We start from the raw sequence: 52,718 nt of genomic DNA, 5'->3' as shown, positions 1-52,718 counted from the left end.
TCCTCTGCAGTGAGAACACAATCACCTCAGAAACCGGCACAACTGACTCATAACTGTAGTACACACTGTAGTCGTAGGGGCAGTAATGCGCCTGGTTGCCAACTGTGACTTTGATGAAGATCAGAACACATTTTATGTCCATGAAAATGTTCTGGGGGTCTTCCCCCAGAACATTTTCAATGAAGTAGATGCCAGTTTTTCATGTTTTAACCAACCAAGGGGGCAGTTTATCATGTTTTAACCAACCAAGGGGGCAGTTTATCATGTTTTAACCAGCCAAGTGGGCAGTTTATCATGTTTTAACCAACCAAGTGGGCAGTTTATCATGTTTTAACCAGCCAAGGGGGCAGTTTATCATGTTTTAACCAGCCAAGGGGGCAGTTTATCATGTTTTAACCAACCAAGGGGGCAGTTTATCATGTTTTAACCAGCCAAGGCGGCAATTTTTTCATGTTTTAACCAGCCAAGGGTGCAGTTTATCACGATTTAACCAGCCAAGGGGGCAGTCTGGTGTGTTTTGCAAACCAGGAGGGCACTTTAACACACGTTTTGGCTCTCAAGAGGGCACTTAAGCATGCATTTTGGCTCTCAAGGGGCACTTTAGCATGAGTTTTGGCTCCAAAGAGGGCACTTAAGCAAGCGTTTTAGCTCTTGAGGGCACTTTAGGACGCATTTTAGCTCTTGAGATTACTAAAGCACGTGTTTTGGCTCCACACAGGGCACTTTATCGTGTGTTTTGGCTCCAAAGAGGGCACTTTAGCGTGTGTTTTGGCTCTTGAGGGCACTTTAGCACGCGTTTTGGCTCTTGAGGGCACTTTAGCACGCGTTTTGGCTCCCAAGAGGGCACTTTAACACACGTTTTGCCTCCCAAGAGGGCACTTTAGCACGTGTTTTTCAACAATTGGGCCACGAGGGGGGGCGACCGCCCCCCCGACCCTCTCCTGTGCACACCACTATTTGATGTTATCACTTAATTTAACCAATCACTTAAAAGCATTTTTTTTAACCCAGTGTCTGTCCCAGATGCTAACAGCTAAAAATACTTTATGTGAACTGCTGTTAACGCTTTGCACTGACATCAAGTGGAAAAATCGCTAATAACACAAGATAATTTAATAGTGGTTGGCAGAAATGATCTCTATCCTGTCTAACACAACTATCACAATGACAGACATAGTTTACTTTACACCTAGTAGGAGGTAGGTGTGATATTCAAGTTGTAACTGTACGTTGAAAGTATTCCAGCATCTTTGATTTTATTAGAGTGTAAACTCCATGGTAAGTGAGAACTTGCGTTCAAACTAGGCTATGTATACACAGAAGCAGCAGAAGTCGCATCTACACCCCAAATTAAAAACTCAATTTCTATAGCAGACATAAATCTGTTTACAGCCTGGTTCTTGGAATCTCTTCAGTCATCAGTGTTTCTCAGACCTACAGAGAACACAGGGACACTGAGGAATAGAAGACTGAAAACCCGGGATAGAGAGGTTCAGTGAACGTGGTGTTGAAGGTGTGGATGTGGGTCAGTGTGTCAGAGGAGACAGTGTAGAAGGACAGAATGCCAGCTGGATGATCGAGGTACACTGCAACTCTATCTGAATCAGGGGAAGAGGATTTTGTCACAGACTCTATGCTATTGTGACTGAGAAAGTAATTTTTCTCAGCTGTGTAGACGAGACTCCAGGACTGATCATTCAGTCCAAAAAAGCTTTCATCACTGTCGTCTTTCCTGCCAATTCCTCTGTAACTCACTGCGACAGTCATACCTCTAATACTCTCAACCTCCCAGTAACAGCGACCTGTCAGACTATTCCTACACAGCAGCTGAGGCTGGACATCAAATCTGTCTGGATGATCAGGATACGGCTGCTCCTCCTCCACATATATCATCTGTTTGTTGTTTTTAGACAGTTTGATCTTTCTGTTGACCGTGTTTGTGTCCAGTTCCAGCTCACAGGCATCTGATGGAGAGCATGAGACAGATCACAGCGGCAGGTTAGCATATGTTCATTCACAGACAACTTCACTGGCAGTTACTAGGAGTCAACCAAACGTGCATAGCTCTGAAACGGATCTTTAAATAATTATCAATGATTTAATTTCAATTGTGAACTCATGATTCAGTGCTATTCAGTGCTATTCTAAAGAATCGATAGAGCACCCGATTACAAAATAATCTACTGCTGCAGCTCTAGTCTGATCCACTTTTGGGGCTTGATGTACAACTAGTTGGAATACTCGCTAAGGGTGGGAATCACTAGTGGCCCCACGATACGATATTATCCATTATTTGGGTCCCTATTCTATATTATTGCTATTTTAAACATTTTGCTAAACAGTATGTTTGTGATACCATATATTGTGATCTAGACCATTTTTTCAACTGTTTTAGCATAGGTCTTGCCCTCATGTTTGTTGTATTTCTACAGTATTTTATTTTCATGTAGCACTCTTGCAAACCTCAAGAGTCCGTGACTTGGACTCGAGTCGCACTTAAGTTGCACACATCAGTGACTTGAGACTTGACTTGGACTCATCATAAAAGACTCGCGACGCGACTCGGACTCGTGAGTTGGGACTCATGCACAGTCTTCAGTTTTTAATTTTTCCATCATGATCTCCTGTCCCCCTGTCACTACTTTTCCCTTTCCTCCCCTTCTCTTTGACGGTCCGTGCGCCTTTTATGCAGCACCAACGTCTCTTCCTCTTCCTCATCCTCGTTCATGCTGCATATGACACACAAACGCGACGCTCACGCACACACCTGTTCTGAAACGCACGCTAACATGTCTGTTGTGCAGACTGCAGACTTCAGTTGAGTTCAAAAGTTTCACAATACCTAAACTCTTTTCTCCTGCATCATAGTTCCTCTCCACAGAGGATCAGCGTCAGCGCTGTGTGTGCGCGCGCGGCAGCTGTGTGTGTCTCTGTGTCACCCGCGTGAGCCATGGGTGTGCGCAATGTTAAAATATTATTTGGTTTATAATTCCCTTAATACCATATGTTTATGGGGAACACATTAATGTTAGAATCTCTGCATTGTCGCTTATTGAGTTTCTTAAGGAGAATGGAGGGAGAAATACACAGTATACTCTGTTGAAGATCTGCTTGAGTGAGATTAGAAATGCTGATTGATATTGCCCCCCCTGAATAAACAGTTCATTAACAGTTAGTGTTTCTGTGTTCGTAAAAAAACAACCATTAAAGAAATATATCTGACAAATAACAAGAACATTTAATCTCCAGTGTCTCAGTGTCTGTCTCCATCAGTGAAGTCTGACTCATGTGTCTGTAGTGTTTCATATGAACACAGAGAGGAGCTTTATTAAGAAGAGAGGTTAAACTGATCATGTTGATGAGGGAAAAAGAGAGAGCATGTGTTTCATCTTATAGCAGAGGTACATATGATACATGGAAAATACATTCCCAACAACAGAACTGTGGCTAATGGAAACACTGAGTGACTAGTAACCATTAGTCACAGTGGCTGCCTGGTGTGAAAAAAGTTCATGCTAAGCCCTGTTAATATGTAGGTGTACGCATGCGCACACTATGGCAATCCGGCCACAGACAATACCCCACCCTACTGATGGTGATAATACATTACAGGGTTTAAACTCCTCAGATAGAACCACGCAGTGGTCTAAGCCGACTGGACGTCAGAGGCAGATCATAGAACGCTCATTACAACCATAAGAGACTTGAGACTTGACTTGGACTTGTGACCAAAGACTTGAGACTTGACTTGGACTTGCAAAAAATGACTTGTGTGCATCTCTGCAATGCATCAAACCAAGACGTAGACTTTGAAGTAGGGCTGGGTGTTAAACCAGCATGTTAGAGAGAATTAGAATTAAAGAATCTTCACAATCTACTCTGGAAGATATAAGCCTTAAGTGGTGCTCTGACACCCCTGAGTAAACCTAATGAAAATACCAGTAAACTAGTGTCCTGTCCCTTTTACCTGCACAACAGAGATACTAAATAATACGGCAGCAATAATGGTACAAATCCTACAGTATCACTAATAAAACTGCAGTAAAAATACACTGTTAACTATCTGCAGTCTCCAGTTGTTCTGACCACAAAAATCAAACTTACATTTCTTCAAACCAGGTCTCAGCCTTTGTGGTCCACAATGATCCAACCTGGGGGAGGAAACAAAAGACATGTTCATTGATCCTCCTCCTGATAACTGTTTTAATGATGATATCAACACCACATCTTAGACAAACCATTAAAAAGGAAGGGAGGTGTTACACAGACAAGCAGTAAAGAGGTAAAAAAGTGAGAGACTCCATCTGCTGTATCTCTCTGCCTATCAGTACCTCAGTGTCTCCAGTCTGCACTGTGGATCCCTCTGTCGCTCCAACAGAAGCTTCTTTCCTCGCTCTCCTGGATGATTGTAGCTTAGGTCCAGCACTCTCAGACGAGAGGAGCCCAGAGCTGAGGCCAGAGAAGCACAGCCTTCCTCTGTGATCAGGCAGCCTGAAACGCTACACACATGCAAATACACATACATATACAATAAAAAAAAAAAAAAAAAGAAAACACTTTATTCTAAAAACCTGTTTTTCAATTAAAATCACATTTAATTAATCTTAAAATACATGATTACATGTTAATGCATATTAGAAAGTCCCAGAACTAAAAGAACACTGCCTGACATCATTTTGTCTGATGTACAGATCTGTCAACCTGACATGCCAGACGGACTGTTTCATATATCCATGACATGCTGGTGGTGGTGAGGCAGTCTTTCCGAGGCCTTGAATGTGATTTCTCTTCAGGAGAACCCTTGCATACCTGTAGGGGGGCTGGCTCGGTTTAGGATTGCTGTCACTGCCTTGGCTGAGGTGAGGCACCCTGGCACTGGCAGGACTAGTGTTGGTTGATACTGATCCAGCTGCGCTGATGGACGACACACTGACTTCACTGCTACCACTGGCACAAACAGGGAGGGGCTACCAGGCATGTGTTGGTCCACATGGCTCTGGACAGTTAGATGAATGCCACTCAACATTCCTAGACTTTGCTAGTAGTTGAAGCCTGAGGACTGCTGGAATGTGGTTCCAGAGACCTGATTTGTGGTGCTGGAATTGGTATTCAAATAAAAAGGAGACTGACCTTTTCCTTTTAGGCGGACGATGTGAGAGATGTGAGGACTAGGGTTTGCGGCCTATGTGAGATGGTAGAGGGCCATCTGGGCACAAGTAATGCCCGCCTGGCTTACAGGGCCCGACAGAGCCTTGAGGCAGCTCCGTGGTAAAGGTACCTAATGGCACCATCGTGACAGAAGAGTCAGATATCAAGGAACAATTGTCTGGCAGGAGCTGTATTGGGCAGATCTTCCTAGTCATGTGTTCCAAATGGATGCTGCAGACGCAGTGAGTGTGGACCCAGCTGTAAAGTGTGATCCACCAACTGTAGATTAGACTTGATAGGTGGTAAGGATAAGGATAAGGGTAAGGAGGGGGAAATGGGGGGGGGGGGGTTGCCATGGACACAAGTGCATACAAGTGGTGAACAAGCTGAAGGCTGCAAAAGCACCAGGTGTGTGCAGGATCCAAACTGGGATGTTCAAAGCATATGCTCCCATGCCTGACCTTTAAATCCTTTAGTTTCTCTAAGTGTTTTAATTATTTTTCAAAATTTGTCACTACTGTCAGGATTCAAAAGTAACTCAACATGTTTTCTACAATTTGAACAGTTAGCACTGCCATTAAATGAACAAAACTTTGGCATTTTGATTGTGCAGAAACCATTTCTCTCCCCCATTCTGGAGTTCTCCACCGTGGCGTGATATCATCTGCAAAGAAACTACTTCCAATGGAATTAATGTTCATGTGGTTCACATTTACAAAAGACTAACCTGAGAGTTTCCAGACAACAGTGTTGACTCTTCAGCCCACCAGACAATAGCTTGATTCCTGAATCCATCAAGTCGTTGTCGCTCAGGTCCATCTCTCTCAGGTTGGAGAACTGGGAGCTCAGGACTGAGGACAGAGGGTCACAGCTCTTCTCTGAGAGGTTACAGCCTCGCAGCCTGAAAAGGAATGAAAAAGGTGAATTCAGTGATTGATTGTTAAAAGAAATATCAGATTTGAGGGCCATCCTTTTAACGCAGCGTTGTACTTACCTAAGAGTTAGCAGTCTGCAGTTTTGACTCCTGAGTCCATAAGACAGTTCCTTCACTCCTGAATCCTGCAGGTCGTTGTTGCTCAGGTCCAACTCTCTCAGACTAGGGGAGTAAGAGCTAAAGACTGAGGACAAAACTTTACAGCTTTTCTCTGAGAGGTTACAGTGTCCTAGCCTGCAGAGTAATCACAAGAACAAATTGGAGAAATTATATATATATAAATAGTTGTCTTTTCCTGAATAAAGAACATTTAATCTTGGTGTTCTGTGTGCACGTACTGAGCTTTGTTGGAGGCCTTGATCACTGGCAGCAGTTTCAAAAGAGCGTCTTCTGAAGCAGAGTATTTCTTCAGGTCAAACACATCCAGATCATTTTCTGATGACAGTAAGATGAAGACCAGAGCTGACCACTGAGCAGGAGACAGTTCATCAGGGGAGAGACCTCCATACGTCAGTGACCACTGGATATCCTCCACGATAGAACGATCATTCAGTTCAATCAGACAGTGGAACAGGTTGATGCTTTTCTCTGCAGACAGATTCTCATTGATTCTTGTCTTGATGTACTGGACTGTTTCTTTTTTAGTCTGTGAGTTACTCTCAGACTGTGTCGGCAGTGAACTTCCTGTGTGACAGAGTAGATGCTGGATGCGATTCTGATTGGTCTCCAGTGAAAGACCAAGGAGGAAGCGGAGGAGCAAGTCCAGATTTCCATTTGGGCTCTGCAAGGCCTGGTCTACTGCACTCTGGTAGAGACTTGTCTGGTCAGGTTGTGGGCTTCTTGCTTCAGCCATCATTGAGGTTGTTTGTTCCTCTTCCATCAGATTGACTCCAGAGTTGATGAAGGTCTGATGGACGTGAAAAGCAGCCAGAAACTCCTGAACAGTCAGATGGATGAAGCAGAACACCGTGTCCTGGTACAGTCCTCTCTCCTCTCTGAAGACCTGTGTGAACACTCCTGAGTACACCGAGGCTGCTCTGATATCGATGCCACACTCCATCAGGTCTGGTTCATAGAAGATCAGGTTTCCTTTCTGCAGCTGCTCAAAAGCCAGTTTTCCCAGAGACTGGATAATCTTTCTGGTCTCTGGACTCCGGAGTGGATTAGTCTCAGCTCCTCCTTCATACTTCATGCTCTTCACTTTGGTCTGAACCACCAGGAGGTGGATGTACATCTCAGTCAGGGTGTTGGGCAGCTCTCCTCCCTCTCTGGTCTTCAGCAGATCCTCCAGAACTGTAGCAGTGATCCAGCAGAAGACCGGGATGTGGCACATGATGTGGAGGCTTCGGGATGTCTTGATGTGGGAGATGATTCTGCTTGCCTCCTCCTCATCTCTGAATCTCCTCCTGAAGTACTCCTCCTTCTGAGGGTCAGTGAACCCTCTGATCTCGGTCACCATGTCAACACACTCAGGAGGGATCTGATTGGCTGCTGCAGGTCGTGTGGTTATCCAGAGGCGAGCAGATGGAAGCAGTTTCCCCCTGATGAGGTTTGTCAGCAGCACATCCACTGAGGTGGACTTGGTAACATCAGTCAGGATAACATTCTTGTGGAAGTCCAGAGGAAGTCGACACTCATCCAGACCATCAAAGATGAACATAATCTGGAACTCCTCAAACCTGCAGAGTCCTGCTTCTTTGGTTTCTGGGAAAAATTGATGAACAAGCTCCACCAGACTGAGCTTTTTCTCATTCATTGGGTTCAGCTCTCTGAAAGTGAACGGGAATATGAACTGGATGTCCTGGTTGGATTTGTCTTCAGCCCAGTCCAGAGTGAACTTCTGTGTTAAGACTGTTTTTCCGATGCCAGCCACGCCCTTCGTCATGACTGTTCTGATTGGTTCATCTCTTGCAGGTGAGGCTTCAAAGATGTCTTCACAATGAATCGCCATTTCTGATTGGTCTAGCTTCCTGGATGCTGTTTCGATCTGTCTGACCTCATGTTCTTCGTTGACCTCTCCAGTCCCTCCCTCAGTGATGTAGAGCTCTGTGTAGATCTGGTTCAGAGGGGTTGGGTTTCCTGCTTTAGCGATCCCCTCAAACACACCCTGGAAACTCTCCTTCAGGCTGGACTTCAGTTTATGTCGGCACATTGCATCATAAGTTCCTTAATATACAAACAACATATGAAAATCATGGGTGGTTTTCTTGTAGAAATAAAATCTATTTTTAATTTTTAAAGCAACAAATATTCTGTAAAACCAGAACACACACACAAGGTGATAGAGTAATTCTGGGTACCAGCCCAAAAATGAAGGGCATACAGACTAGGCATGAAGCCGGGTATAGAAGAGATTTTTATCAACGACTACTCCTGACACTCCTGTGTTATGAGTTCAAAAGGAGGCAAACGCAGATAATCCAGAGCTGGACTTCTCAAGGCTCATGGGGTGGTGAAGCCTAATAGCCCCCTTAAAAAAGTGGCACCAACCTCTTGCATCCAATTATAGTGTACTCAGTTAGATTATAGTGATGTGAAATGTGGCAATGTATAAGCTCAAGACATCCAGGAACTGCAGAATGGCCCTCAATCTAAGTTTTGACAGCAGGTTAAGAACAGCTTCCACCTGTTCTTTTGTACTGCTACAGGTGGCACCCTGATGTTTCACATGGTATCTCATGTGAAAACCAAGGAACCTCTCAGAAGTGGGCCGGGGCCTACAACAACCAAACCCAAAGCAGAGAGCAGTGCTTCAACATCACATCTGGGACAGCAGGTTCTCACAGAGGTTGTTCCTCCCAGACAGGAGAACCTCCTGGTTGTCTGTAACAAAGCATGGGCAGCACTGGAAAATATGGCTGTGTCTGAAACCACTCCCTATTCACTATATAGTGAATACGCCATTTTGTCGTGGTGTCAGAATTCTGAGTGAGCGTTGTTTTTCACTAATGCATTGTGAAAAGTACTGAACTAACCAGCAACATTTACCATAATGCATCGCGGTTGCTGCTCTCAAACATGATGGACAAATGAGAGGAGCACAGGAACACATATATAAACCTTTTGAAATGCTTTTTTGTTTGTTGGTTTTACCAAATCCATAAGATAATATTAAGGATTCAAAACGGAGTAACTTTTTCCCCCTATGATGATTACAAGACATGAGACCATCATCTTTATGGAAAATAAAGTGATAATAATACACACAAAAAAATGTATATTATTTTGTCACTATAGAGACAACTTTTTTATCTATAAGTATATTTATTTTTTGTGAAAATATGTTACATTTTGTATCAGTTTTTATTGAAATTCTACCGTTATTTTCGATCCTCAGCCGTTGTGAAGGAAATCTACAAAATGTTGCTGCTAAACGGTTTAACTGTGAGACGGTGATGGCATCATCGCCCACGGCTGGAGTAGTGTCCGGAATCATTTTTGTGTTTTGCAGTTCAGTCCACTATATAGTCAACTATATGCTGCTCACTATAGAGTGGATAGGGATTAGGGAATGAGTGAGTGGTTTCGGACACAGCCTATGTCCCCCTGGCCAAAAGTGGACCACCGGGGGGGACCTAGCTGGTAAACACTCTGGAGAAAACTCTGCCTGAGCCAGAGGGAATTGGGAGAGGCATAGAGGAGACCCTCTGGCCTCAGTCCAGGGCATACTACCAAACAGGTGCACAGTCTGTCACTCCAGTTTATTGGTATAGGGTCAGGTCAGATATGGAAAGGTGTCAGTTTGGCACTTTGCCACATAAACCTTGATTACGTACTGCACTGGTCTCCTGATGGCTATCAGTCACACCTGGCATTGACCAGGGCAAGCTAAAACTTGTTATATTTTCTTGTCTTTGTTTTAGTACACCACATTCAACATTATTATGCAAATGATATTTTTCTCTGATTTTCCTAAATATCAATGCAAATGACAGTCAGAATGTTTTTCGAGTCATCAGCCATTAGAACATTATTCAAATGTTTTTGAACAAACTTCACAATGACAAAAATCATTTTTTTAAAAATAAAAACCTCAAAATGCACTGTTCCACATTATCAAGCACAACAGCTTTTTAAAACATTTTATAGGTTGTAAAGAACTGAAAATGGTCATTTGTAGAAATTGCAGCATCAGGAGGTCATATTTACTGAAATCAAAGCTATTTCAATCAAAAACATCTGAACAGGACAAGTTCCATGTTAACATAGGAGCCCTTCTTTGATATCACCTTCACTATTCTTGCATCCATTGAACTTGTGAGTTTTTGGAGAGTTTCTGCTTGAATTTCTTTGCAGGATGTCAGAATATCCTCCCAGAGCTGCTGTTCTGATGTGAACTGCCTCCCACCCTCATAGATCTTTAGCTTGAGGATGCTCCAAAGGTTCTCAACAGGGTTAAAGGTCAGGGGAGGATGGGGGCCACACCATAAGTTTCTCTCCTTTTATTCCCATAGCAGCCAATGACACAGAGGGATTCTCTGCAGCATGAGATGGAGCATTGTCATGCATGAAGAAAATTTTGCTACAGAGGGCACGGCTCTCTTTTTGTACCATGGAAGAAAGTGGTCAGTCAGAATCTCTATATACTTTGTCGAGGTCATTTTCACACCTTCAGAGACCCTAAAGGGGCCTATCAGCTCTCTCCTCATGATTCTGGCCCAAACATGACTCCGCCCCCTCCTTGTTGACGTCCTGGCCTCGTTGGGACATGGTGGCCATCCACCAACCATCCACTACTCCTCCATCTGGACTATCCAGGGTTGCACGCACTCATCAGTCAACAAGACTGTTTGAAAATGAGTCTTCATGTATTTCTGGGCCCACTGCAACCGTTTCTGCTTGTGAGCATTGGTTGGGGGGGGCTGAATAGTAGGTTTATACACGACTGCAAGCCTCTGGAGGATCCTACACCTTGAGGTTGGTGGGACTCCAGAGGCACCAGCAGCTTCAAATACCTGTTTGCTGCTTTGTAATGGCATTTTAGCAGGTGCTCTCTTAATCCCATGAATTTGTCTGTCAGAAACCTTCCTCATTATGCCTTTATCTGCACAAACCCGTCTGTGCTCTGAATCAGCCACAAATTTCTTCACAGTATGATGATCATGCTTAATTTTTCCTGAAATATCGAATGTTTTCATTCCTATTTGACACTCTTCAGCAGCAGAGATCCTTTTTCTTTCCCATATAGCTGAAACCTGTGGCCTGCTTAATAATGTGGAACATGCGGAAAAGTGCATTTTGAGGTTTTTATTTAAAAAAAAATAATAGTTATCATTATGAAGTTTTTTCAAAAACATTTGAATTATACTCTAACTGCTGATGACTTGAAAAATATTCTGTCATTTGCATTGATATTTAGAAAATCAGAGGAAAACGTTGTTTGCATAATAATGTGGAACGTGGTGTAGTTGTGTACATGATGATTGATTTGGTAACACAATCGATACGTCTGAACTCCCTGATACAATATTTAACAGAGAGAATTTCACTTAGCTGGAGATCAATTCAGGAATGAAACAAATCAGATGTCAGATTATGATTTTAATTTTTTATACTTTTTTCCCCTTTTTGTCAAAGCATAAAGCTATTTGGATTTTATATTCAGTTTGTTCCAGATACAAGGGCTGCACAGCGGCACAGGGGTTAGCGCTGTTGCCTCACAGCAAGAAGGTTCCTGGTTCACTTCCCGGTCAGGGCCTTTCTGTACAGAGTGTGCATGTGCATGCGTGGATTCTCTCCGGGTACTCCGGCTTCCTCTCACCACTAAAAACATGCTCATTAGGTTAATTGGTGACTCTAAATTGGCCATAGGTGTGAGTGTGCCAGGTTGTTTGTCTCTATATGTCAGCCATGTGATTTAGCCAGCTGGGATAGGCTCCACCCCCCGCAAGCCCCAAGCGGTGTAGAAATATATATATTTGTATACTTGTTGAATTGTGGAAAAAACTGTTTAAATCCTCTTACTGCTCTGGAGGAGGTCAGCCAGCTCTTCCTCCTTCATTTCCCTCAGAGAGTGCAAAATGATCTTCAGAAAAGCATTCCTGCTTTCTCTCTGCCTTTCTTCCTCACTCTGACTCTCTAAGTTTGCTGGGTAATCTGGACTCAGAGTCTTCTGGACTCTCATCAACTCATTCTTTACAAAGGTGTTGATGTTCTTCTCCAGCAGCTGAAACAGAATGAGACACCAAAAGTTCAATCCAGCTAATAAACAAAACAACGTTTGGTTTATCTGGCAGTCAAGGGGTCAAAAACAAAATAATGATTAGGTAATAAATCATTGGTTAATGTAGTTCAATGTAAAAAGTTCTGTACAAACCTTGAAAGTGAGGTCCAGATATGTTTGATGCTGCTTGTTTGACGGATCGCTGGGAATCTGTCTGTAGAGACTATAATAGGCAACAAGAAATTAGATAAAGGTAGAGAAAAGATATATTTTTATCATTAATGATCAGTTTTTTTTCTTATTTGTATTTAATTGTCATCACTGTTCATAAATTTACTTTTGATAAGTAATTTTGGGTATCACTTTATTTTAGTGGGCCCTTATTACTTAGTAATTTTAGGGCAATATGTGTAATTATCTAGTCATTTCTTATAAATAGGTGGGGTAATTACTATGTAATAAGCAGGCAAGTTACTAATTAATCTTTCAGAAATAAGGTAAGATTAGAGGTTTTTATTTATCTATTAATAGCATATCAATTACAGAGTGATCCTTCGTAATATTGTGGCAATTCTCTGGGAAGTAGGGAATATTTTACCCTAATCTACGGTGGCCCTAGAGGCCAAAAGGATAAGTATTTCAAAAGTGCAAACTAAATTTCACAAAACACAAGTACATTTCACAAAACACATGCATAAATCTCCCTCTTATTTTTTATGTGTAAGTGGTTTAAAGGCAGGCCAGCCAGTTACACAATATACGCCCACGTTAAACACATAAACAACAACAGTTAGCTTCACATCAGCACCGTTAGCCTGTTAGCACTTTGGCCGCTATCATAACTTTGCAGCTTACAACAGCCAAATACCATCCTCCACAGACAAGAGCAAAGCATCTAAACAAAACTCCCAAGTGCTCTGTTAACTGGACATGACGTTAGAACTCTACATTTCAAATGAAAAATGAGTCTTACCCTCAGTTGCTAATATCAGTCCTCATGATAACTGTAGCATCTGCTAAAGCTGGAAATCCAACCATCCTGCTTTATTTGGACTAGTCCCGAAAAGACAAAAGCTCCGCAGCAGATAGTCCGGTCCAGTCCTCCTCTCATTAACGGCTTATCCAAGACTACTTCTGCTAATTAGCCAGGACATCCTGAGCATTAACAACCAGCTATGTTGAAGAGAGACAGAGCCTTCGTTATCAGCTCCAAGCAGTCCATGCTGCTCTGCACGATGTGATTCTGTGTTGACTACAATCCAACTTTATCTGGGGATTGGTCATAGGTAGTTTATCAAAGTCCACAACAACTCTGCTCGGCATCTCTCTCTGCTGCTGCATCGCTGTTTATGATGCTTAGCTACACAGTTCCCTTTGTTTCAGCCTCTTCATTACTCGCAGTGAAGACTACCTCAGATTCCCTCCATGCCGCTGATAATATTAAGTCTTTGGTTAACCAGGAAAACCTCACTTAGATTAAAAGTCTGCTTTACGAGAAAGCTCTGGTCAAACTTTCCCACTTTCCCTGCATAGTTGACAGCAATACTGAGCACGCGCAGAGAGATAGACTTGCTTTGACGTCATCTTGCATACATAATTAGCCGTGTGCTTGCCATCTGAGGAGATAAAAAACCCCTGCACGGCAGGACAGTAGGTGTAGTAAGATTAGGCCACTTTTAGTTTATATTAACACATTCTCACAACATATCTTCTAGGCTACACAAAACATAATATGCAAGTATTCAGTATTTACTTATCTGGTCATTTGCATGTTTTCTGCCGGACATTTTGACCGGTTATATTTTTATCTGCCAGACTTCTGCCCTTTTTACTGGCCAATGACCGGCAAATGCCAGCTTAGCAGCCCCATGTAGTCAGAATGGTACTGTTGTCGCCAATTTGAAGTTTCTTAGTATGTTGTGATTTTGCATGTAAACATTGTGGCTGTTGCTATGTCACTGCACGCACCTGGGCGTAGGTGGAAATCACAGCCACACGCCAAGAAAAGGGAGTCACAGGTGAACAGGTGCAGGGAATCATGAATTAGGGGATGCCACACAGTTTTTCAATCGTGTGTGGTTAAGTTAGTGTTGTCAGAGTCTTACCGTGTTTTGTTTTGTGTTTTTGATGCAGAGCTCGTTTTAAAGTTCCCTTGATCAGTACCTTGATCGTGCCTTCTTGATCAGTAGATTGCCACTACAGGTACGATCTTGGTTACATAACAACATTCGACTATGAGGTTCATAGTCGAATCAGACTCCTCCGAATCGAATCGGCAAATCAGCGACTATTCCGGGTCACCCCTACTTATAACTAAAAACACTATGTAATTATAGCCAATTAAAATAAAGTGTTAACTACTTTTGTAATTAAATTTTCTGTATGATGCTTGGCAAAATGGTTTCATTTCATTAATATTTCTTTTTATTTGTGTTTATAAAAGTACTTTGATTAGTACTCTTGTCATTGCTTTTTTGTATGAAGCTTTGGTGATACTGTTTTCTATCATTCCTGCCAATTAATCCCATTGAAATGAACTGAACTGAATTAATAAATACCCGTTTTTCAATTCTCACCTTCCACCATCAGCACCTCCCCTGTCAAAGTTAAGGATTTCATCCATAGACCTGGATTGTTTTAAGGAGACACCACTGCCTCCAGGAGAATCCGGTCTCTGCTTCTCTGTCCTGAAACAAACAAACAGCTGACTGATACAAGAATATAGAACAAATATGGATTTGAATCAGACATCCCCAGTTAAAACTGGAAAAAGGATCTTTGGTAAGGACATGTGAAGTCCTACACACTTCTTTATTCTTCTGTTAGAACACCACAAATACAAAACACAGAAACTGTGTCAGCAGATACTACAGAATGTTAAACAGTAAACAGAGGAGGACTGAGTCTTTATTCAGAGAAGTGAAATGATTAAATATCTTAATTATATATATTGCTAATGAACTTTATAAAATACTGATTAAAGATAGTGCAGGGCAATAAATCAATTTTTTAATTCTCACCTTCCACCATCAGGACCTCCCCGTTCAAAGCTGATGGGTTTACCCATAGACTGGTCACTCTTTAAGGAGACACCGCTGCCTCCAGGAGAATCTGGTCTCTGCTTCTCTGTCCTGATACAAACAAACAAATGACTAATTCAAGCTTTTAGAACAAATATGGATTAGCATCAAATATTCCCAGCTAAAATTAGCAAAATGGATCTTTTGTAAGGACACAGAGAGTCCTACACACTTCTTTATTCTTCTATTAGAACACCACAAATACAAAACACAGAAACTGTGTCAGCAGATACTACAGAATGTCTAACGGTAAACAGAGGAGGACTGAGCCGTTATTCAGAGAAGTGAAATAATTAAATATCTTAATTATAAATATTGCTAATGAACTTTATAAAAGACTGATTTAAGATACTGCAGGGCAATAAATCAATTTTCAATTCTCACCTTCCATCATCAGGACCTCCCCGTTCAAAGCTGATGGGTTTACCCATAGACTGGTCACTCTTTAAGGAGACACCGCTGCCTCCAGGAGAATCTGGTTTCTGCTTCTCTGTCCTGATACAAACAAACAGCTGATTGATTCAAGAATTTAGAATAAATATGGATTTAAATCAGACATTCCCAGTTAAAACTAGCATAACAGATCAGATATGGAGTCCTACACACTTCTTTATTCTTCTATTAGAACACCACAAACACAAAACACAGAAACTGTGTCAGCTGGTCAGTTCCTGTGAGCTGATATTCAGTTACTGAGCAGCAGATGTGATGCTGCAATGATGCTGGAACAATGATGATGTTGGAGTATTTTAAGTACTGATGAAGGAGAATCACGCTCAGTTAGAAATGTTCCTCTCACCTCAGAGATTCATCTTCTCCAGAGGTTTTAAAGGGAGGGCCTCCCTGCTCTTTGCCCCCACACTGAGCCATAGCAGAGCGCCCCCTGCTGATAGAGTTGCTCTCAGCAGTTGCACAAAAAAATACTCTACGTCATCACATCCAGTTTACAGAGACTTCAGCATCACCTGTGGAGGAAGCATAGAGGCAGAAGACATCTTCACTTTGTTATCAGTCTCCAAATGTCACATCTACCCACAAACACAACAGGTTAGCAACATTTACATGTTTATGTTCATTAATGTGCATTGGCCAGTTATAAATAAATACATAAATAAATTATCCTTACCTCGCCACTCTGATGCAAGGAAATGAGCAAGTTCCTGCAAGACTCCATTGGATGATAGTGCAACACTTTCAGAATTATATTTCAAACATAAAATTACAGTTCACCTAAGATCGAAACTCTCTGTGTGCAGCGAAAAAGGCAAAAAACAATATTTAATGGCCATGAAATCTAAGCTTCTAGTAGTAGGTCACTGTGCATTATGTAAAAGTCTTTAACATAACATCAAGTGTTCCCAAAGATAACAACAAACAATAAAATTTAGATGGTCTGTCACAGTGGCTTTGTTACAACAATCTCTGTAACAAGACTTGTCTTTCATTGCAACTACAATATTAAGAATTTTAATATTTAAGGTAATGTGAGAACTCAACTAAAATAAATTACAGAAGCAGTCATTATTTAAACCCTGGGTTTTCACCAATAGTAATAAAATACTTTGAAAACTATTAATGTAGTAGAAAGCAAAGTGTTAAATTTGGGGGTCTGTTGTCTAGTTTTTAAAATGTTCAAAATGATGTGCCACATAATTTTATTTATTATCTATATAGGCCTAAATATGTTGTGTATGAATGTCACTGACTCAAAGTTTGATTTTTATGCAGACAATATTTGCATTTTCATCTTCCTTAGCAAGAGCAATGACTAAACTACAGGCGGCCTTTAATGTTGTCCAGAGAAACCTCTGCGACTCATACTTAATGCCAAAAAGACCAAAAGGACGTGCCTCTCTAGGTTTAAGTCACAAGTTCAAGATAGTGCTCAGACTTTTACCTTAAACAATAAGGCAATTGAATGCGTTTAAACTGTAAACTTACTAATACCTTGGCTTTTGCTTGGCTTTTGCTTTTTAACCGGCAAACAGCACAGACAGGTACGTTTGGGGTCTAATGTGCATGACGTAAGCTGTCAGACGAATGAATGGACTCGATCAATTTGCTTTAGATAGTTGTTTACATAAATATTACAGTTATTAAAAATCACGAAAAACACACTACAAATTACATACTGAGTACAGATATTATTTTGAGTAGCGGTGTTGTACGTAACTTTATTGCTAGTGGAGCCGTTAGCAGCAGGCTATCAGGTCCGTCCCTAATAACGGCCCCACTTCCATTGTGTTGTGACTTTTTATTTGCATCTGCTGCACCAAGTTGTTGTATTTTTGTGCTGTTGTCGAATCTGTTTCCCTCCGCGCTGTATCAAGTTTATGTATCCTTGCGCGGCGTTGAGTGTTTGTATTCATGCGCTGCAGCAAGTTTTTGTATTTGTGTTTATCTCAAATGTCGTCGTGTTTTTTCTTTTTGCAAAGTGTTTTGAATTTGCATTCATGTGAGACTTCTCGGCCCCCGTAGTCTCTTCCTTGTAACAAAAGAAAAGTAAGTTGATAATAATTGTTTATATTTGTACTTCTTTTTCCCAATAAAGCATCCACAGAGTGGGATAATGTCTTCATTATACAGTTTTCTTGTATTCCATGCTCTGACTGGATGGTGCTGTTTTTTTTGTGTGATAACCTCCATACACCTCTGACCATGTCTAACTGATGGTACTGCACCATATCTAACCCCTCTGTTGCCGAAGGGGACATGGACTTGAATCGAGGAGTCACCAGTTGAAAGACAAGTCCAGCAGGTAGAGCACTGTAGTTAAAATACTTCAATGATTTTGAAATAGTTGATAAAAAAAGACAGGGTCACTGTTTTCCCATCCAATGACCTGGGAGACTTTAAAATGTTTAGTCATTAGAAAGGGTTTTAGACACATTATTCTGCTAACACGGTGAATAATCCCTGAAACCAGGAAGAACTTCTGTGACCTGTTTTCTTAATCTTTGTCAGTTTAAACAGTCTGCTTAAATAAAATATTTTTGTAATGTTCAACAGTTGTTTCAATCATTTAAAACACTGATCATCAACTGGCAGCCCGGGGGCCAAATCAGGCCCCCAGCAGCTGTTAAATCCACCCCAAAAGCAATTAATATTCAAATAGCCTAGTTTTTAAATGATTTCACATTTGATCTTTTCTTTTTTTTTTTTTACAGAAATTCATTTGTCAGCCATTATTAGTAAATGTTTAAAAAATTTATTAAAACTGGCAAAAATGTCCAGATAAAGTGGTCAGAGAGTGGCAAAAATGGGCAATAAGATCCAAAACAGTAGGGATGCACGATATTATCGGTCTGATATCGGTATCGGCAGATATTTGCTTAAAAAGGCAAATATCGGAATCGGCAGATATCAAAATTTCTGACGATATTTACATCCGATATTTTGTCTGTGTATTTCAGCATATATTGACTGTAAATTTTGTCCATATATACTGATAAATTTGTGGAATTTTAGGCTGAACTAACATACCTATATCAGTTTAGGTCTATTTCTTTATTTATCCTCATTCTTTAAACTTTCAAGTGTTTTTAAGGACTAAAGTTTGTTTTCTTGGTCATCCTCAAACCTTAAAGTGTGTCCAAAGGCCTGACATTTCTTGTCCGAAGAGCATATTTAAATATCGGTATTGATATCGTATCGGCTAAAATGAATCTGTAAATATCGGCATATCGGATATCGGCAAAAATCCAGTATCGTGCATCCCTACAAAACGGTTGTGGAGTGGCACAAAGGGACAAAAACTTGCAGGATAGGTGGTGAGAAGAGGTTAAAATGTGGCAAACCATTAGTATTAAAGGAAATAAGGGGAAAAGTCTATCAAAAATGGGTGATAAGGGGCAAAAATTGTGACAACAGTAATAAAAAGTGGTAAAAATAGACAAAAAGGTGAAAATCGGAAAAAAGGAGGGATAAGACAGGCAAGAAAAGTGGTGTAAAAGAGTTAAAGAATCGCAAAATGTTAGATTAAGGGGGTAAAAATGGTCAACAGGTATCAAAAATGGTTTAAAATGTGCAAAAAGGTGAAAAAATAGCCAATGGCAAAGTAGTGAAACTGGAGGAAAGTGTGTTTTAAGAGTGATAAAATAGCAAAAATGGGTTAAACGTGGCACAAAATGTTGCAGAATGAAGCAGTGAAGTAGTGAAAAGTGTTAAACATGAGCTCATATTGGTGCTGAATCAGAATTGTTGAGGGCCAATTCTCTGGGATTTTCAGTAGCCCAGCCAATTCTGTGGGCATGCCTGTCTCCTCGTGGTCTATGGCATTATATATTGGGATAGATCTCACTGGTAATGCCTGAAAATGTCCTGCGTTTTGAAAGAAAATACAAATACTAATAAGATAATATGTTAATCAGAACAAAATATTGATTTAACTTTTCTTTATTTGGAAGTCTGACCCCCAGAGACTCTGTCAAGAATATGTGCAGATGTACTTGATGACCCCTGCTTTAAAACGTTGTTTAAAATCTAAAATGGATTCCCCTGACTCTGAGCTGTTAGCATGCTAGCAAGGACGTACAGTTCAGAGAAACACTAATGATGATGGTGGCTAACTGTTAGCTCACAGCTGTTTAACTGTTAGCTTAGAACTGTTTAACTGTTAGCTCACAACTGTTTTTACACTTTGATAAATCTGAAAGAAAGGAATTAAAACAGTAAAAAGAGTCACTTACCATCACCTCAGCACAGAGAAGAACTGCACCTGATGTAAAGCGGCTCAGAGATACTCAGACTGCCTCCCTCAACTAGAAAAACCAGTTTATCACCATGACAACAGGGCTTCAAGTTCACGCCCTCTAGTTACCACCACTCATTTGCTTCAAAAACAAACAAGCAGCGGCAAAAGAAACCTCACAGGCCCTGTGGATGATACACTCAGATCAGTGAAGGTTCAAGTCTGAGTCCAAATCAGTTTCTGAAGCGTCTAAACAGGATGTGGTGTGAAAACACTATTATGATGTCTGCTTTAAGAACTAAAGGTACAGAGTATACCCTCATCTCAACACATGATGGATATCTCCTCCACATTGGGGTACGGTGGCCTGGTAATGCAATAAAAAATTACAAAATCTTAAGCACTTTAACTAAGATTTAAACAAATTTACATCAACCAAAACATTTTCACTTTTCATAAAACACATTTGCATTAGCAGACATCTTAACTAATGACGTAAGAAACATACATTTTACAAAATAAATTGATCAAAAAAATCTATTACAAAGTCTGAAACACCTTTACAAAATGAAACATATTTACATAAAGCCTGATATAAAATTACAAAGTCTGAAACAGAAACACTTTAACAAAAGAATTTCATGAAGTACATTTAAAATAAAACAAAACATTTAAAATCTTTACATTTTTTCATTTTTTTAAATTCACTAAACCTGTAACACTTTTACATGAGCTGAGTAAAAATTTACAAGTTATTGAACACATTTACAACTTTAGAAACAAATATACAACAGTGGTATGTTGTGTGATTAGTGATGCAGAACCCAGGATGCAGAGGCGGAGGAGCAGTTAAACAGTTTTATTTGCACAGGTGGGTAATTAGGGAATATGAGTCCAAGAATCCGGGGGGGGGAGAGAGTGCTGGAGCTGGCTGCAGTGAGCGGGGAGTGAGGAACTGGAAGAAAAGGAGGAGACACGTTAGAGCAGGTCCACAAAACACAAGCACTGGTAATAACCCAAAATGTCTATCAAAAACTCTGAAAACTTCTCTGAAGATTTCTCGAGAGAGCGTGTGAGCCTGGAGCAGAAGTTTACCGCTAGGGAAGGTAGTCAAAACTCAGGCGCTGGTGGAGAGCTGCAGCCGATCTTAAGTAGTCCCTCCTGATGAGAACTCGCTGCAGGTGTGATCTCTCCACAGCACCGGGGGGGAGGGGTGATTGCCTCAGGGAACACAAAGTAAAGTAAGCGGCCAGCAGAAGTGACTCCGGAAACCGGAATTTACCATAATAAAGCAAAATGTACAAAGTAAAACACCACATGGTATCTTGTACTAAATGCTGGAAGTGACCAAAGTTTCAAGATTCGTAAACGTATTTCAGACTTTGTCATCTTAAACCAGACTTTTCAAAAATGCTTCATTTTAGTTTAGCTTTTATTAGTTTTAGTTTTATAGTTTTTCAGCGATGTGGAATTCTTGTAGGGTGCAAACAGTTTATCATAAAAAATACATTCAAATGAGCTTTATTCAAATTTGATAGTTGAAAAAAACCCAAGATCTAAAAATGTCATTGTGTAAGGTCTTGACCAATCAAATCAGTCCGTTTAACTCTCTCCTGGCTTCAGTGCATATCTCAGGTAGTCCGCTGTCAAACACTTAGACTGAGTTCCTTCCCCAAGAGGAATCAATAAATGGTTATAAAGCTCTAGAATAATATCACATCAATTACATGCTATACAGTTAAACATAAATCACAACCTAACTGGCACATACAGTATAAGCATTAAGACAATGTATTAACACAAAAAAGGGGGGTCAGCCATGTGGAGACGTGTGGTGACGGCAGTGTAAGTCCAGGGAAGATGTGATGAAAACTGAAACTCTAATTTCCCAGCCATTTTAATGATTATAGAAACAGAGAATATTTCGTTGTGCTTTTATATCAGACAAATATGGAAATGTTTTGTTGAACAAACTTATGTTTACGGTGATTTTTGAGATCTTGACTCTATGCTGTCATAGTCCTGTGGAGAGGGTCCTAGTTATTTATGACACCATCTGTTTTTGTTGTTTCTGTCCAGAGAGAGAGAGGAAGCACGGGCCAATCAAAGAGCTGGTGCAGTGGTTTACAATCCGCTACTTCATAGGTGTTGGGAACAGTGTTGTTTTCTTTTACTGCTTTACAGACACTCATAGGCACCGTGATAACCCCTGTTACGATCACCAATTGTTAAGGCATGATTGTCTCTTGAGAGATATTTTCAATCAGAAATGTCACACTGGCTTCTCTAAGGCTGAGAAACTGATAAACAACAGGGAAGCCCCCCACCCCCCCTTTCCTTGGGAGACCTGGGAATCCAGCATTTTATCACCACAGATGGCTACGGGCTCTAATTAGCATGGTTTATCAACACCATGCTATGCTAGCTGAATACCAGGCTGCAACTTCTAAAAAATAAAGCCAAAGATTAAGTGCAAAAAGCCACAGTTTCCTGTAGTGTCCAGCAGCGTGTCTGCATCTGCAGAAGCAGCAAACATCCCATCTACACCCCAAATTAAAAACTCAATTTTTAAAGCAGAAATAAACCTGTTTACAGCCTGGCTCTTGGAATCTCTTCAGTCAGCAGTGTTTCTCAGACCTACAGAGAACACAGGGACACTGAGGGACAGTGGACTATAAACCCAGGATAGAGAGGTTCAGTGAATGTGGTGTTGAAGGTGTGGATGTGGGTCAGTGTGTCAGAGGAGATGCTGTAGAAGGACAGAATACCAGCTGGGTGATCGAGGTACACTGCAACTCTATCTACATCAGAGGAGAAGGATTTAATCCCACAAGTTTTGCCATTGTGACAGACAAGGAAATCTTCCTTTAAGGTGAAGAGACTCCAGGACTGATCATTCAGTCCAAAAAAGCTTTCACTACCCTCTACTTTCCTGCCGATTCCTCTGTAACTCATTGCGACAGACATACCTCCTCTATACTCAACCTCCCAGTAACAGCGACCTGTCAGACCAGTTCTACACAGCAGCTGAGGCTGGACATCAAATCTGTCTGGATGATCAGGATACGGCTGCTCCTCCTCCACACGTGCCATCATTTTGTTGTTTTTAAACAGTTTGATCTTTCTGTTGACCGTGTTTGTGTCCAGTTCCAGCTCACAGGCATCTGATGGAGAGTATGAGACAGATCACATCTACAGGTTAGCATATGTTCATTCACAGACAACTTCACTGGCAGTTATTAGGAGTCAACCAAACATACATAGCACTGAAATGGCTTTTCAAATAATTATCGATTTGATTTCAAGTGTGGTCTCATGATTCAGTGCTATTCTGCTGCTTTTGGATTAAAGGTCTTTGCACACTTTCTGTTGGGATGGTTTTTTTCTGATCTGTAAAATGAAATTTATTTATTTATTTATTTATCCGTGCCTTCTGTAGCAAAATTTTCTTCATGCATGACAGTGAACCATCTCATGCTACAAAGAATCCCTCTGTGTCATTGGCTGCTATGGGCATAAAAGGAGAGACACTCATGGTGTGGCCCCCATCCTCCCCTGACCTTTAACCCTGTTGAGAACCTTTGGAGCATCCTCAAGCTAAAGATCTATGAGGCTGGGAGGCAGTTCACATCAAAACAGCAGCCAGCTCTGGGAGGATATTCTGACATCCTGCAAAGAAATTCTAGCAGAAACTCTCCAAAAACTCACAAGTTCAATGGATGCAAGAATAGTGAAGGTGATATCAAAGAAGGGCTCCTATGTTAACATGGAACTTGGCCTGTTAAGATGTTTTTGATTGAAATAGCTTTGATTTCAGTAAATATGACCTCCTAATGCTGCAAATTCAACAAATGACCATTTTCAGTTCTTTACAAGTGATAAAAAATAATGTAAAACTCTGTTGTGCTTAATAATGTGGAACAGTTCATTTTGAGGTTTTTGTTTTTAAAAAAATAACATTATCATTATGAAGTTTGTTCAAAAACATTTGAATAATGTTCTAACGGCTGATGACTTGAAAAATGTTCTGTCATTTGCATTAATATTTAGGAAAATAAGAGAAAAACATTATTTACATTATAATGTGGAAAGTGGTGTAGTTTACATGCTCGCTAAGGGTGGGAATCACTAGTGGCCCCATGATAAGATATTATCCAGTATTTGGGTCCTGATTCGATATTATTGCTATTTTAAACATTTTGCAATACAGTATGTTTGCGATACTGCGATCTATACCATTTTTTTCAACTGTTTTAGCATTAGTCTTGCCCTCATGTTTGTTGTACTTCTGCAGTATTTTGTTTTCATGTAGCACTTCCTGCAAACCTCATGTGCCATGTCCATCTCATTTGTGCCCAGCTTGCATTCCTAATGTCCTTCCCCTGGTGCTGCCATGTTTGTTGTACTAACTTTCCCCTGCTCTATGACGTCACCTCTGCCAACCTCACTGGAAAAACAATTGTCCAAACAATTGATTTTATCTTTCCCTTATCAAGGACTTCAGTTTATATTGGGAATTAATTTGAAAAAAAAAATCGATACTTGGTGGAAGAGATGATATGATGTATACTATGCTGTATCAAGTTTTTCTTCCACCCATAATTAAAGACTAGTTTAGCCACTGGGGCTGCTTCACATCCTGGATAAAGAGAAAAAACAGACTGATCTGCAGCAAGGCAGAGACGCTAATCTCTGTAGAAGAAAACCATGCATCGAACCAAGAGGTAGATTTTGAGTTAGGGCTGGGTGTTATACCATCATGTTAGAAAGAATTAGAATTAAAGAATCTTTACTGCCTACTCTGGAAGATATAAGCCTTAAGTGGTGCTCTGGCTGACACCCCTGAGTAAACCTAATGAAAACACCAGTAAACTAGTGTCCTGTCCCTTTTACCTGCACAACAGAAATACTCATATGGCAGCAATAATAGTACCAGTCCTACAGTATCACTAATAAAAATGCAGTACAACTGGACACTGTTAAGTATCTGCAGTCTCCAGTTGTTCTGACCACAAAAATCAAACTTACATTTCTTCAAACCAGGTTTCAGTCTTTGTGGTCCACCATGATCCAACCTGCAGCAGGAAACGAGACATTGTTTTCAAAAAACACTTTTTATGTTGATGTCAACCACATCTTCGACAAACCATTACACAGGCTAGCAGTAAAGAGGTAAAAAAGTGAGAGACTCCATCTGCTGTATCTCTCTGCCTATCAGTACCTCAGTGTCTCCAGTCTGCACTGTGGATCCCTCTGTCGCTCCAGCAGAAGCTTCTTCCCTCGCTCTCCTGGATGATTGTAGCTTAGGTCCAGCACTCTCAGATGAGAGGAGCCCAGAGCTGAGGCCAGAGAAGCACAGCCTTCCTCTGTGATCAGGCAGCCTGAAACGCTACACACATGCAAATACACATACAGTGAAAAAAACAACATTATTCTAAAAACATGATTACATGTTAATACATTTTTTAAAAGTCCCAGAACTAAAAGAACACAGCCTGAAGATATAAGTCTCATGTCACTTTTATCATTTTGTCTGATGTACAGATCTGTCAACCTGACATGCCAGACGGACTGTTTCATACATCCATGACATGCTGGTGGTGAAGCAGTCTTTCCGAGGCCTTGAATGTGATTTCTCTTCAGGAGATGGAGAACGCACTGACTTCACTGCTACCACTGGCACAAACAGCGAGAGTCACGAGGCATGTGTTGGTCCCATAGACTGTAGAAAGAATTGGACAAACCCTGTGTGACGTCAGTCATCTGCTTACAATAGATGGACTCAAATGGCTCTTGAAGCTCATTCGGGGTGAAATTGCGGTCTCAACCAAACTTTGGATCAACCTAAAGGCCCACCCACTATGCACGACTTCCTAAATATATATATCCTAAATATAATCCAAACAATCGTGGTACAAAAAAATTCAACCCCTGTACAGTGGGAGCACCGGCAGTAGTTGAAGCCTGAGGACTGATGGAATGTGGTTCCAGAGACCTGATGAGTGGTGCTGGAATTGGTTTTCAAATGAAAAGGAGCCTGACCATGTACCTGTAGGTGGACGCTGGAGGTTGCTCAGGGATTGCAGGGTTTTCAGGAGTGCCCAGTTCCTAAACAGTGAGCGTCTCTTGGTTGCAACCTTGAAATTGCGGCTGATGTGCCCCAGGGAAGCTGACTCTGCATATTTTACAGGCATATGTAGCTGGGCTCATGGCCATTCTTGGAACAACAGATACCTTTCAAGATCTTGAGTCTCCCTTGAGTCTCATAGGTGGACTTCAAGTCTGGTTCCTGGCTGCTGTAAGTGAAAACATCCCAAGGTTACCGAGGAACCAAACTTGGCAAGAGACTGAGGCAAGAGGCTTCAAGGGCGATGTGAAGGGATGTGAGGACCAGTGTTTGCAGCCTATGTGAGATGGTAGAGGGCCATCTGGGCACAAGTAATGCCCTCCGGCTTACAGCGCCATACAGAGCCTCAAGGCAGCTCTGCAGTAAAGGTACCTGATGGCACGATGGTGACAGAAGAGTCAGATGTCAAGGAACAATCGTCTGGCAGAAGCTGTATTGGGCAGATTGGGCATTTTTGTTCCAATCTTAAATCTTACTGAACAGGATCTGTGATCTGCTGCTCCAACAACAGCGGCCTGAACAGTCAAGCTTTACATCTAAGAGGTCTACAATAGACAGCATCCTGGCACATCAGGTCCTCACTTGGTGCTTTCAGTAATTCAGTAGAGGGTTTCTTGCAGTCTGTGCTGATTTCTGGAAGGCGTTTGACTGGGTTGTGAGGGAGATCACACAGGGTCCTTACTGAGTGTGATCAATCAGTGCAGTGCCAGGTGTGTGTGAGCGGATTGCTCCTGATTGTAGCCAGGTGTGGCAGTGCCAGGTTTCTGTGTGAGCTGATTGCTCCTGATTGTGGCCAGGTGTGGAAAGCCTACTTATACTCCTGGTTTTCAGCTCTCAGTGCTGACTCATTACCTCACCTTCAGAGCTAGTGAGCGCATCTCCTTGTGTTTTCCTGTGTTTTATTGAGAGTTTGCACAAACATAACTGACAACTTACCTGAGTATATTATCTGGGATTTACCAGCTGAAGTGGTTTAGTGCTGGAGGCCTTTGCCCAGTCCTTTTGTTTAATTTTACACTAGTCTGGTGACCTTAGTGTTTCATTGGAGGAGGCTTTTCTTTCCCCTTAGAGCTTTGTTTCTAGTCAGCTGCTAGGCAGCGGTGGTTTTGTTCTCTTTTCTCAGTATTTATTAAGTTGGGGATATTCTTAGTTCTGGTTGCTACCAATTTGGGTTCTCTCCCTTCCCTTTCCCAAATATCGCTTGCGATTTTAGTGGTTATCCTTCTGGGATAACTTTAAGAAACCCGGGTCCGCAATTGTGTCCCACTTCCCCATCCTGACATGGGTGAGTAGAGATTCCCTCTTCAGGACTCATGGGATCCCCTGCGCACTCATCCAGCTGATATCTACCCTATATTCTGGTCCAGAGAGTGCTTTAAAGTGTGGTGGCTCCACCTCTGACTTCTTCTCCGGTTGATTCTAGTAGCTGTATGGACTGGATAATAGGGCGGGTAACAGGGGCATCAAACTGTAGAGTGTCATTTGGTGATGTCCAGATCACTGGTCTGGACTTTGCTGATGGTGCTGTGATTCTTGCAGAGACCATATGGCTCTTGCAGGTGTGCTCAGGAGAGTGGGGATTGGAAATGTCTACAGCCTTCACAATCTTAAAAAATCTCCAACAAGTAACTCTACAAGAGAGCAGGTAACCAGAGCATCATGAAGGAAATTACAATCAGATGGTTTGGATGGCTTGGGCATGTGCTGGGAATGGAGCAGGACCAGATCACTAAAGTTGCCTTAAGATAGACACCACCATGCAAAAGAAAACCTGAGAGGCCTAAAACCACTTGGCACCGAACTGTGTAAACCTGTCATGGGGAGAATAGGACAGAATACAATAGAGAAAGCTCATTGAAGCCTTATATCCCATATGGGATGAAGAGGAGTAAGCAAGTAAGTAAGTACAGCCCTCACAGGTCTTGGCGTGCTTTCCTGGGCCTAATCCAGCTCACCGTGTACTGGGTGTCCAGGATGTGGTGGGCGGGTCCAGACAACAAGGGGGCCATGTGTGTTGTGGAGGAGTCACCTGGGAAGACATCTGGAGGGATAGGGAATGGTCCTCGAGTAAGGCCATCAGTAGACCAGAGCAGTAGAGAACGCAAGGTTGATATGGCGAAGTGCTGAACCATCATAACTTCCCATGCCTGACCTTTTAATCTGTGCCTTTGATTGTACTTCCCTATGCAGAAACCACTTCTCTCCCTCATTCTGGAGTTCTCCACCGTGGCATGATATCATCTGCAAAGAAACTATTTCCAATGGAATTAATGTTCATGTGGTTCACATTTACAAAAGACTAACCTGAGAGTTTCCAGACAACAGTGTTGACTCTTCAGCCCATCAGACAATAGCTTAATTCCTGAATCCATCAAGTCGTTGTCGCTCAGGTCCATCTCTCTCAGGTTGGAGAACTGGGAGCTCAGGACTGAGGACAGAGGGTCACAGCTCTTCTCTGAGAGGTTACAGCCTCGCAGCCTGAAAAGGAATGAAAAAGGTGAATTCAGTGATTGATTGTTAAAAGAAATATCAGATTTGAGGGCCATCCTTTTAACGCAGCGTTGTACTTACCTAAGAGTTAGCAGTCTGCAGTTTTGACTCCTGAGTCCATAAGACAGTTCCTTCACTCCTGAATCCTGCAGGTCGTTGTTGCTCAGGTCCAACTCTCTCAGACTAGGGGAGTAAGAGCTAAAGACTGAGGACAAAACTTTACAGCTTTTCTCTGAGAGGTTACAGTGTCCTAGCCTGCAGAGTAATCACAAGAACAAATTGGAGAAATCATATATATATAAATAGTTGTCTTTTCCAAAATAAAGAACATTTAATCTTGGTGTTCTGTGTGCACGTACTGAGCTTTGTTGGAGGCCTTGATCACTGGCAGCAGTTTCAAAAGAGCGTCTTCTGAAGCAGAATATTTCTTCAGGTCAAACACATCCAGATCATTTTCTGATGACAGTAAGATGAAGACCAGAGCTGACCACTGAGCAGGAGACAGTTCATCAGGGGAGAGACCTCCATATCTCAGTGACCACTGGATATCCTCCACGATAGAACGATCATTCAGTTCAATCAGACAGTGGAACAGGTTGATGCTTTTCTCTGCAGACAGATTCTCATTGATTCTTGTCTTGATGTACTGGACCGTTTCTGTTTTAGTCTGTGAGTTACTCTCAGACTGTGTCGGCAGTGAACTTCCTGTGTGACAGAGTAGATGCTGGATGCGATTCTGATTGGTCTCCAGGGAAAGACCAAGGAGGAAGCGGAGGAACAAGTCCAGATTTCCATTTGGGCTCTGCAAGGCCTGGTCTACTGCACTCTGGTAGAGACTTGTCTGGTCAGGTTGTGGGCTTCTTGCTTCAGCCATCATTGAGGTTGTTTGTTCCTCTTCCATCAGATTGACTCCAGAGTTGATGAAGGTCTGATGGACGTGAAGAGCAGCCAGAAACTCCTGAACAGTCAGATGGATGAAGCAGAAAACCGTGTCCTGGTACAGTCCTCTCTCCTCTCTGAAGACCTGCGTGAACACTCCTGAGTACACCGAGGCTGCTCTGATATCGATGCCACACTCCATCAGGTCTGGTTCATAGAAGATCAGGTTCCCTTTCTGCAGCTGCTCAAAGGCCAGTTTTCCCAGAGACTGGATAATCTTTCTGGTCTCTGGACTCCAGAATGGATTAGTCTCAGCTCCTCCTTCATACCTGATGCTCTTCACTTTGGTCTGAACCACCAGGAGGTGGATGTACATCTCAGTCAGGGTCTTGGGCAGCTCTCCTCCCTCTCTGGTCTTCAGCAGATCCTCCAGAACTGTAGCAGTGATCCAGCAGAAGACCGGGATGTGGCACATGATGTGGAGGCTTCGGGATGTCTTGATGTGGGAGATGATTCTGCTGGCCTCCTCCTCATCTCTGAATCTCCTCCTGAAGTACTCCTCCTTCTGAGGGTCAGTGAACCCTCTGATCTCGGTCACCATGTCAACACACTCAGGAGGGATCTGATTGGCTGCTGCAGGTCGTGTGGTTATCCAGAGGCGAGCAGATGGAAGCAGTTTCCCCCTGATGAGGTTTGTCAGCAGCACATCCACTGAGGTGGACTTGGTAACATCAGTCAGGATAACATTCTTGTGGAAGTCCAGAGGAAGTCGACACTCATCCAGACCATCAAAGATGAACACAATCTGGAACTCCTCAAACCTGCAGAGTCCTGCTTCTTTGGTTTCTGGGAAAAATTGATGAACAAGCTCCACCAGACTGAGCTTTTTCTCGTTCATTGGGTTCAGCTCTCTGAAAGTGAACGGGAATATGAACTGGATGTCCTGGTTGGATCTTTCTTCAGCCCAGTCCAGAGTGAACTTCTGTGTTAAGACTGTTTTCCCGATGCCAGCAACGCCCTTTGTCATGACTGTTCTGACTGGTTCATCTCTTACAGGTGAGCCTTTAAAGATGTCTTCACAATGAATCGCCATTTCTGGTTGGTCTAGCTTCCTGGATGCTGTTTCGATCTGTCTGACCTCGTGTTCCTCGTTGACCTCTCCAGTCCCTCCCTTAGTGATGTAGAGGTCTGTGTAGATCTGGTTCAGAAGGGTTGGGTTTCCTGCTTTAGCGATCCCCTCAAACACACACTGGAACTTTTCCTTCAGGTTGGATTTCAGTTTAGCCCGGCACATCGCATCATAAGTTCCTAAGTATACAAAGAATATATGAAAATCATGAGTGTTTTTCTGGTTCAAATAAAATCTAGTTTTTATTTCTAAAGCAATAAATATTTTGTAAAACCAGAACACACACACAAAGTAATAGAATAATTCTGGGTACCAGCCTAAACATGAAGGCCATACAGACTAGGCATGGAGTCGGGTACAGAAGATATTTTTGTCAACGACTACTCCTGACACTCCTGTGTCAGGAGGCAAACACAGATAATCCAGGCCATGAGCTGGACTTCTCAAGGCTCATGGGGTGGTGAAGCCTAATAGCCCCATTAAAAAAGCGGCACTAACCTCTTGTATCCAATTATAGGGTCCTCAGTTAGATTATAGTGATGTGAAATGCTGCTATGTATAAACTCAGGGCATCTAAGAACTGCAGAATGGCCCTCATCCAAGTTTGAAAGCAGGCTGCAGCACTATTTTTTACCTAGAAGTCATCCCACAAAATTTACCTGCTTTGTCAGCAGTGCAAAATGGCACACGGTGGTTTTATTTAGCCCCTTTTCGCCGGCTACATGGGCATATATTTATGTAGCTCCTGGATGCTTGCAGGTAAGGCATACATGGAACAGCATAACCAGGGAGCTGGCACAGTGTACAGGAACACCTGTGCCGAGTGTGGACTGGGGGTCCCAGGGTCAAGATGAGGACACCTCCTAAGGTGAAGACTTCCAGATCCAGAATGACAAGATGGTGATGGCTAATCAGCCTGACAGTGCTGGTCGATAAAGATCGGAGGACAGCGGCAGAGATAGATGTGGCAATACCAAGCGATAGCAACATCAGGAAGAAGGAACAGTTCGAGAAATACCAAGAGACTAAAGAGGAGAAAATCCCTGGAAAATTGTCAAATTCCTCACAGGGTCACTGTGTCAGCAGGTGTGATGTTGGCCTGATATACTCTCTACAGCGTGGCTAACATTAAAAGCTAGCTAGCTATGTGAGTTCAACCCTCGACAGTCTACATATCACTTTATTTCCATCTACGCCTATAAAAAACTGTCATACTGCGCTGTTCCTACTAACTACATGCTAACCACTAAGCCACCGCTGAGCTTCTCATATTTACATCCGGTGAAGTGCCAGACAGGAAGGTAACGGCCATTAACTGAAGCTACAGCGGCCTCTAGTGGCGGGAGGCTCGTTACAGTTTAAAAGAGCATTATAGACTGGGATTTCAAGCTCCTATTTTTAAAAAAATGATGTGTATTAACTTTAACCGACTGGTAAACCCTGCACTAGGCTAGTTTGATAAATGAATATATTCGTTTTACAGATTAACCACACACATCCTCAATATATATATATAAACACACACACACACACCCACACACACACAAAATCCTCTTACTGCTCTGGAGAAGGTCAGCCAGCTCTTCCTGTTTCATTTCCCTCAGAAAGTGCAAAATGATCTTCAGAAAAACATTCCTGCTGTCTCTCCTCTGCTTTTCTTCCTCTCCATCGAAAACCTTCTTGTCGTCGCTCTGGCTCTCTAAGTTTGCTGGGTAATCTGGACTCAGAACCTTCTGGACTCTCATCAACTCATTCTTTACGAAGGTGGTGACGTTCTCCTCCAGCAGCTGAAACAGAATGAGACACCAAATGGTTCAATCCAGCTAATAAAAAAAAACAACGTTTGGTTTATCTGGCAGTCAAGGGGTCAAAACTAATCAATGACTGAGTAATAAATCATTGGTTAATGTAGTTCTATATAAAAAGAGCTGAACAAACCTTAAATGTGGAGTCCAGGTCTGTTTGATGCTGCTTGGTTGAAGGATCACTGTGAATCTCTCTGTAGAGAGTATAATAGGCAACAATAATGATATAAAAAGTGATAAAAGACTCACTTAAGGTACTTTTATCATTGATGATCAACAATGATTCTTTCTTTTTGTTGTCATTACTATTCATATATTTATTTTTGATAAATAATTTGGGTATCACTTTATTTTAGTGGGCCCAAATTACTTAGTAGTTTTAATGGCAATATTAATAATTTCTCATGAATAGGGTGGTAATTACTATGTAATAAGTAGGTATTTAACAAATTAATCACTGAGAAATAAGGTAATGTTAGAAGTTTTTATTTGCCTAGTAATAACATTTTTATTATCCTTGTAATATTGTGGTAATTCTCTGGTAAGTAGGTGATATTTTATCCTTAAAAGGACTTAAAATTATTCAGGATGGACTCACTTTAATTTGCTGAGCCAAAATAAGAAATTACCTGGGGATTATCAAGCAATTTATAAAGAAAATAAGCTTCTCATTTCTAAGAAATTACTTGGTGAAATACCATTAATTACGAGAGAACCACCACAATATCTTGAGGAATTACTTGATAATTAATACATTATTACGAGGTAACCACTCCCTTAATATAACCCATTAAAGTGGAATGCTCATGTTGATTTCTTGTGTGCCAAACTGGCCCAAAGATTGTATTTTCTTCACAGACTCAGATTGTTTGGTGTGAGTATGAGTGTGATGTTGACTTTCTATAATGCTGTCATGGGAAGTCTGATCAGATATGGGATGGCAGCCTGGTTTGGCTCTCTGTCTGTTCAATGTCAATCTAAGACTGGAAAAATGTTTAAATGTGCCATGAAAGTGACTGGTAAGAAAAATTACCTGTCCCTTCAAACTATCTTTGAAAAAATTGTCATCAATCAGGCACAAAAAATTTTGAAGGAGTCTTTTCATGTTCTTTATTCAGAACATGAATTATTGCCCTCTGGGAGACGGTTCAGAGCTAGCAGATATAAAAGTAATCGCTACAAGCTCTCCTTCCTCCCTACTTCTATCTCTCTACTCAACAATAAACATACTCTTGTGCTAATTTTATTGGGACATTTGCTTTTTACTGCCACATTGGTATTTTATTGTATTATTGGTATTTTGTTGTGTCTTTGGTATGCCACAGTGACATTGCGATTTTATTGTGACAGTAGGTATTTTATTGTAATATTGGTAATTTGTCGAGTCAGTGGTATTTCATTGTGACTTCGGGTACTGCATGTAACATTGGTATGCATTTTATTGTTGACACTTATAACCATATTTTGGCATTAATAATTATAGAGTACCAACTTAATACAATGTAATTATCACCCCGTTGTTGAGAAATTACATCATAATTATACTTATTAGTAAAAAAAAAAACATTATGTAATTAAGGCCAATTAAACTAAAGTGACACCTACTTTTGTAATTACATTTTCTGTATGATGTTTGGCAAATTTGTTTCATAATATTTGTGCCAATAAATCCCATTGAAGTGAACGAATAAAAACAGTTTTTATTTCTCACCTTCCATCATCAGGACCTCCCTGTTCAAAGCTGATGGGTTTACCCATAGACTGGTCACTCTTAAAGGAAACGCCACTGCCTCCCGGAGAATCTGGTTTCTGCTTTTCTGTTCTGATAGCAATAAGAACAAATATGGATCTGAATCTGTAATAAAGACCCACGGAGTCCAAAACACCCTTATTTTTCCATTAGAACACCAAAAAAGAAAAAAAAAAAAAAAAAAACATTTACAGTTACCAGGATACATGCTGTGTTACACTCGCTTTGCCCATAGGTATTGTTATGTGGATGAACTGAATGAACAAATGTCGGTTTTTTAATTCTCACCTTCCACCATCAGGACCTCCCCGTTCAAAGCTGATGGGTTTACCCATAGACTGGTCACTCTTAAAGGACACGCCACTGCCTCCAGGAGAATCTTGTCTCTGCTTCGTTCTGATACAAACAAACAGCTGATTAATTCAAGATTTTAGAATGAATACAGATCTGAATCAGAAATTCCCAGGTGAAACTAATAGATACTGAATCTGTAATAAGGGCCCATGGAGTCCCACACACGTCTTTATTTTTAACAGTTACTGGGCCACATGCTGTTTGACAGCTGTTTTGCCCATAGATGTTGTTTTGTTGAGTGAACTGAATGAATAAATACTAGTTTTAATTTATCACCTTCCACCATCAGCACCTTCCCTTTCAAAGCTGATGGGTTTACCCATAGACTGGTCACTCAAGGAGACGCCGCTGCCTCCAGGAGAATCTGGTCTCTGCTTCTCTGTCCTGAAACAAACAAACAGCTGATTAATTCATTCAGCATTTAGAACAAAAACAGATTTGAATCAGACATTCACAGTTCAAACTGGCATAACGGATCATCTGTGAGGACACATGGAGTCCTACACACATTTAATTCCTTTGTCAGTCAGAAGAGAGGACTGAATCTTTATTCAGAGGATTGAAATAGTTAATTATATTAATACAAATATTGATAATGAACTTTATAAAAGACTGATTAAAGATAGCACAGGACAATTAATCATTGTTTTTTTACAGTTTTGTATTCCTACAATCATGAAAACAAGATAATTGTGAGTTAATAGTAACTGGGAAACATGCACTTATTTTGTTATGTGGTGAATGTTTCAGTGTTTACTGTGATATTTTAGCCATAAATAGTTATTTTTGTTTATTCATTGTTACTGTATGCCACCATTCTACATTTTAATGTTTTTTTACTCATTCATTTTCATTAAATAGTCATTCTTCAAAGTGTTGAGTGTTGAAATTCAAAACATTTCAAACATCTGCTTGCACTATGATGTTAAATCCAGTAATTGTGTTTAAAACTCATGATCTCATTTTCAATCCAAATAATAATACTAAAGATGTTTGCCCTCATTAGGCAGCCATAATTTAAAAGAGATAAATACTTTCTCTTTAATGATCATCAATGCTTTTTCTATGGAAATTGTTAATAATTAGGGCCTGAATACCAACCTAGGGTTGGTGAGGAACTTTCGGATTTGTATGAGTCATTTTCTGGCAGAAGAATCGCTGTTTTCCAAATTTTTAACATTCTCAAAAACTCACCAAATTTTACTGGAAACTGTCTGCCAGTGTAAATTTTTTTATTGTGGTGAAATCCTGCAAATCCATCAAGCAGAGACCCAGAGGGCCCCAAACATGAGATAGGAGACTGGGTAAGAGCTAGGTGTATAAAAAATAGTACACACATGTATCATGACTAGATGTAAAAAAACAAAAAGTCTGTTTGAACAATTCTCTAAAACATACAGGAAGTGCACTACAAACAGCTAAAGCTCACATTTTTGCATTTTTGCACGACTCATAAATGTCATACTTTTACAAACTAGTCTGAGGGATTCCATCCAGTTGACTCTAGATTTTTTAGCTCATACTAGACAAGCTGGAGATCTGAAGTTGTGTGAGCTGTGAGTTCAGGGTGGGGCCACGACCAGACCCCAAACTTAAACTACTTTTTCGTACATTTTTTGTAGTGAAAATAACCAATAATGCCATGTAACTTTTTAGTACTTATGTCAATCATCACCAAACTTCCCAGGGAGGTTCACATACTGACCATGAATAAATTCATACCAATTATGCCAATCACACCCCATTGAATTGAACTGAACTGAATGAACACATGTCAGTGTTTAATTCTCACCTTCCACCATCAGGACCTCTCTTTTTTAAGTTAATGAGTTTACCCATAGACTGGTCACTCTTAAAGGAGACGCCGCTGCCTCCAGGAGAATCTGGTCTCTGCTTCTCTGTCCTGATACAAACACAGGCTGGTCAGTTCCTGTGAGCTGATATTCAGTTATTGAGCAGCAGATGTGATGCTGGAACAATGATGATGTTGGTGTACTGCAAATACTGATGAAGAAGGATCAGTTAGAAATGTTCCTCTCACCTCAGAGCTTCATCTTCTTCACACCCAGAGATTTTAAAGGGACGGCCTCCCTCCTCTTTGTCCCCACACTGAGCCATAGCAGAGCGCCCCCTGCTGAGAGAGTTGCTCTCAGCAGTCACACCAAAAAATACTCAAGAGTTCAGCTGCTGACGTCACATCCAGTTTACAGAGACTTTAGCATCACCTGTGGAGGAAGCACAGAGGCAGAAGGCATCTTTACTTTATTATCAGTCTCCAAATGTCACATCTACCCACAAACACAACAGGTTAGCAACATGATCCTTACTTCGTCCACTCTTTAAACCCTGGGATTTTACCAATAGCACTAAAATAGTTTGAAAACTATTAATGTAGTAGAAAGCAAAGTGTTAAAGTTGAGGGTCCATTGTCTAGTTTTTAAATGTTCAAAATGGTGTCCTACATAATTTTATTTATTATCTACAGTGCTTAACAAATTTATTAGACCACCACCCAAAGTAAGGTTTATGCCACAGCTGCCCTAAATTAACAGCATTGGTAATTACCAAATCATTATTTTATGTTTCTGCAATGGTTAATACACCAATATGTAGAAGCTCTTAAACCAAAATGATGCTTTTAATGCTAAAATAGAATTATTATTGTTAACCATGAATTATCAAATTTACTGATTTACAAAAAACAGAAAAAATAGTAAAGCACATTATTATTTCTTGATTCATATGTCAAATTATAGTTATTTACTTGCATTCCTGAACAGAAAAATCAGTTTTAGTGGTTGAATGTTATGCTTGATTCAATCCTGACTTGTCAGAGAAGCCCAGTGAGGCGACTCAAATTTGGATATAAAAAGGTGAATTCAGTTTGAAATTCCTCATTCCTGTTCAAAATGGTAAAACCTCATGAGCAAACTGCTCCAGTTGTCTCAGGTTTGAAGGGTGCCTTCTCCAGACGCCATGTTTCAGCTCCTTCCACAGATGTTCAGTAGGATTTAGATCAGGGCTCATAGAAGGCCACTTCAGAATAGTCCAATGTTTTGCTCTTAGCCATTCTTGGGTGTTTTTAGCTGTGTGTTTTGGGTCATTATCCTGTTGCAAGACCCATGACCTGCGACTGAGACCAAGCTTTCTGACACTGGGCTGCACATTTCTCCTCCTTCCCCTTCTCCTTCTCCTCCTCCGTGGATTCCCCCTCTCACCCTCACTCTTCTTCTGACTCCTTCCATTTTGGTTGAAGACAGGTGAACTCACCTGCTGCATTTTTATAGTGCTTAAACCTGACTGGCAATTGATTCAGTGCTTTGGAATTGCAAGAAAGTGACATCATGATATACTTCTCTGTCTAATGTATACAAATGTGTTTAGTGTTTTGCAAATCACTGTGTGTATTGTTTTGCAAAAAGTGTGAGGCTGACATTGTGCTTATAGTGGTGCAAATCTGGGCCAATGTTTTTCTCCTTGAGTGTAAGGTTTTGTTAACTGTAAAACTTTTGATTTCAGTGTTTATGCAGTCAAAAAAAAAACTGTAGTCCCTTTAAAGTAAATAAAACCCTCTACAAATAATCTGCCACTATTAAGAGTTAATATTATTCATTTTAATATATAACAGTTTGATGAATAAAATTTAGTAGTGAAATCTAATCTTAATGAATGAAAGACTTAACTGAATTTTTTTACAGGCTATCCCAGTTGGTAACAGTAGATGTTATTTCCCAAACAGAGCTCAAATATTACCTTTTTAATGTTCTGTAGGTAGCTTTTTATGGTGCAACTGTTTGATAGACATGTGCCTGTGCAGTAATTTCTGATACAGACCATTAAGAATGAACTCACAGTATCAGTTCATTTGTTGTTGAAGACCCAGGGTGCTTTGGATGCAGTATGTGAAAATAATTGTTTATATTTGTACTCCTTTTTTCCAATAAAGCATCCACAGAATGGGATAAAGAGCTCATAATACAGTTTTCTTATATTACATGCTCTGAGCGGATGGTGCTGTTTGTTTGCATGATAACCTCCATACATCTCTGACCACGCCTAACTGATGTATGCTGCACCCATATCTAACCCCTCTGCTGCTGAAGGGGACTTGGACTTGAATCACAGAGTCACCAGTTGAAAAACAAGTCCAGCAGGTAGAGCACTGTAGTTAAAATGCTTCAATGATTTTGAAATAGTTGATAAAAAAAGGCGGGGTTATTAGAAAGGGTTTTAGACACATTATTCTGCTAACACGGTGAATAATCCCTGAAACCAGGAAGAACTTCTGTGATTCCCCTGACTCTGAGCTGTTAATTGTTCTGTTAGCATTAGCACTGTTAGCATCAGGCCTGTTAGCATGCTGGCATGGACGTACAGTTCTGAGAAACACTAATGATGATGGTGGCTAACCGTTAGCTCACAGCTGTTTAACTGTTAGCTCACAGCTGTTTAACTGTTAGCTAAGAACTCTTTAACTGTTAGCTCACAGCTGTTTTTACACTTTGATAAATCTGATATAAATAGAAACAGTAAAAAGAGTCACTTACCATCACCTCAGCACAGAGAGGAACTGCACCTGATGTAAAGCGGCTCAGAGATACTCAGACTGCCTCCCTCAACGAGAAAAACCAGTTTATCACCATGACAACGGGGCTTCAAGTTCACGCCCTCTAGTTACCACCACTCATTTGCTTAAAAAACAAACAAGCAGCAGCGAAAGAAACCTCACAGGCCCTGTGGATGATACACTCAGATCAGTGAAGGTTCAAGTCTGAGTCCAAATCAGTTTCTGAAGCGTCTAAACAGGATGTGGTGTGAAAACACTATTATGATGTCTGCTTTAAGAACTAAAGGTACAGAGTATACCCTCATCTCAACACATGATGGATATCTCCTCCACATTGGGGTACGGTGGCCTGGTAATGCAATAAAAAATCACAAAATCTTAAGCACTTTAACTAAGCTTTAAACAAATTTACATCAACCAAAACATTTTCACTTTTTCATAAAACACATTTGCATTAGCAGACATCTTAACTAATGACGTAAGAAACGTACATTTTACAAAATAAATTGATCAAAAAAATCTATTACAAAGTCGGAAACACCTTTACAAAATGAAACATATTTACATAAAGTCTGATACGAAAGTACAATGTCTGAAACAGAAACACTTTAACAAAAGAATTTCATGAAATACATTTAAAATAAAACAAAACATTTAAAATCTTTACATTTTTTCATTTTTTTAAATTCACTAAACCTGTAACACTTTTACATGAGCTGAGTAAAAATTTACAAGTTATTGAACACATTTACAACTTTAGAAACAAATATACAACAGTGGTATGTTGTACTAAATGCCGGAAGTGACCGAAGTTTCAAGATTCGTAAACGTATTTCAGACTTTGTCAAATTAAACCAGACTTTTCAAAAATGCTTCATTTTAGTTTAGCTTTTATTAGTTTTAGTTTTATAGTTTTTCAGCGATGTGGAATTCTTGTAGGGTGCAAACAGTTTATCATAAAAAATACATTCAAATGGGCTTTATTCAAATTTGATGGCTGAAAAAGATCTAAAAATGTCATTGTGTAAGGTCTTGACCAATCAAATCAGTCCGTTTAACTCTCTCCTGGCTTCAGTGCATATCTCAGGTAGTCGCTGTCAAACACTTAGACTGAGTAGATTTTATTCCTGATTTTATTTGTTTTAGGTAGTTACAGAATCAAGTTTTAGTTTTCATTTGTTTGGTAAAGTTTAATTAAATGATTTGCACATTTTAGTTTTTTTATTGAGGTAGTTTTGGCTAACTATGAAAACCTGCCTGGTTGGATATGCATATTTATATCTTTGCCTTGTTATTGCCAATAAAGATCATATTTTACTGTCCAACTCCTCAGGAAGTACTCAGTACTTTAACTATACTAAAATAGCTTTAGCTAGATTTATAAGCCATTGGTTTTACTGTTAAGTTAAGTTTTAACCAGAGTAAATACACTTTTACTTCAGTACAACAGTCATTTTCTGCTTCTGGGTAGGGGCTCCTCATGTACCTTTTTGAGAAAACGCATAAACACACAGTACACATCCAGTTACACACTGGATAGATGGAGAGAGTACAAGTGTGTTATATTTAAGTAAAATTATTTACTTCGGTTAAAATCTTCTCAGTAACAATACTGGTCTATTTAACTACTCAAGTAAAAGTAAAAATTAGATCATTCAAAATTCACTCAAAATACAGAGTCCTGAGATGAGCTGGGAAGACAACCAGATTATTGTATTCAAGTAAAGTAAATTTACTTTGGTTTTGTTTAAGTAAAAATAAAAGTACTGGTTTCTAAATCTACTTGAGTGAAAGTAAAATCTGTTTAATTAAAAGTGTGTTTAATATTTTATTATTATTATTATTGTTGTTGTTGTTGTTGTTGTTATTATTATTATTATTATTACCATTATTATAATTACTATTATTATTATTATTATCATTATTATCATTAATATTATTTTTATTAATATTATTTTTATTATTTAAATTATTATTGTTATTATTGTTATTGTCATTATTATTATTAATATTATTTTTATCATTTAAATTATTATTATTATTATGATATTATTTTTATTATTCAAATTATTATTGTTATTATTCAAATTATTATCATTATTATTGTTATTATTGTTATTATTATTATTATTATTATTATTATCGTTATTATTATTATTATTATTATTATTATTATTTTATTATTTTATTTTAGTTGTTATTATCATTATTATCATTGTTATTTTTTATTAATATGATTATTATTATTATTACGATTATCATCTTTATTATTGTTGTTATTATTGCTATTATTAATATTATTGTTATTATTAGCTTAAAAATTTACATTATCATCGTGCTGTTTTTTTATTTTAAGGTTCTATGACGTCATGGTGACGTGGTAGCCTAAACAGGAAGTTTAATCAGCACGCTTCTTTTTTCTCCACATGACTGCTGCACGTTCGAGCTTCCGTCGTCAGCGTTAGAAAACCTAAATGCCGGTGAGTTCATATAATGATGCTCTCAAAACAAAACTGTATATAAACATAGCCGTAATTTCCATGATGATAAATAAATACATCTACAATAGCTTTATGATTAAACTCAGTGTTTTTAAAGCTAGATTGTTAGCATAGCATAATGCTCAGCGAGTTGTACCGCGAAACCTCATTCAAAAAGCTCATTGTTTTAAATGTATTAGCTTTATTAATAGAAGAAAACTCTGACACAACATAGTTAGATGATTTCGGTAAATCTAGATATCCTTGTGGAAACTTCGGCTTATTTCTAAGTCGTTAAATGTGATTTTATTTCTGTAAAATGTCATTAACTTCAGCTCCTGTCTCTGAAGATTTACCCTACGACCTGTAGGAGTAGCTTGGTGTGTTAGCAGCCTGTTAACTTAAAATCAGATGTTCAAAGTGTCAGATAATGTGCTAACTGTCATGTCGGTTGTAGAATAAACCTTTAAATTCATATTTTGACTATAAACTGCTCAGTGTTGATCTCTGGGCTGAGTCAGGAGTAACCGCATTAAATCAGCTGATTTCTAACGGGATGTAGTTGTTCTGTAATGACTGAGAGCGATGATTAAAGAGGTAAAACTGAGCTGGAACAGTTAGATATCTAAGACCAGACATTAACAGATAAATACATAGATGTTGGATGAACCCTCTGTGTTTTGATCAGGAGGACTGAGCCGCCATGATGGCAGCAGGTCGGCTGAACTTCACCAACATCACCGCTCTGGCTCCGATGGTCCGGGTGGGGACTCTCCCCATGAGGCTGCTGGCTCTGGACTATGGAGCTGATGTGGTTTACTGTGAGGTGAGGATGGAGGCTTTTACTGGAGACTGATCTGAAACAAGTGTTCTCAACAGAGATGCATCTAAAAACTAAAGAGAGCTTCGAGTAAAGTTCTCGTTTTCCTCCCATATTATAAAACATTGAGCTAAACTTACATCAGTGTTAGATTGGGAATCACAGGGTAGCTCACAGTGGGACACAAAACAAGATACATGGCCTACAATTACAGTAATACCACGATACAGTGACTTTGCATTCATCTATTTATTGCAAGACAAAACTTAAAATACGGCAATAAAATCCCCGAATCCTGGTGTGCAGAGGTTGTTGGGAGTATTCAGAAAGACTCAAGGCTGTAGTTGCTGCTAAAGATGCTTCAACTAAAAACTATAAAAGATGATATTTATTTTTTTTATGTTTAATAAATTTGCAAAACTTCAAAGTTCTGTTTTGAAGCTCTAACTGCAGCATCAGGTCAAGAAAGTGAAGGGGGTCTGAATAGTTTCTGAATGCATCATTCAAGAGTAAATACCTGATGTGGGTGATGCAAACTACAAAATTGGCAAAAAATTCTGAGATCAGAAGCAACATATGGGATGTCAGGCCATCTACTCCGGCTGTGTTTTACTCCTCTTTTGTCGCTTTTAGGAGCTGATCGATATTAAAATGGCTCAGTGTCAGCGGGTGGTGAATGGTAAGAATCTGTGGAGTTTCGTTTCTCATTCCTCCAGCCGGTAGAGGTCGATGTAAACATAATCATGATGTTTTTGTATCAAAGAGGTGCTGCAGACGGTGGATTTCGTCGCCCCCGATGAGCGAGTGATGTTCAGGACCTGTGAGAGGGAGACGGACCGAGTCGTCTTCCAGATGGTGAGATATTTGAAGCAAACAACACAGTTACTGTCCTTTTCTCTGGATTCACAATCAGCGTGTCATTTTTTTTTTTGTCTTTTTAGGGAACTGCTGACCCAGACAGAGCGCTGACGGTTGCCCAGCTTGTGTGAGTTCACATTACAGCACAAAGTCTGACAGAAAGGACAAAAACACTTTATGCCATGAAGCATGTGTGCAGATGTATTTAGGAAATTCTTGGATTTGCATTCAAATGAAATTAAATTTGTTGATGTTAGCGAGCATTTAAGTTGGTAGTTGAGCTGAAAAGAGGCAAGGAACTCAGGAGCATGCTTAAATCTTAAATCCTTTAAAAAATAAGTGCAAGACTGCAAATGCATGAAGGCAACCGAGAAAGACAAATGGTCTCATTTATTTGACAATCCTTACAGATGTTTGCAATGCAAAGTTACTAGTCTACATAGATTGCTTCCTGCTGCACATTAAACTATGACGTGTTTAACATGCTCAAATTACCAACTGAGATTATGTTTGTAAAGAAAACGCAACAGCCAAGTCCTACAGAATAAATCTATGAATGCTAGTGATAGCAGATGGTAAATATGATAAAACATCTTTAGTTAAATACATTTATTTCTGGTAAATGAGTCTTTCTGTTACCCAGTTACTGATTTGAAGTTGTTAATGTTGTGGATCAGGGAGAAGGATGTTGCAGCCATCGATGTGAACATGGGCTGTCCTAAGGAATACTCCACCAAGGTGAGTCTCCTCTCACTGACCTGCTTCCTGCTGTTGCTGTGACCTTTGACCTCTTATCTGACCTCTTTACGACTTTGTACCTCTTCCAGGGCGGGATGGGAGCTGCTCTTCTGTCACATCCTGATAAGATCGAGGCGGTGAGTACTACAGCAAAACGATTTTTCTGGATTGTTTGGAGTAAAAAGTTACCTTTGAAAAATATGAATTTTACAGTGAAATACTCAATTCTGACTCCTACTTAAATACAAGTATAAAAGTCTTAGCACACTGTGTCTGTTGCATTTTTCGGGTTTCATAATCTGATGTAAAAAATGTTACCCACTCAGGCCTTGCACACAGATTCTGGTGTGTTTATTTTCTGTTTGATGCAGAAGGTCTCGCACTGCAAAGAGACAAAGAAATGAAGATTCTGCAGTTTTCACACGTTGAAAGGAAAATGTGTGTCCATCCTGACAAAGATCTTCCTATGTTTGGGTTATTTATATGACCTTGTGCATCACGGAGCTGTGCAAAGTTGGAGAGAGAGAGAGACAAGGGGAGCTGCGCCGCTGCTCTGATTTGTCTGTCATCTTTTTATGTGACTCAGATGTAAAAGCAAAATACACAAATTTAAGCCTGTTGCAAAAAAAAAGAATGATTGACAAAACTTTCAGAGTCAGTTGCAAACATTATTAACGTGACATGATATCATATTTCTTTTTGGGACAAAAACAGACTCAGTAAGCAAAGGCCTTATGAGTACCACTTTAAGCTAAATCTGATGAAACAACACAGACGAAAATGCTGCTGTGTTTATATCCAAAGCTTTACATTTACTGTATTTAAATGAGAGGTTTTGTTTTAGTAGTAGTTTAAATCTACTTTCCACCTCGCTAGCAAACGCCTTGAATGTGGTCTTAAACTGTTTTCAAGGAGAATGATGCTGTTTTAAATAGGGCTGGGCAATTAATTGAAAATTAGATTAATTTGCAATATGGCCTGCTGCAATTTTCAAATTGCAGAAGGTGCAATATTTCTTTAACCTGAAATTTGTGTCAAAATACCAGTTAAAAAAATTTTTGCAGCAGAGATTGTTATGCATTACATATCATGCTTAATTTTTGTATGTTTTTCTTAATAAATACAAGAATGACACAAAAATGGTCACTCCCTTTAAAAAACAATTCATATCCAATTTGCAATAGGAGTCAAAACAATCACAATTACAGCTTTTTTTTCCAAAATTGTTCAATCCTGGTTTAGTCTTATATTGTGTAGGTTATAATATAGAATAATTTAATGCTTGTGTTTATTGGAAAATGCATAAAATGTGGAACTCGAGAAATAATTGCATATCAAATTGCAATCACAATATTGGGGGAAAAATCGCAATCAGATTATTTTCTCAAATCATTCAGCCCTGGTTTTAAACCCAGTCACCCCCACAGAGTTGAATAGAATATTGGTGTTATTTATCACCAGTGTACAAATCTGAATTCTTTAAATGAGACACTAAAAAGAACTTTTCTCTCCCTGCAGATCCTTACGAAGCTCGTCGCTGGAGTTTCCATACCTGTTACATGTAAAATCAGAATTCTGCCTTCGGTAAGATGCTGCTCTGTCAGCTTAATGATTAATTCATGGCTTTTATTTTTTTGATAAATTCATTTGTCTCCTTTCATTCAGAAGTCATGATTTTTAAAAGGGCTGTAGAAATGAGTGTTTCCTGTACTCAAAAGTGAATTCAGCATTGTACAAGAATTTATTTTCATTTAATCAACATAAAAATAAATAAATAAATAAATATTTTTGAATCAGTTAATGATATTAAATTGCTACACTCCATTATTGTTATATACTCTGGAGTGCAGCATGATATGGTAATAATGAGCAATCGCAAATGCACGGGGTAATATTGTGGTTGTGATTATGACATAATTCATGTACATATCATGAATCTACCTGTTTGGTTATCAGCAAAACTGCGGGGAATACCAAAATTTTTAAAGGGTGTATTTATCAACTCAAAGCATACAGATAATAATTACACTGGAAGTTTTTACAGAACTGATTTCATAATAGCTGGATATTAAAAAAAAAAAGTAAATTTTTCCTTTTTTTGAAAACAAAAATCTTCTACAAAGTACAAAAGTGGATCTGAAACCTCTCAAGCACTACTTAACACGAACATGACTGCAGCCTTTCCAGAGAAGTCTGGAGGTTTTTTGGTTTAAGAAAATCAAATTTAAATGTGGCACACGTTTAAAAAACTACAGACTTTACCCATCTACTTATGCGTTGACTTTTACTAAAATTTGTTCTTTTTTGTGTGTTTTTAGATGGAGGAGACGGTTAGTCTGGTCCAGAGGATCGAGAAGACCGGCGTAGCTGCTGTTGCTGTTCACGGCAGGTAAACGCCTTCTGTTACCATGACAACAGCTCATTTTAACAGCAGACACTCATCAAACCATGCATGATATTTTGGATATAAGCATGGCTCCTGTGTCACATAGGGCCTCTTTCAGGCACTAAGGGGGTTCATTGCCCCCAGTTGCTCCCACAACGATGTCAACAACAAAACATTTAAAACTCCTAATTCAAAACAACCATCCCAGTATCATTAATACACAGTAGCTGTAAAATTGCATCCTGTTGATGGTGCAGCCCTTGCTGGTTAAACTGACCTTTCTGCGAGCTGTTTAGGATTAGCTGCTGCTTTTTGTACTTCCACATATGTCATATTGAAAGTTTTCTTGATCTATCGTGTGTGTTGTTTGCTGTGTTTATTGTAAACTTTTCTGTGTTGCTCAGGTTTAAGGAGGAGCGTCCCAGACACCCCGTCCACTGTGACTACATCCAGGCTGTTGCTCAGGCTGTGTCCATCCCCATCATCGCCAAGTAAGACTCAACATCTCCTCAAAATTCTTTTCTAACAGAAAACTAGAACTACCACCTGGTGATTTTATGCCTCTGATAAGAAAACAGTTACTGGACAGTGAAAGTACAGACAGACAGTTTGTCAAGATGATGCACTGGGGTGTTTTTTGTAGTAGCGTAGAAAACCTAAACCTGATTTATGCACTGCATCGAATCTATGCCATAGCATATTGTTAATCCGCCTCTGTGTAAGCCATGAACCCTGCCACAGTTTCCACTAGACTATTTAGTCTCTGGCCAAAATGACCGACAGTCCTTGAGAATTTCAGCCATTTAGAACAACTACTGGACCTTTGCATTGGATAGTCAAGTGACCAATCGTAACCAGGATTTAACAAAATAAAACAGAAACACTAGGATACAGCCGCCAGTAATCAGTCATTGTTACCCTGTTATTACACATACTACTCATGACCAGACCTTGGAAATGACTGTGGAAGGACATTCTGTTATTTGTCTTTGTGTAAGTTGCCTGAATGAAGATGATGACAATCATGAGCTTACATAAACAACAACACTTAGCCCCACAATAGCACTTTTAGCTCGATGTTTGCCTGTTAGTACATTAGCTACTACCACAGTTTAGCAGCTTACAACAGCCTGATACCATCCTCTTCTGAAAACAACACCAAGTTGTCCAAACAAACAACTAACCAGTGCTCCTTTAACTAGTCACCAACTTAAAACTCCACGTCAGAAATAAAAGTTTAAAGAGGGGGTATTACGCCTTTTTTCAAAGCTTTACAGCATCTCTCTGATACCCTCGTAGTAGCTTCACATGGTTTACAGCTCAAAAAACTCCCCATGTTTCTCCCACTGGTGCCCTGAAAAACCCTTATTTTAACCTCCGTCTGAAATGCTTCGTTTTCGCTGCTGTCTCTTTACACCCCCCCTCCACGGACATGCTTTCCTCCGATTGGCTGATTTTCCAGAGGCTGGCCGGGGGCAGGACTCAGTGTTTTGTGCCCGCCCCCTCCAATGTGGCTGTGTTTATGTACTTGTAATCTTTGAATGAACCGGTCCGACTGAGTAAAATCAGGCAAATTTTGATATATGTCCGTACGTGTTAGACCCAGAGTCTGACCCTGATAGTTTGGAGAGAGAGGGGGAAGAAAACCAGCAGCAGTGAAGGATAGAGCAGGATGTATCTGTTTGGTAAGTGTTTAATTACTGTGTTACTAAATAGCTAAAAGGCTTTGTGGGGGCGGTCTGTTCCGCTTTGCCGGCAGCATAGACGAACCAGTCAGGAGATCCTATCGCGATGACCTCATCAGTTCGCTCCACCGAAATCTTGTCTCGGGAAGATCTCGGAGAGATTCCCAATGAACCGTTTTCATCAGTTTGCACTCTAATTCCAAGATTACTGCCAGTTACGTTTATCTTGCGGTTTGAAAATTTGCATACATGGAGTATGGACACCCAACATTGTGACTTTATATTTATGTTTTAAAAATCGGAAAAGTATAATATCCCTTCTTTAATCTTACTGCCAGCTGTCCCACATTAGTCCTCATAGACTGATGATCTCAACTGTAACCTCTGCTATTATGTTAAAATCCAGCCATCATGGTTTATCTGGAGCAGCCCTCTCATTGATGGCTCTTCCTACACGGCGGTTTTTCTGGATCCTGTTCACGTATGGCTTCTTTCTCCATGATCCAGCTTTAACTGTCATTAGTGGATGGCACGGCCAGCTGTGTTGACAGACAATGATTTCTGGAATGTTCTTGAGCCCATGCAGTGATTTCAGTCCAGAGTCATGCCTGTTTTTAATGCAGTGGCCCCTGAGGGCCACTTCAGCCTTGTCCCTTGCTACCGGAGATTTCTCCAGATTCTCTGAATCTGTTGATGATATTATGGACTGTAGATGGTGAGACATTCAAAGTCTGGACAATTTTACACTGAGGAACATTATTCTGAAATTGTTCCTCAGTTTTAGGCAGTTTGGTAACCTCTGCCTCTCTGAAATGCTCTGTTTATACTCAGTCATTTAAGCACTAAACTGCAAAAACATTTAAAAATCAAACTTTTGACTAAAAGAAATGACTAAAGACTTCTCTAAAGCAGAATTTTTTCAGAGAATCAGTTCTAGAAAACATACAGAGTCGTTAAACCCACCTTGTGTTTGCAGCGGAGGTTCTCTGGATCTTGTGAAGACGAACGGTGACATCGAGGACTTCAGGAAGGCGACAGGAGCCTCATCGGTCATGTTAGCCCGCGCCGCCATGTGGAACGCATCCGTGTTTGTGAAGCAGGGGCCGTTACTGGTGGAGAGAGTCATGGAGGAGTATCTGAAATATGTGAGTGTCTGCACAGTCACAGAACCATGTGATGGGTTAAAATGGAGAGGATGTTCGCACTTTTATCGCCTGCAGTGATAGAAATGGTTGTGTTGTGTTTCTCAGGCGATCCGGTATGACAACAATGCCTTCAACACAAAGTACTGCCTTTGTCAGATGCTCAGAGATAAAGTGGAGTCTCCTCTCGGGAAACAAGTGCAGGCGGCTCAAACCAACGCTGAGATCAGGTACTGGACTTTCATGTCTCTATCTCCAATTATAGATGCACCAAATCAGGGCTGATGTTGACACTGATGTTTAAATAATCTAGCTGATGGCTGATACCAGTGTTTTTTATGGTTTAACACTCCCACCATGCCAACACTTTCTCTCATGTTTACCACTAAAACAGATCAGTTTTTCCAGCAGGTCACATCTTCTGCCTAAGACTAAATCTCAGCTCCAAATCAGCTGTTAGGTGTTAGAAATGCCAACTTTTAAATTGATGCAATACAACAAACATCTGCAGCTGACATCTGCTCATATCTGCATTATTTGCCGATGGCTGATGCTTGTCTAAAAGGCCAATATCAGCAGATACTGATGCTAAAGCGATGCATCCCTGCATCCCTAGCCCTGATGTCTGGTGTAGAGTGATGTGTGCTGTGTTGCAGTGAGGCGTACGGGCTGCAGGAGTATTACAAACAGATCCAGGAGGGGCTGCAGAGCAGGAGGGACGCCCTACAGAGCGTGAGCCAGCCCGACCGGCCCGTGATGGACGGAGACGTCACAACCATGGCAGTGAAGTTTGAGCGGTCAGTTATCGTACTGTGAAAAGATAATGCATCAGTAAACAAGCTGTAAAGCTGACATCTTAAAACATGCAGGGTGTTGGATTCGCAAAGCTGAACCTTCCATATAAAAAGAAACAGATGGGTGTTTAATCCCTACTCTTACAATGTTCCACTCAGCAAGGAGAATCAAAATCTGCTGCTGTAAGCTGCATTTCACTCTATACATGCTGATAAAACTTCTTAATTATGTTATAACGTTCATTTGTTCGATGCATTACTAGGGCTGGGCAATTAATCAAAAATTAGATTAAATTGCAGTATGGGCTGATGAAATTTTCAAATTGCAAAAAGTGCAATATTTCTTTAACCTGAAATTTGTGTCAGAATACCAGTTTTAAACGTTTTTTTGCAGCAGAGATATGCATGACATATGCAGTCATTCAGGGGACATTTTTGTAGAATAGTCTACATAAACTCCTACCTTTATTTTTGTACTTTTTTCTTATCAAATATAAGAATGACAAAAACCCTCCAATGCAATAATTCATATCCAATTTGCAATACAAGGCAACATCATCAGGATTAGACACTGTTAAAGAGTTGTTCAGCCATTTTTATGAATAAAAGTAAGTTATGGAATAATCACACATGAAAATCGCAATTGCAATATTGGGGGGAAAAAATATCGCAATTAGATTATTTTCCAAAATTGTTCAGCCCTATGCATTTCTCAGTTAGCCTTTAGAAGGGTTAAATAGAGTGAAAGTGTTTGTGTTGTTTTTATTGTAAGTTTAATGCTCTCTTTGTGTGTTTACTATGGTTTTAGGAGGGAATATCCGCCTCAGATCACTCCGAAGATGTTCCTGCTGGAGTGGAGCCGCAAGGAGAAACTGGATCAGCCGATTTATGAGACAGTAAGAAACAAAGTTAACTGACCTGAACTCTGACTTTCATGGGCATTTGCTTTATAATCAGGGCAGCTGAGGCTGTTTCTCCATTATGTTTCTCTCTGATAAAATGATTGGATTTTAAAATGTAGATTATCTTGTTTTAGATTTGCTTTTTATACTTAATTTTGATTAGAGTTTACTAGAGATGTTCTGATGCCATTTTTCCTCCCTGATATGACTCTGATACCAGGTGTTGGGTATCGGCCGATACCAAGCAGTATTCATTTTGTTGACTAAAACTAGGACTAAAAATGTTCGTCAACAGCCTTTTTTCCATGACAAAAACTAGACTAAAACTAACAAAAACAGATCTGTGATGACTAAAACTGACAAAAACTAAGTTTAGTTTTCGTGTGTGATTTGTGTTTCAGGTGCAGCGCTCTCAGGATCGAGCCTTTCAGTCCACCGTCACCATAAACGGCAAAGAATACAGATCATCACTGTGGTCAGTAAAAGCAGCATTTACAGGGAAAGCTTGGCCGTTTATTTGAGACTCTAAGAGTTTGAATATAAAATTCTCTTTTTATTTCCAGGGAGAAGTCGAAGAAATTCGCAGAACAAGCTGCCGCTATCGTCTGCCTGCGAGTTCTTGGGATACCTGAGGGGCGTATTGGCGAGGAAGACTCGGGTTTAGTCTGTAAGAGGAAGAGAGAGAGGAAGCTGAACGGCACCACAGAAGAAGAGGGGGGCAAGAAACGACATGTCGCCAATAGCCAAGAGCAAACGGACGATTTAAAGACTGCTGCGGCGGCTAATGGGGACAATCACAAACCCGGCACGCCGCCGGAGCAGCCGTAGGTTAACAGGAAGTGAACATCAACAAAAGACAGACGTTCATGTGAAGCTGGAGAACAAATCGAGGAGTCATTTTTGATTCCACAAAGCTTTTTTTCATTTTTTACCTTGTTTGAACATTTCTGGAATGAACTGGATATATCACTTATTTATTCTCCAACAGCAGCTGCTCGACCCTCATCCTCTTAAACTTTTACTTTTTTATTTTTCTCTCTATTTTCTCCTCAGGGAGAGCCGATGTACACGCTCAAACTGGGATCTTCCTTGTGGATATCGAGTCTTCCACTTAAATGTTGAGTATTCACCCCTGCAGATGCATCATCAGTGTTTTTGTTCAGCTAGCTGATTGGTGTCAGATGTTCAGCCAGCAGGGGGCAGTATTTATTTCGACCTCTGTGCCTTACAGAAAATACATTTTATTCTGACTCTCTGGATGGACCTTTAAATCATCTTTGCCTCCTGGCTGCATCTTTTAGTGAAAGTCTAAGGTGATGAATGTTGAAATGAGTCTGAACTAATTTTAATTGTCAACAAATTACAGAAAGTAAACAAACACGTTTGATTTTTGTTCATGCCCAGACATCCATTTCTCCTGCCTGAGATGGTCATTCTTCATTTTATTTATTTAGTTACATGTCTAAACAAGATCTATGAGTAGGACTTAATAACATCAACGTCTTTTTACAGAGGGAAGCAGTGATGTCTGCAAGGTCCTGACATCGATCGAGCCGAATTCTTTAAAAATACCTTTGGTGAAAAACATGGGCTAAAGTGGCAATGAAAATAAGTTAAAGCGGCAAAAAAGTGGCATAAAATGGGGGAAAAAGGGGTAAGATAGACATAAAATGGCAAAAATGGGTGAGAAGTGACAGCAAAATGAGTTATGGGTGACAAAAATGGTCCAGATGGGGGACAAACATGGTATAAAGTCTGTGAAAAATGACTAACATGGGCAAAAAGCAGCAAAAAGTG

The 52,718-nt window shown here is 40.1% G+C and overlaps 3 protein-coding genes across 3 annotated transcripts; 1 reads left to right on the top strand and 2 right to left on the bottom strand.

Moving 5' to 3' along the window:
- Positions 1–1,434: 1,434 nt before the first annotated feature.
- On the bottom strand, positions 1,435–16,195 carry LOC121515627 (protein NLRC3-like). Its single transcript, XM_041796492.1, has 12 exons — positions 16,125–16,195; positions 15,710–15,820; positions 15,266–15,376; positions 14,822–14,932; positions 12,399–12,468; positions 12,047–12,248; positions 6,421–8,248; positions 6,143–6,316; positions 5,876–6,049; positions 4,332–4,499; positions 4,105–4,151; positions 1,435–1,964 (listed from the first exon to the last, which is right to left on the bottom strand). Exons 1-12 carry the CDS (start codon positions 16,193–16,195, stop codon positions 1,435–1,437), a joined length of 3,597 nt encoding a protein of 1,198 aa, XP_041652426.1.
- A 4,637-nt stretch (positions 16,196–20,832) lies between these two features.
- On the bottom strand, positions 20,833–39,178 carry LOC121515332 (protein NLRC3-like). Its single transcript, XM_041796035.1, has 15 exons — positions 39,097–39,178; positions 36,591–36,774; positions 36,342–36,452; positions 34,826–34,933; positions 34,484–34,591; positions 34,157–34,267; positions 32,579–32,639; positions 32,199–32,427; positions 28,992–30,819; positions 28,714–28,887; positions 28,447–28,620; positions 25,237–25,404; positions 25,044–25,090; positions 21,111–23,179; positions 20,833–20,970 (listed from the first exon to the last, which is right to left on the bottom strand). The coding sequence occupies exons 2-14, from the start codon at positions 36,665–36,667 to the stop codon at positions 22,653–22,655; spliced, it is 3,723 nt and encodes a 1,240-aa protein (XP_041651969.1). The 5' UTR covers positions 36,668–36,774; positions 39,097–39,178; the 3' UTR covers positions 20,833–20,970; positions 21,111–22,652.
- A 2,329-nt stretch (positions 39,179–41,507) lies between these two features.
- Positions 41,508–52,313, top strand: dus2 (dihydrouridine synthase 2). The gene is made up of 16 exons (XM_041794866.1): positions 41,508–41,596; positions 42,285–42,422; positions 43,050–43,095; positions 43,180–43,271; positions 43,358–43,401; positions 43,952–44,012; positions 44,102–44,149; positions 45,531–45,596; positions 46,331–46,401; positions 46,803–46,889; positions 49,060–49,228; positions 49,334–49,455; positions 49,882–50,022; positions 50,828–50,915; positions 51,323–51,396; positions 51,485–52,313. The coding sequence occupies exons 2-16, from the start codon at positions 42,300–42,302 to the stop codon at positions 51,747–51,749; spliced, it is 1,497 nt and encodes a 498-aa protein (XP_041650800.1). The 5' UTR covers positions 41,508–41,596; positions 42,285–42,299; the 3' UTR covers positions 51,750–52,313.
- Positions 52,314–52,718: the final 405 nt, after the last annotated feature.

The sequence above is a fragment of the Cheilinus undulatus genome, linkage group 9 (genome assembly GCF_018320785.1).
Source record: "Cheilinus undulatus linkage group 9, ASM1832078v1, whole genome shotgun sequence".
NCBI lineage: Eukaryota > Metazoa > Chordata > Actinopteri > Labriformes > Labridae > Cheilinus > Cheilinus undulatus.
The sequence above is the reverse complement of the archived record's forward strand: the minus strand, read 5'-3'. Positions and strand labels throughout refer to the sequence as shown.

What these genes read in the sequence shown, in the direction of transcription:
- LOC121515627 (XM_041796492.1), bottom strand. Translation starts at nt 16,195, where the DNA reads ATGGCTCAGTGTGGGGGCAAAGAGCAGGGAGGCCCTCCCTTTAAAACC. An exon ending in GGAGGTCCTGATGATGGAAG is followed by an intron (nt 15,377 to 15,709) that starts GTGAGAATTGAA and finishes TGTTTGTATCAG; the next exon opens with GACAGAGAAGCAGAGACCAG. An exon ending in ATCTGGACCTCACTTTCAAG is followed by an intron (nt 12,249 to 12,398) that starts GTTTGTACAGAA and finishes ATTCTGTTTCAG; the next exon opens with CTGCTGGAGAAGAACATCAA.
- LOC121515332 (XM_041796035.1), bottom strand. Translation starts at nt 36,667, where the DNA reads ATGGCTCAGTGTGGGGACAAAGAGGAGGGAGGCCGTCCCTTTAAAATC. An exon ending in AGAGGTCCTGATGGTGGAAG is followed by an intron (nt 34,934 to 36,341) that starts GTGAGAATTAAA and finishes TGTTTGTTTCAG; the next exon opens with GACAGAGAAGCAGAGACCAG. An exon ending in GGCTGACCTTCTCCAGAGCA is followed by an intron (nt 30,820 to 32,198) that starts GTAAGAGGATTT and finishes TTGTATACTTAG; the next exon opens with GAACTTATGATGCGATGTGC.
- dus2 (XM_041794866.1), top strand. Translation starts at nt 42,300, where the DNA reads ATGATGGCAGCAGGTCGGCTGAACTTCACCAACATCACCGCTCTGGCT. An exon ending in ATCCTGATAAGATCGAGGCG is followed by an intron (nt 44,150 to 45,530) that starts GTGAGTACTACA and finishes CTCTCCCTGCAG; the next exon opens with ATCCTTACGAAGCTCGTCGC. An exon ending in ATCAGCCGATTTATGAGACA is followed by an intron (nt 50,916 to 51,322) that starts GTAAGAAACAAA and finishes TTTGTGTTTCAG; the next exon opens with GTGCAGCGCTCTCAGGATCG.